Genomic DNA, 71,459 nt, shown 5'->3' with positions numbered 1-71,459 from the left:
TCCTTTCTGACTGTGAGAGAGGTAGTAGCTCCCCTGGTAGTTCAGTTCCATGGTGTTCTAGGAATCATTCCTAATATCCAGCCTAGAGCCCATCACTTTCCTCAATACCTAGAGTGGTTTGTTTCTAAACACTGGCTTTCATTTGGTTTCTAGAATCCACTGTGCCTCCTCCCACTATAGGGTTGTTATACTTGTTATCCTTACGCAAACCTAGGCTCATACCCTTACCACCACTTAACCCCCAACCCCACCTTTCAATTAACTTCTTATATAATCTTTTGATCTCAGTTCAAACATTTTGTCTGGGACGTTATCCCTGACCCCCCCCAAGAACAGATCAGTTTTCCTTATTAAACGTGTCACTCTGTATGTTTCTTTCAATGCATTATTACAGATTATATATTTGTGTGACTCTAGAATTCCAGCCCCAAAGTGCTTGACTATTTTGCTGCAATTCGTTGCCTTGAAAGAGTTGGTGCTTAACATACGAATGTTAGAGTGTTAAATGAATGGAATGAAGGCGGCCAGAGTGGAGGGTGTTAGGACAAAATCAAGCCTCTTAATACACTGACAAACCCTGTCACTTCCTCTTGGCCTTTTCCCAACCACATCTTCCTGTGACTCTCCAGCCAGCCTGAACACACCCTGTGCTCTAGCCTCCAGGTCTTTGCACAGGCTGCTTCTGTTGCTTGAATGTCTTCTCCTTCTTCACTTGACTCCTTCATTTTGCAGGTTTCAGTCCAAACATCATCTCTTCTAGTAGAACTGCATTTGAGACAATTCTATACTCTTTTCTAGAACATTAAAAAATACTTAATATTATTTTAAAAATTGCTTCCTTATTACTTATCTGTAGCTCCCTCTGCAAGTGCACAGTCTTATTCACGGGTGTATGCAGAGTGCCTTTTGTCGGGTCTGGCTCTTAATGGCCTTCAGTATTGTTGTAAGCTGAACGAATGAATGTCAGCTAGTCAGCCAGCCTCAGGCTGGGGATCTCCACACACTTCCCAGGAGCCCATGAACAGTGAAGGATTGTAATTTGGGGGCTGCTCGATCAGGAGAGGAAGCTGGGGGAGGTTTGCTCTGCTCCAGCCCGTGCTCAGTCCCCAGACTGCCAGGCTGGAGGCCCTGAAGCGGATAGGGGGGCGGGGAGGGGAAGGGCAGGGAAACAGTTTCTTCCTCTGCTCTCTCCAGTAGAGTTGGGGGGGAGGGGCAGAGAGAGGGAAGATTCCTTCCAAGGAGGCTCCTTGGCACAGTGCCTGCTAGGAGGAAGGGGGAGGGGACTATGATGAATACAGGCTTTTTCCCCCCATGTCAGGCCTCCAGCACAGTGTGGGAGGGAAACCCGTGGCAGAGGAGGGGGAGAGGAGGGGGAGAGAGAGGACAGAGGGAGGGAAGGAAGGAAGGAGGAGGGAAGACTGTGTTTGCCTTGGGAGACAGGAAGGAGAAAGGCTGAGCTGGCTCTGAAAGGCAGGATTCTGAAGAGCCAACCAGGCCTCAACTGTACCAGATGAGCTCTGGAAATACCCTCAAATCACTGAGTCAGAGAATCAATATACTGGGAACATTAATTCTTAGGATCAGATCATCTTATCACCTCGGGGCTAGAAAATCCCTCAGAGGGTTGTGTCTGGAGTCTCCAGGGCTAGCTTGGAGGAGTGAGTCAGCTCTATGGGAAATTTCCTGGACCCTTTCTCTCTTCCTCCCTTACAGTTGGAAAAGATGGCATTTTTTCTAAAGCCCATGAATACTCTGCATCCAATTCAGTACACTTGTAATAACTGTTAAGATGATGAAACTGATATCCTACCTCAGTTTTCCCCACTGGTTTATAATCTCCTGAGGGCAGTCCCTCTCAGTCAGGTTAGTACCATTCAGAACTGTGGTCTCAAACCTGGCTGCCCATCAGAGTTGCTTGGGGTGCTTACTAAAAATATTTCACTCACTCCAGTGATTCCGATTGCTCGGAACTGAGTTAGGACTTAACACTTTAGTTTTAACAGCATGCTAAGTGATTTTGATGCAAAGGTTTAGGTAACAACTCCCAAGGGCCTGGGAAAACATAGTAGGTGTTAAGTGTTGCCTGTGGGCTGGAAATGTATATGCAGAGTAAGCAAATGGTGTGTGGGAAGCCTCGGTTGAACTAGGGTCTGTGAACCTATGCATCTAACATTTTGAAAGGAAATAGTGCGGCAGTGTTAGCAATACAAAAGATAAATATTTATTCAGAACAAAACTTTAAACAATCGATTTTACATTCTAAGCCACAAGAAAATAGCAAAACATAAAGGAAAGACAAAAACTAAAAGAAAAGCAGTGAACTGTCTTTTCTACTTTAACTTGATAACACTTAGTAGACCCAATGCCCTCTAGCTTGGCCTATTTCCCAAGTACATTTTAGAGTTAACAGCTCATTGGAATTCTGTTTTTCTCCTGAGAGTCCGGAGGTTGCAGATGAGCTCCAGTCGGCTGCTTCTCTGGGGACGCTAGCTATTGAGGCTAAGATGCAAATGTAAACCTTTCTTTACTCAGGAGCACCTCTATTTCTCACTGATGGCAATGAACGGGGAAGGGGAAGGCCACAAAGGAGCAGGGCCACTTTAATCCAGATACGGTACCCCAGGGGGCAATGAGTACACCCTGGATTATGTTCCTTTGTCCCTTCCGTATCTCCCAAGTATTCTGAAGCTCCTGCCAAATCTGCTTCCTTCCCCAGATGATTTCTTAGCATTCCCCTGGGCTCATTATTCTGGAAAGAGCAGACTTTCTGGGCCCTCAAGTGTTGAGGAAAATGTTGTGAGGTGTGAGAGGTAGTGGAATGAGCACCGGGCTTGGGGTCAGGGAACTCTACTCTAGGCTAGCTCTGGCACCAGACAGCTATGTGATTTTGACCCAGTCATTTAACCTCTCTGGTCCTGTTTCATCTGTTGGAAAACCAGTGGATTGGTCTAGACCAATTTTTAGGTCCTTTCCAGCAGGAAAATTCCAGATTCGATTCCATGATTCTGTGAAGAATGGCTTCTGAGCCACTGAAAGCGCTGTCACAAAGTCCATGCATTTTAATGCCAAAAGAGAGGCCCTTGGCCACCATTCAGAGCTTATTGACTCAGGTTACATACACTTCTAACAACACTGGTTTCACAAATTCTCAGACCACATAGATTAGAAGCAGCAAATTAAAAGTGGAAGGGATGAGCTGCAAAAGATAGACACCCTGACAGAAGCCAGGGTCAACAATGTTCTCAATTCAACAAACATTGATGGAGTGCCGACCGTGTGCTGGGCCCCTACCTAGCACTGGGGCACAAAGATGAGCAAGGCAGCCGGAAGAATGAAAATCCGGGGAGAGGACAAGGAGTGGGGAGTAAAAAGTACCAGAAAAAAAATCTCCAAATACAAAAATGAAAATAAATTTTAAACAAGGGAGGGGAGACATATCTGCACACTACAGTTCTCGGTCGGTAGTCGTTACTGATGACAGAGTCACCAAATTCAGGAAAGGCTGAAATGGAGTAAACTCAGTTTAGGAAGGCAAAGTGAGATGTCTCTTGTAGTTTTAAGAAGATCTCCTTCAAAAACGATAAAAAATGGTTTAAAAAAAAGTTTTGGCACTTAAGAGGGGTAAGCTGGCTCTGTGTTCACCCTGGCAGGCAGGCGGGTGTTCAGTGCCCGGCCACGCCGGTTAGTTGAGCTGCCACGGAATTGTGAACCGCTTTGGGACACTGGGCAAAGGCGTGTCCTCGTTTGCCACAGAGGTTACACACGATGCCCTTCCGGCAGTAAGGGCTCAGGTGCCCCTCCTCCCCGCACCTGAAGCACCTGTCCTGTGTGCAGCTGCCACTCATGTGGGTCCGGGAACCACATTTAAAGCACGTCTTGGGCTGCCCCTTGTACCAGCTGTAGCCCCTCTCGGCACCCAGGAAGAAGGCCCCCGGCAGGTGCCTGACCCCGCCCTCCCCCTGGCGCAGCTCGATCTCGCACTTGTACTCCCCGGTCCAGATCCCAAACCTGTCGGTCACTTTCACCGGCACGGCCAACACATCGCAGTGGCGCTTAAGCCAGGTCACGATGTCCTCCACGTCCACCGTCTCGTTCCGGAAGAGGATGAAGAGCGTCTTCAAGCTGGACTTGCTCCGCCCCAGCACCACAAAGTTCTCCCAGCAGTCCTCCTGCTCGCGCTTCTCCTCGTAGACGCGTAAGAATAGGGCCAGCTTCTCCGCCGAGCGGAAGCTCACGTCGAACTCCCGGCTGCCAGGGATCTGAATGACCGCGTAGATGTCGCTCGGGTCCATGCCGATGGAGCGCAGGATGAGCGCGCCCACCACGAAGTCCCGGGTTGGGCAGGCGCCCTCGTCTCCCTGGAAACAGATGCGCACGAGGAAGCGGCCCTTGCCCGGGCCCGCCGCGGGGCCAGCCGCCGTCGCCTGCTCGTCCTGTGGGGGCCGCTCGGCCGCGTCTTCGGCCGCGTCGGGCTTGGCCGGGGCCGCCATTTCGGCCTTCTTCCTCCTGCCCGCCTCGGCTGCGCCCTTCTTCTTGCGGGCGTCTGTCGCCTCGCCGGCTGGGTCTCTCCGGCGGCCCTTCGGGTCCCCGCGGCCGGCCGGGGGAAAGTCACCGAGGCCCGGCGCCGCCAGGCCCGCGGGGACGCAGAGCCCGCCGCGCGCGCCGTTACCGCCCTCCTCCTCCCGCCGCGGAGGCCGCGACTCGCGGAACTCGCCCTTCTTCTCGGCCAGGTTCTTCACCACCTGAGCCCAGCCCATCTTCTCGCGGCCGCCCTCGGCCTCCTCGGCCCGGGCCGCCGGGCGCGCAAGGGACAGGAGCTGCGTCCGCCCCCGCTTCCTCTCCTCCTCCGCGCCGCCGCCGGTGGCCATTTTACCTCCTTCCCAGCATCCTCCACTCACTCCCGCAGCCAAAGGGCGCCCATGGCGCGCGCCCGCCCGCCCGGGGCTGTGGGGGTTTGGGCTTTTTTTTTTGAAATTCGACGCTTCTCTCCCCCGCCCCGCTAAGGTATTTACTTGCGGCGCTCGGCGGTCAGCGGCCGCGGGCCGGGAACCCCCTGGTAACGGCCAGGCCGCGTTTCCGTTAGTGCTCGCTCCAACCCTACCTCCTCGGCACCGAAGTGGGATGCGGAGCTTGGAGCGCGTCCCTGTCCCTCGCGAGGTTTTGGCAGCCTTGGGCCTCGCTCTCGAGGATTTGGTATTTCGCAAGCGGTCCTCGATGATTTCATTCAAGCAGTTTTACTAACGGCCCACAGCCCGAAGGCGGGAGAGAGTTGAGGAAGATTTCGCCCATTTTGTTTTCATTTTTGTACCTTTTCTATTAAAAAAAAACAAAGACAAAACTTAGCCCTTCCTCCTCCCAGAGCAGATCACAATGCATTATTTTTCCAACGTTGGATTATGGACATTTTCAAACATACAAAAAGTGGAAAGAATTTTGCAGTGAACATTTTAACTTTTAAACTATTTTATCTTTCATTAAAATTGTACTATACCCTATCACACTACGCCTGTATCCATCACACCTTATTTTTTGATACATTTCCAAGTAAGTCATACTGAATTATTTTTTAAGAAGACCTCCATCATATTCATGATGACAATTATATTGAGCGCTTAAGTGTTCGATACTGTTCTAAGCACACTGCAAGCTTTATCACATGGAATCTTCCAAAACAATGTTGTAATTATACCCATTTTACAGGAGGCAGGGGCTTGGAGATGGGAGTTAAATCACTTGGCCAAGTGGCAGAGTTAACAGGCAGCCTCCACGCGTAGGTGGCTTATACTTCTACTTCTTTGCTCTGACATTTTGGATAAAGGACTCTGGATCAGACTCTCCAGGAAACGCCTTCACACAGATTCCCTAACTAAAGTTAGCACTGGACGCAATCCTTATTCCTACCTCATCTGTCTCAACTGGTGCTTCAGAAGCATTGATAAAATTTGGGTAGTTGAGGGGGTGGGGTTAATACCACCTTTTGTCATCTTGTTTTCTTTACCATAGCTGCTTGTGTTTCAGGGTGCTCCAGTGATCTTTCTGGGTTTAGTGAAAGAAAAGGATTGTGGACTCAGGGAGACCCTAGTTTGAATCTGACTGCTTCAAATCTCAGCTTTGTCACGTGGGGCCAATGACCTCAGTTTTCACAGCTCAATTTGCTCATCCATAACAAAGGGATATTAATATCTGTAAGGAACGGCACCAAAGACGGAGGAGAGCTTTAACAAGCTTTATTTGGGTACGCTCCCGGACGAGGTTCACTGGTCCGAGAGAAAGGGGGCCAGAGAAGTCGCGCCCGGGCGAGGGTTTGGGCAGAATTTATAGGGGAAGAAGGGAAAGGGGTGTGGTGAATCCGGGAGGGCGCAGGGTAGTCCTTATTTGGTGGTCTCTTCGGGTATCGTGGCAATATCTGGTGCCGGTCGCATCAGTCTTGGGACCGTTAGTCCCGCCCCTCAAAAGGCGGGAAGGCTGGGCCGGATGGAAAGTCCCCAGGTCAGTTCCTGGGACTGGGTGGGTGGGAGCTCTGGGCTGATGCAACCTGTGAGTCTGATTGCGTTCCCCTGCCTCGGGCCAGTTGGCCTTACATCCCGACATCTTTGGTGTAATGGGGTGGCGTTCTGATCTCTGGCTACTTCCTGCTGAATGGGGGCGTCAAAAGGGGAGTTGGGCGACCAGAGATCCGAGGCTTAAGGAAGACCAGTGGGGGGTTCTGTAGGAAGCAAGGTGTAAGGGCCGAGGAGCATTTGGTTTGTGGCCACCCGAGAGACTTCCTCCATGCGCCTGCGAAGGAACCTAAGAAAACAGGGAGCAAGCATGAACAAGATACAGATGAGAATTAAGGGGCCTAAGATTGGTGTTAGCCAGGTATAGAGGGTGGATCGCCACCAATCGGGAATTGAGGAGGTGGACTGTTGGTGTTTGCGTTGGAGTTCTTCTCTTAAGCGATGGAGGGCGTTTACGTTGTCTTCGATGAGTCCTGTTTCATTGATGTAATAGCAGCATTCCTCCTGTAGGAAGAGGCAGGTACCTCTTTTGTCGGCCGTCAGGAGATCCAGGGCTCGTCGATTCTGGAGAGCGACTCGGGCTATGGAGGTGATTTGGCGCTGGAGAGAGGAGATGGAGGCGGCGGAGGCTTCAATGGCTAGCTGGAGTTTATGTTCTAAGTCGCGGGATGTCGAAACACTATGTGTCAGAGCTCCCCGCCCGCCCCCCCCGAGGCCTGCAGTGACCAGGGAGGAGGCGAGAGAGATGCCTGCGACCAGAGGAAGAAAGATAGCTCTTTTCCGTCGGGTAAAGGGCGGCGTGATTAGCGAGGAAAATTCGGCTTGGCTATACAGTGTGAGTTGTGGGACGAGAGTAACGGGGATACATGAGAAGGGGGAAGAAGAATTGATCTTTTTTGTGAGGGAACCATTGCACCACAAAAACATGCCTGGTGGTGCTTCAGTTGATGTGTTTACCGTGAGGGATGAACTGCAAAGAAGCCCAGTATCAGCTAGATTTGGGCGGCTGCCGTAACAGATGGTGAGATTTTTTGAATCAAGGAATATGGGGACTTTTAACGGGGAAAAAGGTGGGTTTTGGGAGGTGTAGGAAGTAGAATTGAAGGGCTGGTCGAGTGGGACAGCAGCCAAGTGTGGCCGGCCAAAAGAGGCACATAGAAAGCAGTCGGAGATGTTACCTATTCCTGTGTGGTTGAGTATCTGTACTGCTTGACGGATGAGGGTCAACCAAGAAAAAGGATCCTCTTTGTGTTCGGGGTGGGGTAGTTGATGTCTTAGGGCTTGTTCTGTGTCCTGGATGGCAGTGGCTTGTTTGCTCAACTGTTGGATAACTTTGGGAATCAAGCTAATGTAAGAGCGAAAAATCTTAAAAGACCCTACAGGATAAGTATCAGTTGCCCATCGGTAAATTTTTCCTTGTACCCCTTGTCCCCATCTTGTATCCCAGGGATCCTTGATGTTAAGGGATAGGCTACCCCTGCCATCCTTGGTGACTAGGTAAGATTGTCAGAGTAAGTCTGTAGTGCCTAATTTTGCCACGTGGATGTTACGTGAGCGGTAGGGGCACCCCCCGTATGTGTCTGTCCACCAGTGACAGTAGTCTTTAGTTTGGTTGTAGGTGAAACAGACAACGGGAGATTCCTGGCCTAGTCAATTACCTTGCCAAATTAAATGTGGGAAGGAAAAGTTAACGGTCACCATGGCGTGGCATCTGCCTGGTTGGCAGTCTCCTGTCCCCAGAACCTGGGCATGGGCTCGACCATCAGCTTGCCATGTCCCGTAGATGTAGAAGCGCCATAGGGACGTCTGATGAGTCCTGGGTGGCAGGAGAAGTAGCAGGAGGAGAGGCAGGGCGGTGGATAAGCCGTAACCTTGTGGGACCCAGCGGTTGGGTTGACTAGTTTTCTGAGGTTGGGGCCACTTTAAGACGGGAGACATGGTACCAGGAGGAGTGTCCTAGAAGTTTGGCCGCCATGAGGGTGGTGAGGACCACTGTAGGAGGGCCTGTCCACCGCGGCTTAAGGGATTGGGGGTGTAAGTCCTTGAGGAGGACACTATCTCCAGGTTGTAGAGGGAGAGAGGAAGTTTCAGAGACAGCCACTGTCGGTAGATGACGGTCAGCATATTCGCGGAGAAGACGGCGAAGCAGGGAGAGGTAGGGAAGGTAGGAGGCTAGGGGTGGACTCTGGGTTGGTAGGTCGTGAAGGAGGAAAGGGCGGCCGTAAAGCAGTTCAAATGGACTGAGGCCAGTAGGAGTCCGAGGTGAGGCTCGGATTCGGGTAAGGGCTAGAGGAAGCAGGTCGGGCCATGAGACACGGACCTCAAGGGACAGTTTGGTGAGGTGGTCTTTTAAGATCCCACTGGAGCATTCAACCTTACCGGGTGATTGGGGGTGGTAGGGGATGTGATCTGGAGAGCCTCGGTTACCTGTTGAACCACCTGAGAGACAAAGGCGGGTCCATTATCCGACTGGATGGAGACCGGCAGACCAAATCGGGGGATGATGTATTGAAGCAGGATGGTGGCGACCGTGTCTGCCGTTTCTCGAGTTGTTGGATAGGCCTCGATCCAACCTGAAAAGGTGTCAATGAGAGTGAGCAGATATCGGAAGCGTTTGCAGCGGGGCATATGGGTAAAGTCGATCTGCCAGTCTTCACCAGGCTAATGTCCACGCATCTGGTGTGTAGGAATTCGGGGCCGTAGGCTTCCTTGTGGGGAGACGGATGCGCAGGTTTGGCAGGCCATGTGAGTCTTTGAGATGGCCTCTCTAAGTTCTGGCAGATGAAAGACGGGGTCCAAAAAACGGAACATTGCTTTTGGACCAATGTGTAAGGATTTATGGATGTCTGATAGGAGGCTGGCTGCTTGGGCCAGAGGTAGGGCAATTTCGTTGTCTATAAAAATCCATCATCCTTTGTTGTCTTTGTGTCCCCCTTTTGAGAGTAAGGCAGCTTCCTCGTGCGGGGTATATGTGGGTTGGGTAGGACTGGTGAAAAATAGAAGTGGAGCTGGAGGATCCCCTTTTGTAAGCTCTCGGGCCACGGAATTGGCCTTCGAGTTACCTTGTGCTATTGGGTTGGATGGGAGTTGATGACCCCTGCAATGGATAATTGCTACTTCTTCAGGAAGCTGGAGGGCCTCCAGGAGTTTTGCAATGAGGGAAGCTTTGAGCACTGGGGATCCCTTAGTGGTCAGAAATCCGCGTTCCCTCCATAGTGCTGAGTGGCTGTGTGCAATGAGAAAGGCATATTTAGAGTCTGTGTAGATGTTAACCCTTTGGTCTTTGGAAAGGTTAAGGGCTCGTGTAAGTGCGATCAGTTCAGCCTTTTGGGAGGTCGTTCCTTCTGGGAGGCTGTTAGCCTCGATAATAGTTGAGATAGTTACCACCGCGTAGGCTGCCCGTCGGCGTCCGTCAGGACTGAGTATTGAGCTACCATCTACGAAGAGGGTGCGGTCCGGGTTTAACAGTGGAGTATCGAAGAGTCCCTCCCTCGGCGGGCTGAGGGCCTCTACGACTTGGGGGCAGGAGTGGGAAGGGGAGGTCGCGGTGTCGGAAATGGGCAAGAGGGAGGCCGGGTTTAGGCGGGGGGAAAGGTCAAGGGAGATAGCAGGGTTTTCGATGAACAGCAGGTGGAATTACTGGATGCGAGAGGGACCCAAGAGAGAGAGAGACTTATGGCCGAGGAGGTCGGCCAGTCGGTGAGAGGAAAATACAGTCAGCTGGCGGGCCAGGGTCAGTTTGAGTGTTTTTTGGTCAGTTCGGCTGCCGCTGCTAGGGCCCGAAGGCATGGTTGCCATCCCCGAATAGTTGGGTCTAGCTGTTTGGAGAGGTAAGTAAGCCACGGGGCGGTAGGAAGGCCCTACAGGCTGGGCAAGGAGTCCAGTGGCTATTCCGGCCCGTTCATCCACAAAAAAGTGAAAAGGTCGGTTTGGGTTGGGCAGAGAAAGGGGAGGAGAAGATATCAGAGCGTTACGGAGGGTGAGAAAGACCTGTCGAACGGCGGAAGGAGAGGTGAGGGGTCCTTGAGGGGTTTCTTTAGCGGCTAGATATAAGGGTTTAGCGAGGAGAGCAAAGTTAGGGATCCAGTGTCGGAAAAATCCTATAAGGCCCAAAAAGGAGAGAATTTGTTCCGCTGTTTCCGGAGACTGGAGTTCACAGATAATCCGGGTGCGTTCGGCTGTTAGACCTTTTGTGGTAGGGGTAAGGTGGAGCCCCAGGTAGGTTACAAGAAGTTACAGATAACTGAGCCTTGGCTGGGGAGACCCGATAACCAATAACCGCGAGAGCCAAGGTAATTAAGGAGATCTGCAGTGTGTTGTCCTGAGAGGCTGAGAGACGGGCTACAAAGGAGGAGGTCATCTACATATTGAAGGAGTGTGCTGGGGGTAAGGGAGCAGGAAGTGAGGTCCCGTGCCAGCGCCTGACCAAAGAGGTGAGGACTGTCGCGGAATCCCTGGGGAAGAACTGTCCAGGTGAGCTGACTGGAAGTATGAGTATCCGGATCCGTCCAGGTAAAGGTGAAGAGGAAATAGGAGTCGGGATGTAGGGGGGATAGTGAAAAAGGCATCTTTGAGATCCAGAACCGTAAAGTGGGTTGTGGATGGGAGGATATGGGAGAGCAAGGTGTATGGGTTTGGTACTACTGGGTGGAGAGGAATTATGGCTTCATTGATTAGTCGGAGGTCCTGGACCAGGCGATAATCCCCAGAGGCCTTGCGGACAGGCAGGATGGGGGTGTTGCAGGGAGAGTCAGTGGGGATAAGGAGTCCCTGGTTTAGGAGTCTGGTGATAATAGGTTGTAGGCCCCTAAGGTGAGTCTCAGAGATGGGAAATTGGGGCCTTGATGGAAATTTGGAGGGGTCCTTTAGGCGGATGAGGACGGGGGAATGGTGTGTTGCTATTATGGGCTTAGAAGTATCCCAGACTTGGGGATTGATTGGGTTCGGTGTGATTGGAAGAGGGGGATAGGAGAGGGAGGGTTCTAGAGACAGGCCGAGAAGAGGAAGCAGGAGTTGGGAGGAGGGGACCTTAGGGTCAAGTCTAACCAGTTGGAGGGAGGCCCCTAAGTGGAAAAGGACATCTCGGCCTAGCAAGGGAACTGGGCAGGATGGTATGACTAAGAAGGAATGAGTAAAAGGGAGTCCTTCGATATGACATGGGAGTGGACCGGTCTGGAGTGGGAAGGATGGTTTGCCATCAATACCCATGACCGAGATCTGGGAAGGAGAAACTTGCCCGGAATAGGTAGGCAGGACCGAATAGGTAGCCCCCGTGTCCACCAGAAATGAGGTGGACTTACCCGCTACCTGTAGCGTTACCTTGGGCTCGGCGAGGGTGATGGGGATCTTCGAGTCCGGGCGCCGTCAGTCGTCAGCCAATCCCAGTAGTTCGAGTGGTAATGCCGTTGGGACGGCCTGCCCCCCGCATGGAGACGCTGAGGGAGGGCCAGTCGTAGGGCAGTCACTCTTCCAGTGGCCCGTTAGCCCGCAGCTGGGACAGGGCTTAGAAGGAGGTAGGGAATTGGGACATTGGCGAGCCCAGTGCCCCCCTTTTCCACACTTGAAGCAGGCCCCTGGTGGGGTTGCCTTCGGCGGGTTCCGTGGATATTGTCCATGGGAGATGGCTAGCCGCAGGGCGTCTACGAGGGCTTGGGTCTGGAGGGCCACCTTTTGGTGCATCCGAGCCTGTTGGCTGGATTCTGCCAAATCCTCACGGCCATTATAGACTTTAAAGGCCATCTTTACCAGATCTCGAATAGGGGTTTGAGGGCCGTCTTCTGCCCGTTTTAATTTCTTTCGGATGTCCGGGGCTGATTCGGTAATAAAATGGATGGCTAGGACCGTTGCCCCTGCCGGGGTGTCGGGATCCAGCTGGGTGTAGAGAGTTAAGGCCTCTGTAAGGCGATTGAGAAAGATAGCTGGATTTTCGTTAGGTTCTTGGGTTATCTCTTTTAGTTTTTCAAAATTGACCGCCTTATGACCGGCAGCCTGCATGCCAGCCAGGAGGCATTGGATCATGAGGTCGCGTTTACGACGGCCATCCTGGCCATCCTGATAAGTCCAGCCTGGATCGGTGTCAGGTACGGCAGTCGCTCCGACAGGCATGGAGTTGTCGGTAAGGTGAACCTGATCTGCATGGTTTCGGGCAGCAGTTTGAATTCTTTCCCTCTCGTCAGGGGTTAAGGTAGAGGACAGAAGCACAAAGATATCGTGCCAGGTTAGATAGTAAGCTTGAGAGAGGCAGCGAAATTCTTTGATGTAGCGGGAAGAGTCGGCAGAAAAGGAGCCTAGTCGCTTTTCTATTTGAGAGAGATCTTGGAGGGAAAAGGAACATGAACTAGAAGGTCTGGGTCCTGGGAGTCGTGGTGGTGGGAGCGGGTATGTGAGCTGACTGGCGAGGAGAGGGGTGATGCGAGAGAGACGAGGGAGAGGAAGCGGGGGAAGGGGGGGCCAAGGGGGAGGTTGCCAGGGGGAAAGGGGGAGGGGTGGGGGGCGATGGATTGGGCTCGGGAGGGAGGGGGGCCGGTCCAGGGTAGGGTGGGGGTTGGAGAGGAGCTCTGGAGAGGGGAGAGGCGAGAGAATCGGGAGGGTCGGTTAGTGGGGAGGAATCATCGTCCAAGTGAATTGAGGTTTTGGATGGAGGAGATGTTTGTTTGGGAAGGAGGATTTGAGAGGTAGAACAATTGACGCAAAGGGAGGGGCGAGAGTGCAAAAACCAAAGAACCTGGACAGGGGACCTCAGACCATTTGCCCGTCCTGCGGCAGTAATTATCTAGATCACGGAGGATGTTAAAATCGAAAGTCCCTTCAGGAGGCTATTTGGATTGATTGTCTAGAGGACATTGTGGCCAGGCCACAGTGGAATAGAAAATAAGCCGTTGGCGACGGAGATCTGGGGAGAAACCGAGGGCTGTAAAATTGGCTAGGAGACACCTCAGGGACGTCTTAGGATCTGGTTTCGGTTGTGAGGTTCCCATGACCCCCAGTCTGTCCCTGAGTGAATGGAGAGGGAGAGAGGCGTCCCTGGTCTCAGTCTCCAATTCACGACGGGTCGGAGAGCGGTCAGGCAATTGGGACGTCTTCACAGTTGCCCGAGGCCCGGAGAGAGGACGGAGGAGTCCCTGACGCGGCCGTGATTAGGGACAGGGAGTCCGGTGGGCAGGGACTCTGGGGGTCAGAGGGAACAAGGGAGAGGACTTATCCCGTTTTCTGCCGGATCGGGTGGATGAGTAGAGGCTCCCCGGTTGTCTCCTGGGGGAGGGGAGGAGCGGCCCGCGCGGTAACCCGCGGGGTTTTGTACCCCTCCCGGGTTTCGGCACCAAATGTAAGGAACGGCACCAAAGATGGAGGAGAGCTTAAACAAGCTTTATTTGGGTACGCTCCCGTGCGAGGTTCACTGGTCCGAGAGAAAGGGGGCCAGAGAAGTCGCGCCCGGGCGAGGGTTTGGGCAGAATTTATAGGGGAAGAAGGGAAAGGGGTGTGGTGAATCCGGGAGGGCGCAGGGTAGTCCTTATTTGGTGGTCTCTTCGGGTATCGTGGCAATATCTGGTGCCGGTCGCATCAGTCTTGGGACCGTTAGTCCCGCCCCTCAAAAGGCGGGAAGGCTGGGCCGGGTGGAAAGTCCCCAGGTCAGTTCCTGGGACTGGGTGGGTGGCAGCTCTGGGCTGATGGAACCTGTGAGTCTGATTGCGTTCCCCTGCCTCGGGCCAGTTGGCCTTACAGTATCTACTCTCAGAGGACGAATGTGGAGGTCCAAGGAGACAACCTGTGTCAAAGAGCTTAGTCCACAATGGGTTTCCAGGGAAGGTTATTCTTCCTTTCTACCGGTGTTGGATTTTTTCCTATTTCTCTTGCAGCTCTGCTTAGCATCTGGGAGTCCCTGTGAGTTCTTAGGATCTTTCCCTTTACTCGGATTCCAGTACTAGTTTCAGGAAGACAGCATCTCCAACTCTTGTGCTATTTGACCTTCCGATTCCCTCACTTTATAACTCCCGACGTGCTCTCATCCATCCCTTCTCTGCCACACATCCCCAGAATCGTACTGGGATCATTAACCAGAAGCATCAAAATCTTAGGTTCACACATTCCACTCTTTTATTCTTTCTGCTTGCCTGCTCAGATCTTTCCATGGTGAGCGTATTTACATAGCCAAAGAGAACCCATGTATTTTAAATAATCTCTCTTATTCCTCTCACCCTAACTCCCCACCCCAGGTAACTAGCACACAATCAAATATCTACAAGGCAGGTACCTTAAATAAGGAAAAGTGCTGGGAAAACTGGAGGGCACATATTCTACCTGAAGGGGCGGCTGCTAGTCAACTCCAGCTAATTATCGTTCCCACTGTGGCCAGATTTTCCTGTTTTTAAAGTGAAGCCTAACTCTAGTTTCTTTTTTTTTTTTAATGGGAAACATTCTTCCTTCTCCTTCTTCTTCGAGGTTGTCTCAGCTATATTTGGATCCGCTGTATAAATTTTAGAACCAGCTTACTAAATTCCAGGAAACCACTTCTGGGGATTTTAATTGGGTTTGCATTGCATTTATACAGAATTGCCATATTGTAATGCTGACTCTCCCCATTAGTGACCCTCCTAGATTTCTCATTTATGTAAGTCTTATTTTATGAATTTCAATAACATTTTATAGTTTTCTTCCTAAAGATTTTGTAGGGCATTTATTCCAAGGTGCCTTTGTTGCTGTTGTAAATGGTATCTTTAGAAATCACATATTTGTTTTCAGTATTTAAAGGAAACATAATTGAATTTTTTGTATTGAACTCATATCTAGCAACAATGCTGAAATCTTTTAAGATTTCCAATGGCTTTTGGAATCAATTTGCTTTTCTATGTTGACAATCATATTGTCTGCAAATAACGAAGGTTTTTTTCTTTTTCTGTTTAGATCTTACACTCTTTCTTGTCTTACTGCACTAGAAAGGACTCCTTATGTAACCAACATATATTAGGCATTTTTGTTTTGTTTCTGACTATTAAAATATCTGTTTGTATTTTGAAAAGGTTTGATCTGTGGACTGGTGTCTGGCTCCATCTCAATTTTACTAACCATATCTTCTTCTATCATAAGATTTTGTTGGTATGGGTATGGCCATTCTTTCCATCAATGCCATTTTTCTCAAGTCAACTTTTGCAGATCCAGGTTTTCTGTATTCTCTATTCTTTTTTTTACTTTTATTTCTTGTTGATGATCACTATGAGCACTGTGAATTGGATAAAAGACTGAACACTTATATTTATTTCTCACTGAATTTATTCAAAAATTGTCAGCCATTGTCCTCAGCAGTGCTCCAGCAGTCACCTTGGTCTACTGCAGAGATCACTGAACCAGGAGCTGCGGGGGCCAGGCAGGTATCCTGCGAGCAAACTGTGCAGATGGGCACCGAAGCCCTCTGAAGATGGCAGCCTTTACTCATTTCTGGCAGATTATCACCACAGAGGGTTATCAGAATTGGTCGGTTTGGCATCTCAGGCTGGGTTCTTATGGACAGAGTTTTGGAATTTGCGCTATTTTTAAAAAGCTAGTTGGGAGACTGGGGAGGAGGCATGATTTGAGATGGACTTTGAAAGAACAGGTTCTGAAGAGCAAGAGAGAAAAAAAGTCTGTGGGTTAGAATTATTGTTCCTATTCACAGATGAGGAAATTAGGCTCGATCGTGGAAGTGAGTTGCCCAGTGTCACAAAGCTTGTAGTGGCTTAGTGATTGTCAAAATCTGAACCCCCATCAGCCCAACTCTAAAGCTTAAATGGTTAGCCACTTATGTGCTTCTGCCTCATGTCTGTGAAATGGAGATAACCATGCCTACATCAAAGTTACTGTTTACTGACAACTTACATTCATGGTTGTATTAGCACACAAGCTAGCCTCCTTTTTTCCCCCCCAGATGCTTATTACAACTGTTTAATTAATTAACAATACAACAATTTTAACAGGGTAACATGGTCCAGAGAAAACTGTTACATTATGCACTTGATATTTCATTAAAACTAAAAGGTTTCATTATAACAGATACATTTCAAATGTACTTTATTAAATCATTGCTAATTAGAGCCTAAGCAATTATAAAGAAATTACACAATGATATTCAACCAGAAGTTATTTTTCTGGATACATAGACATATTAATGTACTTCTGTTGAAAAATTTTAATCTCCAGCAAAAATAACTGCATGTAGACATTATTCTGTTTTCTGGGAGAGATCTGGGAGGACAGTAAAGGGCTGGGTGTGTTTATAAGAATAGGCCAGTAGCTGTTTCCATCAGGGAGGTGGTACTAATCAATATTAAGACTCAATGCTCAGATAAATTTCAGGTTAAAAACATTTGTTAAGGTAGGTGATAATTGGGCTATTTTTATATTGACAACTGAGACAAAACTATAAACTGTCAGTCAATGTTTAGGGACCCAGAACCAAGGAGGGCCTTATGGTGAGGTCGTCACGTAAATAATTAGCACATACAAATCAAAGACTCTGTTCAGGACAACCGAGCCACACCCACTGCCTGATGGACAGGATTCACCTATTAACCTCATCACTTTATAGAGTCTGCCTAACACGAGAAAGTCCTCCAAGTTCTGATAGCCAGATACTGACAAGAAAGGCTGTTGAAACTTATTTAATTAGACACATTGAAGTACTACTGCTATTAGGAGTCTGTTTATAAAGATTTTCCATCATACATTATTACAATATTTTTTCAGGTAAAAAACTTGGTTTCAACTGTTACAGTCATAAAAGTATTTCCCCTGGGATTTCCTCCACATAGGGAAGTTATCCATATAATTATTTTTAAATAGTCTTCCTAACTTTGGGAAAACTTTGCCCTCCTTCCAACACACACACACACACGCCATGTGTGTGTCTTCTTCAGTTACTTTCATCAGTGTTTTGTAGTGTTCATTGTACAAATCTTTCACTTCTTTGGTTAAATTTTTAAAACATTTTATTGGCGTATAGTTGATTTACAATTTTGTGTTAGTTTCAGGTGTATAACAAAATGATTCAGTTATACATATACATATATTCATTTTCAGATTCTTTTCCCTTATAGGTTATTACAAAATACTGAGTATAGTTCCCTGTGCTATACAGTAGGTCCTTGTTGGTTATCTATTTTATATATAGTAGTGTGTATATGTTAATCTCATCCTCCTAATTTATCCCCCCCACCTTTGGTAACCATAAATTCGTTTTCTACGTCTGTGGGTCTATTTCTGTTTGGTAAATAAGTTCATTTGTATCTTTTTTTTTTTTTCAGATTCCACATATAAGTGATATCATATGATATGTGTCTTTCTCTGACTGACTTACCTCACTTAGTATGATCATCTCTAGGTCCATCCAGGGAAATGAGATTGTGAAATGGTCAGCCCATGTGCCCAGTAAAAATTCTAATACTACAGAAGAAGGTAGAGTGGATATTGGAGGCCATTAGCAGTCTTTACCACAATGGTGCTAGTCAGTCTTTAAAACGAAACAGTGAAGTAGGCATTATTATGCCTATTTTACTGACAAATATATTGGGGTTCAGAGAAATGAGGCAACTTGCTTAAGGGTGAGCTGGGATTGGAACCCTGACTCATGTTTGACTCACCGTGTTCTACTCCCTCCCCAATGAAATTGTTCCTTTGTGAGTTTTGCTGCTTCTCTTTTGTTTCCTTCTCACTCGGTAGTGCAATGTTAGCATGGATGTCTACACTCTCTGGGCTGTGAGCCTTCCTCCAAATTCTTATTCTCTGGCATAATAATCATGTCCCAGAGGGAGAAGATCGTGGACTTGCAAAGGCTGGGTGCTGTGGGGCCACATGTGTGAGCTGTTACTTCAGTATTTGCAACAGATGTTGGAAAGCAAGTCTATAAACTGCAACCTCTTCATGAAAGAGCAGTGTAGCCAGCCGACCCAAGAGAAGGAGGCCAAGGCCAAGAGAAGAAAAAGCCACTTGACTCTCAGGGTCTGGACCTGGGTCAACATCAGCCTATTCCATGGGAATGAGAAGCTGGTAGAGCCCATGAAGGGGACATGATCAGAAGCCCAGTATTGTGTCCACATGGACAAAGTCTTTGACATTTTTCTGAGACCTGTCTTGGCACTGGGTGTGGCTGGTGCACGTGCATGGGGAGTGAGCTGGAACACAGGTACAAGAGCATCTTCTGTGATATCATCAGGTTGTACTGGACTCTCAGCAGACCCTGCCAGCAAAGGAGCACCTTGCAGAGTATGACTTGGGGTCCAAACTGATAGTTTCTAAGATGCTCAACTGAAGATGCCAAATCTATCTCATCAGCATGCAAGCAAATCGTATCAGGCTATGCACATTGATTCTGGCTCTTTAGGACTATTTGACTAAGTTTGTCCTCCTATATCCTCTCACCACCAAGTGGGTCCAGGAGGACACCCTGCTGGATATCTTCACTGTGCTCAGGGAACCCAGAGTCTTGCAGACTAGTATTGATATTTCTTCATCCACATTGACAAGGGCTCACACAGATGTGGCCAAGCTGAAGATGGCCCATGAATATGACAGGGCTCCGTGGCTTGTATTTGCACCACTATGATCTCTGCCTCTCTTGTTACATAGCATTCTCACTGTGTCTGGGTCTCTTATCTTCTTATAAGGACATTAGTCATATTGCATTAAGGGCCCAGCCTTTGCCAGTATGACCTCCTCTTAACTAATTACATTTGTAACAACCCTAGTTCCAACTAAGGTCATATTCGGGCTTCCCTGGTGGCGCAGTGGTTGAGAGTCCGCCTGCCGATGCAGGGGACACGGGTTCGTGCCCCGGTCCGGGAAGAACCCACATGCCGCGGAGCGGCTGGGCCCGTGAGCCATGGCCGCTGAGCCTGCACGTCCGGAGCCTGTGCTCCACAACGGGAGACGCCACAACAGTGAGAGGCCCGCGTACTGCAAAAAAAACAAAAACAAATAAGGTCATATTCTGAAACTCTGGGAAGGACACGAATTTGGGGGGAACACCATTCAACCCAGTGCACTGTTGACAGCTTAGACGCAGAGCAATGACACACAGCACTAGCCCCAGGGTCTGTAGTTTGTTCAGATGATGAAAAACTCAACTTACCACAAGGTTCTCTGCCACAGCCCCCATGAAGCCATGTTTGTCTGCAAAGCCTGGCTTGGCCTGGCAACTCCAAGTCACCCCAGGAAGTTATGCTCACACTTAGGACTGGATAGGATTTGAAGAGGGAAGAGAGGCGACTGAAGAATAGCATCCATGTGCAACAAGAAGACAACAGAGAGGTGAGACCTGGGCGTGAATTCAATGTTCTTTTACATGTAGCTTTCATTAGAATGTTTCTGGCCTGAAAGTACCAGAAAACTCAACTCACAATGGCACACTCAATAGGGTGATTTGTTATTTAACCTCCAGTACTTTCTAGATAGGTGACAGGATTGGTTAATTTAATGACTCAGCATTGCTATTAAGGAACAAGTTTCTTCAACTTTCTTCTTCCATTTCCAGGATGTCCTTTTCAGCTAACTGTCCTCACAGTCCCACAATTCCAGCAATGTCACACAGATATGATGATGTCTAGTAATAGACAAGGGAATGTTTTTCTACAATGTCTTTTTATAAAAGTGTGATGACAGTCTTTCCCCAGAGTTGCTGAGTAGACTTCCCACCCTGTCTCCTTGGTCAGACTTTTATCCCATGCCTATGACCAAACCTGTAATGGCAAGGGAAATGGGCCCACCAAGCCTAGCTCAGACCAATCATGACTACCAGAGCTGGAACTGGAGCTGGAACTGGGGCTGGGGCTGGGACCTGCCTCCTCTAAAGCAAGTGAGCACCTGAACAAGATGAGGGTCCATTAGCTGGGATGAAGGGGAGGAATGGCTGTTGGGTAGACAAAACCCCCCGGGTCTACCACATACTGCTACCTCCTACTTCTTATCGGTTTCCTGGCAGAACTTCCCTGCTGCAGTGCTGTGGCTCTGCAAATGGGGTGCCTGACATAGTGCTTCCCTCAGCCCTAGGGGCAGCTGGGAGGGTCTTGAATGGCCAGAGTATCCATGCTGATTGCTTTTGCCATAGCAGTCCCTTCTGTTGACCACAGCGTGCAGTGCTATTTATAACATTTTCCTATGATTTTTAAGAGGGGGAGAAGGTTGGGAGCTCTGGCCTTGTGGTCTATAGTAACATTCCCCTATTAGAGTGTGAGTGCTTTTAAATTATTTGCTCCCTCCAATTTATTTTTTATTTTTTAAATTAATTAATTAATTTCCAATTTATTTTTTAAACTGGGACGCACTTTAAAATCTGTGCTCTATCTAGCAAATCTGGGGTGTGGAGCGAGAACTGGAGTGGGGTAAGGGTGGGAGCTGGTACTGTAGTCCCAGAGTGAAAGTGGGCTATATGTTTGTACGGGTGGTGGTAGTAGTAAGCGGTCTTATTCCAGATTACTTTGAAGGTATTGCTGACAGATTTGGTTGTGGGATGAGGATGAGTCAAAAGATGAGTTAAGAATGACTGCAGGGGAATTCCCTGGAGGTCCAGGTCCAGTCGTTAGGGCTCCGCGCTGCAGGCAGCATGTTTGATCCCTGGTGGGGGGAAATAAGATCCCTCATGCCGTGTGGTGCGGGAGAGTGGGGGTGGAGAATGAAAAAGAATGACTCCAGAAAAAGAGTTGCCACTTTGAGTTGGGGAAGAATGCTTTTGGGGAAATATTCAGTGTTAGAGTTGCCCCTTAGGCGCCCAGGTGGAGATGTTGAATAGACAGTTGGATGTATGTGTCTGGAATTCAATGGAAAGGCTACAGAAGTGAGTCTGGGAGGCATCTAGAGTTGGCATCTGAAGTCACAAGACCGGAAGGGAGCACAAATGTAGTGAGAATGGACAGAGAAAAAGAGAGGGCTCGGTCTGAGTCCTGGGGCGACCTGGGAGTAAAGGGAGAAGAGGAGAAACCAGGAAAGGAGAAGTAGGTAGGAAGCAACACAAGACAGTGGTTTGCGGGACACCAGTTTAGAAAGTGTGTCAAGAAGGGAGTGATCTGTTGTGTCAAATGCTGCAGACAGGCTGAGTAAGATGAGGGCTGAGAGGTGACCGTGGGGATTAGCAAAACGGAGGTCACTGGTAGTGTTGACAGGGGCAGTTCCAGAGGAGAGGTGGAGAGTGAAAGCCTGACTGAACAGGCGGAAAGGAATGGGAAACAGTAGGCAAACCTCTCTAGAAGTTTTGCTGTAAAGTGAAGCAGAAACAGGAGGGTAGCTGGATGCTAAGTGGTCACTTTTTTTAATAGGAGAAATTAAAATATGTTGGTAAAGCGATGAGAATAATACAGAGGAAGGGGTGATGGAGAAAACGGGGAGAATTGCCCAGGGAATATCATAGAGAAAATGAGTGAGGACAGGATTCAGTGCACAATTGTAGGAATCGGTGTCAGTAGGCAGTTTACACATAGTCTCAGGAGGGAGGCATGTAGGTGGGTAAATGAAGTGATGTGAAATTATGAGTTTACTGAGCCCCGTGATTTTCCTCGTAAAATAGGAAGCAACGTCATTAGCCAAGAGTAAGGATGGGGATGGAAGTGATGGAGGTTTGCTGAGAGGAGAAATATGACTTGATTCTTTAGCATGATAGGCTGGGCCAGCTGAGGGGAATTTGAAACCACGATGAGAAGAATGTGGAGAGAGCTACTTTTTCCCTTGCGATATTCGTTCCTCTAGGCGCTCGGTAGTCTGCGTCCGTTTCCTTGGAGACCAAGACAGGCAAGAAAGCGGCAGGTCTCGCTGGGAAGTTTGAGTGGCCTTGGTTACCGCGCGACCCGCGCTGAGACAAGGAAGTTGGAGAAGCCGAACAAATAGGCATCCCAAAAGATCCGGGCCCCAAGGCCTCCGGACTCTTCTTCCATTCCCCCTAATGGCGCGCGTCTTTCCGAAGTACGTAAAAGGCGTATGGAGGGGCTGTGGACCGCGCATGCGTGCGCCCAACCTATCTCTGGCTGGGTCCTCGCCGGGTGTTGTCCCAAGGCCTTTTGACCCCCCCCCCCCCCCCCCCCCCCGGCCCTATCTCCCGAGCCCCGCCTCTCCCTCGAGTTCTCCAGCTCCTGCTTGGCTTGTGTCCCTAGTGGGTGAGGTTTTGGCTTCGAGACCCCATGCCAGTTTCACGTTTGCTGCTTGCATCCCGTGGGTTGGGAATGATGGGAGTTCTTTCCCGCCCCAACACTTTCCAGACTCAACCACGCTGGGATTTGCTCCACAGTCCCCCAGTTCCAGGTTCTGGTGAGTCCAAGAGGGCTAGGGAAGGTATGTGGGTGGGGCTTGCTGACCCTGGGCTTGCAGTCAGCTTGCTCTCAACGCCCACGGCGGTGACTGTCCTGGGCAATAGAATCCAGAAGCGTGGATTCCAGGCCCGGCTCTGTCGTGCATTTGCTGTGGGACACGGGGTGTGGCTCTGAAGCTCAGTTTCTCACCACCTATCAGGATGTAAGGGTGTATTATGCTGCTCTCTTATTTATCTCTGATTGCTTCCCTGTTGGGTCTTTTCCATGCCTTCTGTTTCTCACAGTTCTTAGCACCTCCCAGCCGATGTGCTTAGTAAATTCTGGCTGGCAGCTGAAAAAGTGATAGCTAACACTTATGGAACACTTACCACATGCTTTACAAATATCATCTTTTGGAATTTTTGTACCAACCTGTGGAGGTAGCTTTTATAATTAGATCCAGTTTACAGATGAGAAAATTGAGGCTCAGAGAGGTAAATCCACTTGATCAAGGTTACAGATATCTGTAAGGGGGTAAGCTGGGATTTGAGCCCATGAGTTGTGTGACTGATTTGTGTTGTGTCTGGTAGGATTATGTTCCATGGCAGCGGTCCAAACAGAAAGCCAAGCCATCTACTCTGCCTCCAATCCCACGAACTGTCAACACTAAGAAAAGCAAAATGAAGACCTGGACTACCGTCCAGCCAGGTGGGCAGAGGCACTTGGGTGCTGGTGGAGTTGGGGACAGGATGGAGTGGATGCTCTTGGCCCTTGGTGACAACATTTATATCAGGGTAGGCTAACTGCTATAACAAACAATCCCCAGATTTCAAGTATTAATACAGAAACATATTTCTCATTTATGTCGAAGTACATTTGTGGATCTAGCGGGGAGGGAGTAATCTTTTTCATGTGATCATTCAGGGATCTAGGCTCCTTCACCTTGTGGCAATGACATTTTTTAAGGCCTTGAAGTCCTCTGCTGGGTACTTTTGCATCCAGCAGAGAGAGAAGAGGGAGAGCAAGAGTATGGATGATCCTGTGGGTATTTCTTTTTCAGGGCATAGACTTGAAGTGACACACATCACTTCTACTCATATTCCAGTGTCCATAACTCAGTCACATGCCTACCCTTAACCACAAGGGAAGATGGGAAATATAGTCCACCTATGTGTCCAGGAGGAAAAGAAATCAGGGTTTGGTGAACTTGGATAATCTCTGCCACATCACTGTCATGCCTTCCAGGGGAGTTCAGAGGCCTTGGCTCTGCCATCCTCTCTCTTGGGAAAGTGAGAGAGATGAATGAGTTTTTGTTTTCTCATTTGGAAAATGAGGACACTAATCCTTACCTGATAGGATTGTTGTGAGAATTAAATGAGAAGATCTGTGTAAAGCATTGCTATTCAGACCCAACACTCCTTTTAATGATAAATATTACAAATATTTTGTAATATTCCTTTAGTATCCTGAAATAAACTTCATAGATAATATAACCTACCTACATATATAATTTTTAAATATTAATTTAATACCATAACTGTAAAGGAAATGGAAAGTTATTTATAGTTAAAGTATATTTCAGTATGTACATGCTCAGAATGGAGTCCACTAGAAGACATTAGAAAGTCATCAGAAGCTTACTCATAGATGTGGAGTCATGGTGAACATAACAGTTGCAAATGCAGAGTGACACACAGTGGGAAATCAGGGACTCAACATACCAAGAGGGATTTTTCATTGCAACTGTGATTTCCAAAGTGGTGCCCATCTCTTGGTAAAGTTCTAAACAAAAAAAGCACAATCTACCCTTGATTGTAGCTGCTTTCTTGGAAAATTCAGCATTATAGTAAAACCCTGAAAAATATTCTTTGTGGCTATATGTAAAACAGAGTCAGGTTCTGGGATCAGATTGTTATAAATAGGGGTTTTACCTATGTCATATCTAGTAGGATTTAGGAGAGTTATGGAGGACAGGAGAATTCTATGTTCTATGGGATTGTCCTGTTCTGGGGGATATCTCGTGTCCCTGGCCCCCACCTATAGATGCCAGTTGGGCCCCCAATGAGAACCCACAGATCCCCCCCCGCCAATATATCTAAAACACCCCTGTTGAGAGTCATTGATATAAAGTGATGAGCACAAGACCTGGTGGTAGTTTTTGTTTTTGTTTTTGTTTTTTTTTGCCGTACGCGGGCCTCTCACTGTTGCGGCCTCTCCCGTTCCAGAGCACAGGCTCCGGACGCGCAGTCGCAGCGGCCATGGCTCACGGGCCCAGCCGCTCCGCGGCATGTGGGATCTTCCCAGACCAGGGCACGAACCCGTGTCCCCTACATCGGCAGGCCGACTCTCAACCACTGTGCCACCAGGGAAGCCCAAGACCGGGTGTTAGTGACAGAATTTTTGTCTTTGGTCCTAGACCCTATTCAAACAGCATTTACAAGGAAACTCTTGCCCTTTTCTTTCACTGGGGAAGCGGTGAGGTATGTAACAGACACACCCACAAACAGAACAAGAGCAGTTACCATATACCAAGCACTTACTATGTGCTAGATACTGTTCTCGACACTTTACACCTATCACTTCATTTAATCTTCCCAACAACCCCATGAGGTGAGTGCTGTTGTTATCACCTCCTCTTACAGATGAGGAACCTGAGGCACAGACAGGTGTAACTCCCAAGGTCACAGGTAGGATGGGCACATCCAGGCTGTGATATTTGGCAGTTTGGCTCCAGGACCCACAGTCAACCACTGGAGAAATGAAGTAAAAAATAAATGTAAAATGTAAAACAGTAAAACTTTTAGGAAAAAACATAGGAGAGAAAAATCTTTGGGACTGATGGCCAAGTGAAGAGTTCTTTGACTTTACACAAACAGCTGGATCCATAAAAGAAAAATGAAATAAGCGGACAAGTTGGACTTCATCAAAATGTAAGACTTTTGTTCTTTGAAAGACTCTGTTAAGAGTATGAAAAGACAAGCTACAGACTTGGAGAAAATGTTTGCCAACCACATATCTGACAAAGGACTGCTTTGTAGAATATATTGGGAACCATCAAAACTCACTAGAAAAACAATTCAGTTAGAAAATGGGCAAAAGACATGAAGAGGCATTTCACCCAAAGAGGAAATACACATGGTAAATAAGCACATGAAAAGATGTTCAACATCATTATCCATTAGGGCTATGCAAATTAAACCACAAAGAGGTGTCACTGCACACCTATCAGAATGGGTAAAATGGAAAATAGTAGTAACACCAAGTGTTGGCAACGAGGAGAAACTGGGTCATGCATACATTGCTTGTGGGTATGTGAAATGGAGCTGCCATTCTGGAAAAGAATATGGCAGTTTCCTATGAAACTAAACAAACATTTCCCATAATGGTCCAACAATTGCACTCTTGGGCATTTGTTCCAGAGATGTGAAACTTATGGTCACACAAAAACCAGTGCAAGAGCATATCCAAAAGGGTAAAATACCTTAGGTAGGAATAAACCTACCTAAGGAGACAAAAGACCTGTATGCAGAAAACTATAAGACACTGATGAAAGAAATTAAAGATGATACAAACAGATGGAGGGATATACCATGTTCTTCGACTGGAAGAATCAACATTGTGAAAATGACTCTACTACCCAAAGCAATCTACAGATTCAATGCAATCCTTATCAAACTACCACTGGCATTTTTCACAGAACTAGAACAAAAAATTTCACAATTTGTATGGAAACACAAAAGACCCCGAATAATAAAGCAATCTTAAGAAAGAAAAATAGAGTTGGAGGAATCAGGCTCCTTGACTTCAGACTATACTACAAAGCTACAGTAATCAAGACAGTATGGTACTGGCACAAAAACAGAAATATAGATCAATGGAACAGGATAGAAAGCCCAGAGATAAACCCACGCACATATGGTCACCTTATCTTTGGTAAAGGAGGCAAGAATATACAGCGGAGAAAAGACAGCCTCTTCAATAAGTGGTGCTGGGAAAACTGGACAGCTACATGTAAAAGAATGAAATTAGAACACTCCCTAACACCATACACAAAATAAACTCAAAATGGATTAAAGACCTAAATGTAAGGCCAGACACTATAAAACGCTTAGAGGAAAACATAGGCAGAACACTCTATGACATACATCACAGCAAGATCCTTTTTGACCCACCTCCTGAAATGGAAATAAAAACAAAAATAAACACATGGGACCTAATGAAACTTAAAAGCTTTTGCACAGCAAAGGAAACCATAAACAAGATGAAAAGACGTCCCTCTGAATGGGAGAAAATATTTGCAAATGAAGCAACTGACAAAGGATTAATCTCCAAAATTTACAAGCAGCGTATGCAGCTCAATATCAAAAGAACAAACAACCCAATACAAAAATGGGCAGAAGACCTGAACAGACATTTCTCCAAAGAAGATATACAGATTGCCAACAAACACATGAAAGGATGCTCAACATCACTAATCATCAGAGAAATGCAAATCAAAACTACAATGAGGTATCACCTCACACCAGTCAGAATGGCCATCATCAAAAAATCTACAAACCATAAATGCTGGAGAAGGTGTGGAGAAAAGGGAACCCTCTTGCACTGTTGGGGGAAATGTAAATTGATACAGCCACTATGGAGAACAGTATGGAGGTTCCTTAAAAAACTAAAAATAGAACTACCATACAGCCCAGCAATCCCACTACTGGGCATATATCCTGAGAAAACCATAATTCAAAAAGAGTCATGTACCAAAATGTTCATTGCAGCTCTATTTACAATAGCCAGGACATGGAAGCAACCTAAGTGTCCATCGACAGATGAATGGATAAAGAAGATGTGGCACATATATACAATGGAATATTACTCAGCCATAAAAAGAAACGAAATTGAGTTATTTGTAGTGAGGTGGATGGACCTAGAGTCTGTCATACAAAGTGAAGTAAGTCAGAAAGAGAAAAACAAAGACAGTATGGTAACACATATATATGGAATCTATAAAAAAATAAAGGTTCTGAAAAACCTAGGGGCAGGACAGGAATAAAGATGCAGATGTAGAAAATGGACTTGACACTGGGAGGGGGAAGGGTAAGCTGGGACAAAAAGAGAGCGGCATGGACATATGTACACTACCAATGTAAAATACATAGCTAGTGGGAAGCAGCCACATAGCACAGGGAGAGCAGCTTGGTGCTTTGTTACCACCTAGAAGGGTGGGATAGGGAGGGTGGGAGGGAGACGCAAGAGGGAGGAGATATGGGGATATATGTATATGTATAGCTGATTCACTTTGTTATACAGCAGAAACTAACACACCATTGTAAAGCAATTATACTCCAATAAAGATGTTAAAAAAAAAAAGGCGATGTGGTGTGTATACACACACAGACGCACACACACAGACACACACACACAGGAATACTACACAGCCATAAAAAAGAATGAAATAATGCCATTTGCAGCAACATGGATGGACCTAGAGATTACCATACTAAGTGAAGTGAATCAGAAAGACAAATATCGTATGATATCATTTATATGTGGAACCTAAAATATGATACAAATGAACTTATTTACAAAAGGGAAACAGACTCACAGACATAGAAAACAAACTTATGGCTACCAAAGGGGAAAGGTGGGTGTAGAGATAAATTAGAAGTTTGGGATTAGCAGATACAAACTAGTATATATAAAATAGATAAACAACAAGGTCCTACTGTATACCATAGGGAACTATATTCAATATCTTGTAATAAACTATAATGGAAAAGAATATGAAAAGTATATATATATATATATATATAATTGAATCACTTTGCTGTACACCAGAAACTAAGACAACTTGTAAATCAACTGTACTTCAATTTAAAAAAGTGAAAAAAAAAAAAAAGTGCATGAAAGTTCCAGAGTAGCCTTATTCATAATACCCCCAAACTGGAAACAATCCAGATGTCCTTTAATGAGTGAGTTGTTAAACAAACTATGGTGGGCTTCCCTGGTGGCGCAGTGGTTGGGAGTCCACCTGCCGATGCAGGGGACACGGGTTCGTGCCCCGTTTTGGGAAGGTCCCACATGACGCGGAGCGGCTGGGCCCGTGAGCCGTGAGCCATGGCCGCTGGGCCTGTGCGTCCGGAGCCTGTGCTCCGCAACGGGAGAGGCCGCAGCGGTGAGAGGCCCGCGTACCGCAAATAAAACCCCCCAAAACAACAACAACAACAAAAAACAAACGATGGTACATCCATTCCATAGCATGTAGTACTGTTCAGCAAGAAGGAGGAAAGAACTTTTGATACATTCACTAACTTGATGAATCTCCAGAGAATTATGCTGAGTGAAAAAAGCCAATCTCAGAAGTGACATACTGTATGATTCCATTTGTATAACCATCTGGGAATGACAGAATTTGTAGAAATGGAGAACAGATTAGTGATTGACATAGGTAGGGGGAGCATGGAAGGGGAGGGAAGTGGGTGTGGCAATAAAAGGCAGCATAAGAGATCCTTGTGGTTGTGGAAATGTTCTGTCTTTCAGTGTTCTGGTTGTGATATTGTACTTAGTTTTGCAAGATGTTACGGTCGGGAAAAATTGGGTTAAGGGAACATAGGATTTCTCTGCATTATTTCTTAAGTAAATGTAATCTGAATTTATTTAAAAATAAAAAGTTTAATTACAAAAATAATAAATCAGGGCTACCACCATTAATGAAAAGAAATACTCCTTTTTAAAGCAATAAATCTTGCTAAGTATTTAAGTTCAGCTTACAAATGTTATAATTTTTAAAAACCCTTGTGAAGGGGGTTTTGGAAGTTGGTTAATTAAATTCTCCTAAATCGTTTAAGCCACCTTTAAAATTTAATATATTCACTTTCATTTTCAAAGAGTTCACTTGTTCTGATGAACAAAACCGTTGGGTATTTAATGTAAGTCTTGTATATCTAATAAATAAACTTCTAAATATGGATAATCTTATGTTCATTTAAAAGTTGTAATTTATACACATTTAATAAGAGTGTATTAAACCTTTCAACTTGAAACAAATCTAAATCAAAATCTCACTTACACATTTTAAATTAGAACCACAAAATTAATCTATTAATCACTCCATCTCTCAAACAATACAATTAAATACCAGATACATACAGATAATTCATAACTTTAACACAAAATTACCCTAATTTTACTTTGTCACTTCAACACTTAATACTAAATTAAGGATATTGATCCATAAAAGAAATAATATTTTTCAAAAATGAACTGGGTTGCACCTCCAACAGAGATGTTGGCGGGGGCTGACAAGGCAGCAGTAGCGTTTGTGATCATCTGTGTGATTTGCCTCATAACTGCGCAGGACGCGTGGAGAGGAAGCAGGGATTCTCAGAACATGCCCTCCTAATGCCTTCTTCCGATCTGAATTATTTTCATGTACTTCTCATCTGGCAGGACCACAGCTTTTACAGGTATTCCGGAGACAGCTGGTTAGCATTTTGCACGGCTCCTGTGCCTTTATCTGATGCTGTGGTCCTGATCCCAATTCTCAGGTCATTGGTAGTAACAGTGACAGCTAGTAATTTATATTTAGCACTGAATATGGGTTAGGCACTATTCCAAATACTTTATAGTAACTTCTTTTTAAATTTCACTACAACTCTGTGAGGTAGGCATGATGATTATTTCTGTTTTACAGATGGGAAAGCTGAGGGACAGAGAGGTCATGTGACCTGCCCAAGGTCATATAGCTAGTAGAAGGCAGAATCCAGATTCAAACCCAGGCTGTCTGCTTCATTAGTTGTTGGTATTAACCCCTACCCCTTCTGAGCTTGCCACCGGCCAGCTTGGTGGGAGAGATTGGGGATGTCTGGCCATCTCCTGCTGCTACCCCTCTCCTCCCCTCTGTTCAACCCCACCGTCACTGTGGTATGTGGAAGTCTCCTGGGCTTCTCTGTCCTTTATAACAAGGCTCAGAGTGGGGCCTGGGAGCTAACTGATGGATGTGAGCTTCATTCCTCAGTCTCACTGTCGTATATTATAAGGACATGAGTGGATGGCATTGGGGTTTCTCATGGCTGGTGCATTCCCTGGGACCTAACCCCAGACCTGCCTCTACACTCACACTCTCTCTGTCCTTTCCTATACCCTAGGGTTGCAATCCAAGCCCACCTTGTGGATGACAAGTCAGCCGAGGAATCCACTAGAACTGCGCGGAGGAAAGTTGGACTCGGGGAAGACACAGACCAAAATCCGACTAGTGAGAGTATGACGAGCATCTTTCCGCAGGCACCAGGGCCCAGGGCAGGGGGCGGGGGATGGTGATAGCAAACACGCACTGAGCACTTCATGGGTGCCTGACTTGACCCCTCATCCTCACAGCAACCCCGTGGGCACGCTTATCATCATCCCTCTTCTACAGATGGGGAAACCGAGGTGCAGGGAGATGACACAGACCACGCAGCTAGAAAATGCAGTACCAGGGGTCAAAGCCAGTTAGGCAAACAGCAGTTTGCCTTTGTTTTTGTATTTTTTGGCCGCGCTGCAAGGCATGTGGGATCTTAGTTCCCTGACCAGGGATCGAACCTGCGCCCCCTGCATTGGGAGCACAGAGTCTTAACCACTGGACCACTAGGGAAGTCCCTTGCCTTCGTGTTTAAGACTCAGGAAAATGATCAGAATCACTTTTTTTTTTAACATTAATGACTGCAATGCATTAAAACATGAAATACATGAACATCTATGAAAGAACATATAAAACCAACTCGCTGTTCACCTTTGGAGGATCCCAGGGAAACAAATCACTAATTTTTTTTTTTTTGACTTAAAACAATAGAAATTTATTGTCTCACAGTTCTGGAGGCCAGAAGTCCAAGATCAATGTGTTGGCAGGACTATGCTCCCTCTGAGCAGAATCACTTTTTATTTTACTGCATTAGGAGCACAATTTAGTGGCTTTTGTTCATTTTAAAATTTCCAGTAAATCAGCCTTTCACGGAATACAGTACATTTTAAAGCAAGGCTTGGGAGCTTTTGCTATTAAAAATTTTCACATCAACTAATAGAACTTCTGATAATTGACTTTCTTACCATCCATTGTTTTTTTTATGGCTTCTGAACATTGTTTCAAAGTATTTGAAATGACTAGAAGAAGAGGGGGCTTTTGTGTCCATAGGAGAAAGTAAAATACCAAATACTATAAATGCTACAAAATACTATAGAAGAATTCTTAACTTCTTCAGGAAAGTTTTTAATATGATGAGTCAATGAACAATGACTGTCATATGAAGAAATAGGGGAAAATGTATTTGCCTTGAAACCTTTTTTTTCCTTTAACCTTCAATTTTGCAAAAATGGTTTAGAGGCAGCCCTGCATTCGTAAAGTAGGAACTCATATTTCTGATGTTATTTTTTTTATTTTTATTTTTTTGTGGAACGCGGGCCTCTCACTGTTGAGGCCTTTCCCGTTGTGGAGCACAGGCTCCGGACGTGCAGGCTCAGCGGCCATGGCTCACGGGCCCAGCCGCTCCGCGGCATGTGGGATCTTCCTGAACCGGGTCACGAACCCGTGTCGCCTGCATTGGCAGGCGGACTCTCAACCACTGCGCCACCAGGGAAGCCCTCTGATGTTATTTTTATCCTGACTTTAGAAGGGTTTATGTGTTTTTGTTTGAAACATGAACTTGGGACAATTGGCTCTAAAAGTTGTGCTCCTAACCAGTTCCTAATACTGTCTCTTGTAATCATTCATTTGTTTAGTCAACAAATATTTGAGCACCTACTATGTTCCAGACCCTGTTCTAGGTGTGGGGATTCACCAGTGATGTGGACTCTGACCTTAGGGAGCTCACATTCTACTCGGGGAGACAGACAATAAGTAAGACAGATAAAAATGTAATATGTGTAGTGAGGGTTAAGAGCTATGAAGAAGTGTAGAATAAGGTTAGGGGCTAAAGAGGCACAGAGGATGGAGTGGCCATGACTTTTAGGAGGGTGGTCAGGGAAGGCTGCTAAGGTGGTGACACCTGAGGGGGAATGTTCCAGGCCGAGAAACTGGAAGTGCAAAGGCCCTGAGGTTGGTGTGAGGTCAGTGATGGGCCAGGTGATGAGGAAGAAAGATGGTGGGCTGTGGGGGGAAGGAGATAGCTTGTATACAGCCCTGTAGTCCATGATTAGGCTTTGTGTTTGCATAGAGTAAGGCAGGATGACCCTGGAGGATTCTGAGTAGAGTGGGGAAATGATCTGACTTAGATTTTCACAGGAGTCCTTGGGCTGCTGCTGCTGTGTGCAGAACGGGCTGTGGGGACAAGGGGGAAACAGAGCAAGGGAGTAGAAATGACTCAGTTGGTTTGTTCTTGGATATGAAGTAGGATCCTGACTGTGCCCCTCAGCCTTAGGACAGTCACTTATTCGATCAACAACTCCTGAGAGAATGCCTACGATATGCCAGGCACCAAGCCGGGTGTTGGGGACACAGCCGTGAACACGGCCCTTAGAATTTGTGCTATGACGGAGCTTATACTTTAGTGGGGAGACACATAATAAATGAATTAAAACCCCCAAAGAATAGTACCCATCAGTGTATTCAACCCATACTTATGGAGCTCCAGGCACTGTCCTGTGTGCTGGAGATACATACAGCTGTGGCAAAACAACCAAAGCCCCTGCCCTCCTGGCTGTAAAATTCTAGTTGAGTAGACAGACACGAAACAAGATAATAAGAAAAACATGTTATGTTTGGTAGTGATGAGTCCTAGGAGAAAAATAAATTGGGAAAAGGGGAGACATAATTACAAACTGTAATTATGTAATTACAAATTGGGTAAGGGTCAGGACGGCACAAAGCAGGGTTTCTACCCTAGAGCTGGTGGTCAGGGAAGATCCATTTCTAGAGCAGAGGTCATTAATTCTACACTTTATCAGAATCACCTGGGAGTGGGGCTCAGTGGGCCCCAGACTCAGAGACTGGCATTTTTCACAAGATGCTTCTGGTCCCTGTGGGCCATATTTGGAGATGTTTTGGTCTGGAGATGTGAAGGCAAGATGGTGGAGTGGCTAGGAGCCCAGACTTCAAGGACAAGGGCTCTGCGATCAGTGACCTTGGGTAAGGTACTGCATCTCTCTGACCCTCAAGTTCTGCTTCTCTAAAATGGGGATAATAATAGTCCCAAGTGGGCTTCTCTGGTGGCGCAGTGGTTGAGAGTCCACCTGCCGATGCAGGGGACACGGGTTTGTGCCCTGGTCCGGGAAGATCCCACATGCCGCGGAGCGGCTGGGCCCGTGAGCCATGGCCGCTGAGCCTGCGCGTCCGGAGCCTGTGCTCCGCAACGGGAGAGGCCACAACAGTGAGAGGCCCGCGTACCGCAAAAAAAAAACAAAACCAAAACCAAAAATAATAGTCCCAAGTGAGGTAGTGCATGGGAAGTGCTTAGCATACTTTAGAGTTCATAATAAGTACGCTGTGCATTTGCACTATTACTCATTTATTGTGTGAGGAATATGGCAGCTGAGGGCTATAGGAAGAGGTAGTTTCTAGCAAAGGACAGAGAAATGAAGAACAGAAGGAATAAAGAAGAGAGCACATAGCCTGGCAGAGGTGGAGGGTGAGAACCGGTGAGAATGGTGACTCGTCACTGAGTGTGTGAGACGCGCCACTAAGCGGCTTGATTGTGAATATTACCTCATCTGTTTTTTATAGCAGCAGCTCTCTGAAGCCGGTATTAGTTTCCTAACATACGGAATGAGTACAGCAGGGTTCTGGGAGGCTAACTAACGTGCCCAGGTTCCCTTAGGTGGGAAGTGGCAGGGCTGGCATTTGAACCAAGGCGTGTCGAGGCCTAACATCCAAGTCTTGATCACTGTGGGGTTCAGCCCGCCTTGCAGCCTTAGGCCCGCTCAGCTCCTCATCTTAGTGTGGTGGAAAGGTAGACATTGGGAGTCAGAAGTCTGCCTTTCGAGTTCTGGTGCCACTACTTCCTGTCTGTGCAACTTTGGGGCAGTCGTGTAACCTGCCTGAACATCCATCCACCTATCAGTAAAATAGAGCTGGGGAACATAGGGTTGTTGGAGGGTAAGCTGATTCCCTGAGCCGCCTGCTGAGTGAGGCGCCCTCAGCAATTGTTCTTGTTGTTATTATTATTGTAGGTTATGTGTACCTGCTTGGGGGCCCTTAGGCAAGTCCCTTAATCCCTTAGAGGCTCATTCTTTTCCCAGGGGCTGTTGTATGAAACAATCCTCGCTCAGCTCAGTTGCCTGACGAGAAATGGTAGCGATTATCATCCACTCTGCCTCTCCTGCTTCTTCTCCAGACAAGGCCCGTCTCCTCGGCCATCTTCTTTCCTACTTGGGCGTTTTCTATTATTGCTAGTACTATATAGTTCATCGATTCTAAGAAGCCATTGATAATAAGGTGTACCTTTATCTTAATTACCCACTAATAAAATATTTGTCAATTAGACTGTAACACGCCACCAACTGTAAGATATATCCCCACCTCAGAGTGTAAAATTATGGGAAAATGGGTGTTTCAGAAAGGATGAAATAATTCAAGGTGCTCTGACCCGCAGACAATGGGGAACCGCCGCCCAGCTCGGGTGACATTTACCAGTCGAGGCCGCAAGGGGGCGGATTGCGGCGGGAGGGAAGTGGTCCCTAGGCTCCCGGAGGTTCCGGCCAGCTCCGCGCATCACGAAACACTGCCCCCCTTCCCTGTTCCTCCGCTTGCAGACGATGCTCAGGAACCGGCGAGCCGCGCACCAGGAGCTCTGCAACCACGAGGACTTCCTCACCAAGCTCTGTGGGGAACTGATCAAGACCATCCAGGACACGGACGACAGCTCGGCCCTGAAAGTGCGGGTGATGCTGCAGCAGGAGGACGTCTTCACGGTGAGCCCCCACCGTGGCCCCGCAGCCCTGCCTCTGCCCTGCGTTGCGGTCCAGCCCGCGACGCCGCCCTCCTGAGCGCTTGGGCGCCCTCTCCTGCTTTCTCCCGGCCTCTCCCGGCCCATTGCGCAAGCTGCTTCCTCCATGTGGAGGATACATCTCTTACACACTCCGCCCCCGCCCCCACCCCCCGCCCCGGCCCACCTACCTGGGCTTTGGAATCAGACTGGGGGTGGCGGGGGGTGGGGACTCATGCCCATCAGCACTTATTAGCTGGAAGAGTTTGGGTTAACCTCTGAGCCCTGTAAATCTGGGGCACGACAGCACCCACCCCGAAGAGGAGCTGTGCCTGGCACACAGTATGTGTGGGGCTGGGTTTGGAGACTCCTCTGAGGAAGTGCTGAGTCCTCTGACAGTCCGTGCTTTGGCCGCACCAGTGGAGGCTTGGGGTGAGCTGACCCTCCTCCCCGCCCCCCACTCCCACAGACCATCGCTGACATCTTGGAGTACTCAAACAAGAAGAAGCTGCACCAGATGAAGTGTGAGCTTCAGGAATGGGAGGAGAAGGAGGAATCCAAGATACACAGTAAGAATCCCTGGGGCTGACTCCCTGACCCTCGCCTGGCCCTCTGTGGAGGTCAGCTGCTGGGCATTCCCCTTGCACCTCCCTTTCGGAAACCATCAGGCCCGTCACCTCCCTTCTGAGGCCGATGGGACTGCTAAGATGCACAGTGACAGCTTACTTATCAAGCACTTAGCGCTTGTAGGCCCTACGTGCTTTGTTTTTATGGGCTCACTCTCCGTCATTCCGACTACCCGTAAGGCAGGGAAGTTTTTCTTTTCTCCCATTTTACAGATGAGGCAACTGAGGGTAAGGGAAATGAAGTAGCCTGTTGAAGGTTATACAGCTAGGAGCCAGCATCCAATCCCAGCCTCCCTCTTTCTTGCCAGCGTCCCTCTGGGAGTCAGTGGCTGGAATAGGTCACTGGCCACAGACCTGCTGAGCCTGTGGTTTCTTTCCCCTGAGCAGACTAGAAGCCTTCTGAGGGGAGGGGCAGTGTGTCAGGCAGCCTCAGACGCTGGGGATCCTCTCCATGGAGGGTGGCAGGATAGACTGTCTTAATCCTGCCCTGGTCATGTCTTGGGAGCCAGTGTTGCCCCATTTCACTGGGCTCATTGCCTTGGGAGCATGTGTATGAGGGGACTGAGGTCCAGAGAGGGAGGGTCTTGGTGAGGGTCATGCAGTGACAGTGGCAGAGCCGGGGCTTGCCTAGGGATCTTGTACTGGGATAGTTTCTTTCCTACCCAGTACTGCCTCTTCTCCTGTGAAGGTAAAGAGCTCTCTAGGGGCTTAACTGTCCACCACCTCCCAGCCTTGTGTGAACTTGCTTCAGCCCAGACCCCAATTCATTGGTCAAGGAGAGCTTTGCCTCTTGGGTCTCCCCAGGGGGGTTCTTGAGGGAGGATCCTGCCTTCTGTCCCTCCTGATCTCTTCAGATCTGGAGCAGCAGGTGGAACAGCTGGATGCCAAGATCGAGAAGGTCCACAAGAAAGTGAGCTTCATGAGCACTTACATGGACCGTGAGTATCCCATCAAGTCGGTCCAGGTTGCCAACCTTGTGCGCCAGCTGCAGCAGGTGAAGGACAGCCAGCAGGTAGGTGAGCCCATGGCCTTGCCTCGCCAGACCATGTGGGAGGCAGGGCTGGTGGCCAACACCCTCCTGCTGACCCCCAGGATGAGCTGGATGACCTCAGTGAGATGTGCAGAATGGTCCTGGCATCTATGTCCAACCAGATTCAGAATAAGAAAAAAAACCTACTGAGGTCTCTGGTGGTGGTGAGTAGCCAGCCACTGTGGCAGGTATCCAGGTCCTGCCCCCAGCCCTGCTTTTTTCCCTGTCCTCTGCCTCTAGGCCCCCCCCCACACCCACCATGCTACCCAGTGCATGGTCGCCCCTGGGGCCAGACTTGGGGGCCAGACCTCTCCTTCCTCTGCAGAAAATCCAGCGTGCTCATCAGGAAGCGCTCCTGCAGAAGACTTGGAATAGCCGGCTCATACTGAAATACATGGACAAGTTCCGAGAAGTGAGTGGGCAGCAAAGGTGGTCGTCACCCCTGTGCTAGAGCAGGAGGGTGGGTGGTCCCCAGGACCTGTGGGAGTCAGGCTTGTCCTGATGTGGCGCTCATGAGGTCTCTGACTCTGGTGTTAGCCTTCCTCCTTGGCAGTGCCATTAATGCCACTTGTCATTCATCTGAGAAGGGGATTCGTGCTGGCCTAGGGTTTGCCTCATTAACCAACACCACCAGCCATGACCCAGCAGCACCATCGCCAAGCATCACCACACGACCATCACTTTAATTTCACTACCCAGCCCCGGTCTCCACCTCTTTAATTCTTGTCATTGACCATCACTCATGACCAGTGTTAATGAAATCCACCATCACCACCCTCTCGCGGTAATTTTCGTGATCTTGCACCTTCATCAGTTATCCGAGTGAATGGCCTTCATCATCTCCACCAGCCCCTGTTAATTCTCACTGTCAAGCTCTGCCACCCATTTGCAACCTGTCTCCCTTCTCCACGATCCCCTCACCCTTAACCGGAACCATCAAACATCGTCGGTAACTTGTGAGCCAGCCCTGCCCTGCACAGCGAGGACCCCCGTCTGGAGTCCGGAAGTCCCAGTGACAAAAGTGACAAAGCCCAGGCCATTTCTGTAGACGAATGAGCAATAATCCTTGTTCATTTTGCCCTTTTCTCCCTTTGGTTGGGGAATGTTTCGTTTCTCACTTTCCCCTGCTCTCCTCAGTTTATAGACCATTTTGAGGAGGAAATACCCATATTAAGGGCTGAGATGGAACAGGTCCAGTTTCAGATCTGGGAACCCCGAGAGATTGTATTTGCGGACATTCTGCTTCGGAGATCCAAGTATGTGATCCTTGTGTAGCTACCTCTTAAACTAGCCACGCTGTGGACTCGAAGAAGCTCTCTGTTCTCGGGGAAGGCAGCCTGGTGGAGGAGGCAGGTGGCTGGGTTTTTGCCTTGGCTTTGCCCCTGACTGCGTAGCAGATGTGACCTTTCCCATCTTTGGGCCTTAGTGTCCCATCTCTGCACAGCAGGCTGAGTTAGGTAATCTCTCTGGACCCTTCCAATTCCACATTCCACGTTTCAGCCAAGTGTGTCCGCCCCTAAGCTCCTGGGGTGTTCAGGAAGACAGTGTTGAGTGGGGTGGTCGGCTCCAGAGACGAATGGCCTGGAAGGCACACTGCAGGGAAAGAAGGGTGTTCTCTCCGTGGGGCAGAATTCTGGGCCCCAAAGGAAGGACTTCCCTCCTTCCAAAACCAGTTCTCTGCCTGCCCTCCCTTGGGTCAGGCCCTCTGGGTCTGAGGGTGAGGATCCCACCAGGCCACGCCTCTCTACGTGGGGCAGATCTTACCATCCGCAAATTATTTTTCTTCTTCTTAGCTTCTATTCTGTCTCCTTCTCTTCCTCTCCCTTTCTTTCCTCCTCCTCTACCTCCTATTCTTCATTCTCTTATTTTCCTTAAAAAGTGCTGTCAAATTTATGATGTGCCAGGCACTGCGAGTGCAAGTAACCCTTGGCTCTACCAGCATGGAGCCAAGGAGGGGACCAGACATTAATCGATAACGAGCCACCGACAAAGGTCCCGTGGCAGCTGACCCCAGAGCTGCTGAAGCAGAGGTATGGATGTGGCGCTGGCAGAGCGTAGCCCGGACAGAGAGGAGCCTGGAAGGTCAAGAGAGGCTTCCCTGAGAATGTGACAGTTTAAACCAAGGTCTGAAGGATGATGCATAGAAGTTCACTGGGCAAAAGGGGCTGAAGGGGGAAACTGAAGGAAGAACATTTCCAGGTGGTGGTGCTGGCGTCTTGGGGGTGTGGTGAGTAGGCACCATCGTCCTTATCTGAGCTCTGAACGCATTGAAATAAGACTGAAAGGGGCAAGGCAGACATGGGCCAGACTCTCACTTTTATTCTGATAAAGCTGATTTTAGAGAATGTAGCAACAGCTTCTATCTCCAGATATCTTGGCATCTGAATAGTGAACCCAGAATTAGGCAAATCGAGCTCCTTGGTCAGCTGTGTTGGAGCAGAGAGTGTCGTCCTTGCAGGCTGCTCGTTGCCGAGAGGGAACAGGGCACCCATGCCCCATCCTATTCTCCAGACTCACTGCTCAGGTCGTTGTACCCCTTTCCAGGGGCAGAGTGAGTAAAGAGAGGCCAGGAGCAGTATGCCTGCTGCTGCCCCTCCATGGGCAGGGAGACACCAGGAATGGGAAGAAGCTTTCTCCTAAAATGTGGGAGTGGCGCATCCCTAGGCAGAGCTTCTCCAACCAGAATGTGCACAGGAATCACCTAGAGATCTCGTTACAAAGCGGATGCTGAACCGGTAGGTCTGGAGTGGGGCTAAGGAGTCAGCATTTCTGAGAAGCTCCTGGGTGAGGCTGACGCTGCCAGTCCCTGGATCACAAGCCGAGCAGTGAGGCTGTGGAGCATGTGTGGTAGGAGGGAACTTGGCGTTTACCAGGGGCTGAATGAGGCTGGAATGCAGAGTGGTGGGGAGAGTAACGGGGAGGAAGCAGGACAGCTCAGCCCCTAGGAACCTCCACGCAGGGCCCGGTAGACGGAGGGAAGAGTTTGGTACTTGACCCTGAAAGCAAAGAAATTGTAAGCTGAGTGGTGACATCAGATTTGCATTCCAAGAAGAGTTACTTTGAAAAGAGGGTGGAGAAGATATTGGAGAGGGGCCAGAGGAGGTGCTGGGAGTCTGGTTGGCAGTCGTGTGTGTAGAGGGGGGTCGGGAGTGGCTTGGCTAGGGTGGGTGGCAGAAGAGAGAGGAGAGATGGATGGAGTGGAGAAGTATTGAAGAAGGTAAACCCGTAGGCCTTGGTGATATTTGGATGTGGGAAGTCAAGGACAGGGAGGTGTCAAGAATGACCCCTGGGTTTCTGGCTTTTGTCACAGGGTGGGTAGTGGTGCCAGATCCAGAGAGAGGGAAGGCTGGGGCCGTGGGGTGAAGGATGCTTACGCAGGTCAGTCCGCAGTTGACTGGGACACTGAGTTTAATTTACAGAGACCTCAACGTGGAGCTGTCAGGTAGGCAGTTGGGGGTACGAGTGTAGATATCAGAAGACAGATACTGACTGGAGATGGAAATTTGGGCATTGCCAGTACAGAGATGCATTTTTTTTTTTACTATTATTTTGAACAATTTCAAATATACAGAAAAGTCCAGAGAGTATTATGATGAATACCCAGTTACCCATCTAGATTTAGAAACAGTTATATTTTTGCCATATTGGCTTCATCTTCATTTCTTCCTTTTTCTTTCTTCTGAAATGTTGTAAATTGCAGACATCCTGACATTTCATGTCTAAATCCTTCAGCGTGCGTCAGTATGTACCATGAGAGTCGGTGAGAGAACTGGGAGGGAGAATGTAATCCTGGAGCCTTGGAAATGTTCGTGCTGGTCACTGAGATGGGAAGATAGTGCACATGGGAACCCACTGCTCTTGCTACTTTTACGGAAACAATAATGCCTGTCATTTACTGAGCACTTATTACATGCTGGCACAGTCTCATTTAATCGTCCCATCAGTGACTGAAGGTGGACCCTCCCCACTTGACAGATGAGGAAACGAGGCTCGCCTGGGGTCTGTCACATAGGGAGTGCTTGTTACATAGGTGCCCAGTGATGTCCAGAGGCTCAGAGGGGAGAAGCAGTGTGCTCAAGGTGACACAGAGTTAGGCTTCCAAACCAGTCATCCTGACTCCAGAGAGAGCGCTCGTCCTGAGGGGCCCCAGCACTTCAGAGCTGAGCTCTTGTTTCCTCTTGGCCTCAGAGCTCTGTGGGGCAACATGAGTCCTGCCAAACCAGTTCCTTTTCCATTTTGACGTGTGTGTGTGTGCGCGCGCGCACGCGCGCGCGTGCACATGTGTGTGTATTTGCTGTAAGGTCACAGGTTGTGTTCCTCTGAGGCCATGCTCCCCTACCTGCAGCTCTGGCGCCCCTGCTTGGTGTCTCACACCCCTCTTTGCTGTTTCCTACCAGGTGCACCCCTAACATGGACATCATCCTCAACATCCCTGTGGAAGAGCTGCTGCCCTTCTAGATGGTGGGGCGATGGGCCACCCCTCCCTCCCTGGTTTCTTCCCCACACCCAGAGCCTTGAGTTCTCTCCTTCCAAGACCACGTCCCCATCCAGACCCTGGTCTGCAGTTCCTTCCTTCCTCATACTCCCTCCCTCCGTCCTTTCCTTCCTTGCTTCTTCCTTTTTTCTTTCCGCTTCCTGCATCCCCCTCTCCCTCCATTCTTTTGGTTGGTGCTGCTACTTGAGCCAGGTAGGAATTCCTAGTCAAGTCTTTTTTACCAATAAAGCTGGATTTGCCTTTTGCCAGTGCCTGGGGCTTCCTGAGAAGCCTAGGTAGGAATGGATTTTGTCTTAAGATTAGGGGTGGGCAACTGTGCTGCCTGCATCTGGGGCTCCAAACTTCTTGAGAAGTGCTGGAGCGCCGCCCCCTGCCTGAGTCTCCATGGTTCTGTGGCTCCGGGCCACCCCCTCCCTGGTGCAGTGTGACTCCAGCTTCCCACCTGATTTGCGCCCAGACCTATTGAGGCCAGTTCCGGGGTGGAGGGGGGATTCCTTGAGTTTGATACACCTGGGAACTTGCTGGACCTTCACTGCTGCTGGCCATCTCTTTTCCAGTCCAGCCGTCTGTCTGTCCACCGCTTCTACCCCAACGGTGTATGGACGTGAACACCAACGCATCCTCAGGTACCTAGTCAGGCGCTGTTCCCTGCCACATACTCTTTCACGATGGACTTAAGAGGGGCGCTGCCTGGACCCGCCTCAAGCAAGGGCTTTTGCTCCGGTTACCGGGAGGGCCACTGGCAGGTGGCCTCCAGCTGCCAGTGCCTTCGGGCTTTGCCTTGGCTGCAGAGAGCCGGGCCTCTTCCCACCTTCCGCGATACTTTATGTGCCAACACCAAAGGCTGTTCTGGCTCCAGGGCTGCTTGGAGGGTTGGCTGAAACTGCCCCTGGACCTGCACTGCAGCTTGACTCTTCCCTCTGCCCAGCCCTGTGTACCTCTCTCTCCTCCCTCCTTCAGCCGGTGCCAAGGGCACTCAGTAGTCAATGTCCTGTACCCTATGCTCTGTCTCAGAATTGGCCTCCCTGGGGACCCAGACTCTGCCCACTCCCAAGAGCCTCTGGCCGCTCACAGATCCGCTCTGTGTTGGGAGACTTTCGGTTACAGGTAACAGAACATCCAAGTCAAATTGGCCAAAACAATAAAGGGCTCAGGTACATAAATATTCTAGGTGAGGCGAGGCTTTAACCAGAAATCAAGCGACGGCACCAAGGGCCTAGTTTCTCTTTCTCTACTTTGTTCTCCAGGGTGTTTCCTCTTGCTGAGGTCAGCACTCCCTGTGGTCCCGGTATGGCTGCCAGCACCTCCTAGGGTGTAGGATTCCTTGTTCTTGTCCTGCTGGAAATAGGCAGTGTCTCTGTCCCAGAACTTTCAGCCCAAGTCTTAAGATTGGTATGACTGGACAGGCTCATATCACATGCCCACCGGGAACCAGCCTAGGAGGTGGAGAGTGCCTACTAATTTAGATCATGTACTGGACCCCTAGAGCAGGGGAAGGGGTGGGGGGGTAGAGCACATGACCCAGGCTAAGCCGATAGCCACCCCCAGAACCATATGGATTTCCAAACAGAAACGGACAGTGTTGAACATCATAATAGCAAATGCTTATTAGCTAGAACTTACTTATGCTTTACGTCTATCAACTCATCACATCCTCACAGGAACAACCCTAGGAGGTAGGTATGTTAGCATTTCAGTTTTACAGATGAAGAACCCAAAGCATCAAGAGGTAAAGTGACTTTTTCGAAAGTCACCAGGCTAATGTCTGTAAGTGGTGGACAGAGCTGAGCCGCCAGGTGTCATAGGAGCCAGTTAAGACAAGTCCAAATTAAAGTAACAGTCAGGCTTCAATCGTTCACTTCCACATGTAAGGAAGAGGCCAAACTGGAGACCACTGACATCCCTTCCTTGGATTTTCCCCTTGGAACGAATGGCACCATCCCATCAGGTGGATCAAAACTGGGGATGCTCTCACTGCTGGGGGAGCCCCGAACTAAAGGCTCCTTCAGTTTTATGGACCTGGGGGCCACGGGGACGGGGGGGGGCGATTGGGGTGGGGAAGGGAGTGTGGGAAGGGCTAGGAGCAAGAAGGTCCTGACTCCTGAGGCAGAGTGGAGACGTGTCTTCCAGGTTTCCCCCTCCCCCCATAAGGGTGAGGCACCCGAGGAGGGCCTCGGCCGAAGGCAATCCCCTTCCCACTAAAGGTCTCTGAAGAAAGCTGGGATAGGAATGCAGGTTGGGGCAGGGGCTTGAGTCCTTGGCTGTGACCCACTGAGAGACCGCGTGCACTGGCGGTATACCACGCTGGTGCGGGGAGGCTAACCCTCCCTGCCAGGCCTGCCGGGGAGAGCCTTTGTAATGGCCTACGGTTGTGCCTAAGAAATTAACAGATACACACTACTATATATAAAATAGGTAAACAACAAAGACCTACCCTGTAGCACAGGGAACTATATTCAATACCTTCTAACAACCTATAATGGAAAAGAATCTGAACAAGTGTATACGTGTATATATGAATCACTTTACGCCTGAAATGAACACAACATTGTAAATCAACTATCCTTCAATCAAAAAATACTTAAAAAATCAGACATAGGTTTTTGGCCGGAAGCTGGATTCCTTATAGTGAAGGGATGACTGAGTTCTGAGGAGGAAAACCAAGAAACGACATAAGGACACACATTCCCTCACATCACACACAGCCATCGTGCCTCCAGATGTGACGGAGAGTAACCCCACACGTGCACAGCTGTACATGGATGTGCTCCCACTTTTCAGAGTTGCACGTGGGTTTATCCTCACATGTGCAGGTATCGATGCACGTGCACGCGGGTACACACCAGGACTGCCTTCGTCAATAAAAGGACTGATTGCGTGTCTTGCCAGGAATTCTCTGTATTAGTCAGCTTTAGCCCCAATAACACTGCTGCATGAGAAGCAACTGCAGAACTCAGTGGATTGCAGCAGTAAGAGTTTATTCTTTACTCGGGGTCCTCAGGTCGACTGCACTTTGGCTGAACTCAGCTAGGCTGGTTGGGTGGCTCTGCTTTAGGTTGCAGGTCAGCTGGGCTTGGCTTCAGACTGTGGGTTAGGCTCAGGGGTGCCCTTGGGCTCTGGGGCTATCTCGGGTGTGCTTTTCTCAAGGAGGGTCACAGGAGCAAATGAGTCAGGCCCACACTTAAGACCTCTGCTTGCATATGTGCTAGCATTTCACTGGGCAAAGGAAGTTAAACGTCCAGATCCCAAGTCCCACATGCCACGGAGTGGCTGGGCCCGTGAGCCATGGCCGCTGAGCCTGCGCGTCCAGAGCCTGTGCTCTGCAATGGGAGAGGCCACAACAGTGAGAGGCCCATGTACTGCAAAAAAAAAAAAAGAAAAAGGAATAAGAGGCCAGAGTTTTGAGGGAGGCAGTGGCAGGGGTGTGCGATCGGCAGTCAAGTGGTCCTTGGTATCCTGCAAAGAATGGGAGGTAGAGGGACAAAAGTAGTGGAAATTCTTAATTTTTGGAAATCATCCACCAGGGACAGAAGGGAGCAGTAGTTGGTTTGCTCTTTAAAAGGAAGGGAGGTGGTGGTCACACCTGTCTAGATAATCTAGAGGATCTAGATCTGCCTCCAAACATTTTAAAGCCTTTAGGTCTTGTGGGGTAGATCTGTAAAACAGGTTTGTGTAAAGCACTCTAGCAGGGAGTCATTAGCCTGAGTGGGTCTGCTTTTTCCATTTTCCTCTCTCTGCCTAGGGGCTGTTGCTTCCATGGGGGATCCCATTAGGGCATTCTGTCTTTCAGAATTTTGCACCAAAGAGGCACTGAACAGAAAGGCAGGACAGCAAGCTACCCTAGGTGGGCAGGCAGACACATCTTCAGAGGCTAAGTGCAGAAGCCAAAGATTAAATACACAATGGTCCAATGCACCAAAGTGTCACTATTTTATGTGGGGCAGCAGGGCAGCCGGACAGTTGCGCCAGAACGCTACCTGTCTTAACTGAGTGTATCTGTGCTGGCGTGTGGCAGGGGCCATTCCCCATTGCTAGAGACGTGGGGCATGCTCGACTGGTTGTGAAAAGAGCCCGGCCAATCTAACTGCTGCAGTGGTCCCAGGGTGTCATCTGGTGGGAAAGCCCAACAGGTAGAAGATCCTGTGAGGAAAGAGAGGGCTTGCACGGGGCGCTCGAGAGGCAGGGTCGTTTATGTGCCAAAGTCCAAATTAGGGTCCCAGCTCAGGGTGGGGTCCTAGGCAATGCTGTGTCCTGTGGAGCCTTCTGGAGGGGTGATGTCACCTTAGGTGAAATCCTATGGAGAGGGGATGTCATCTCATGTGCAAGGTTGGACAGGTCCTGAATGGAGGCCATTAGGGCCTGGTTGAGCCCAGGTGTAGTAATAATGGGAATTGGCCTCTGAACGACCTTGAGACATAGAGTCTTTGTTAGACAGGGAGTCACAGACCCAGGCACACTTAATCCGCATGTTAATAACCTTCCCATTTGTCTGGGAGGTCACTCTTGCATTCAGGCTTGTGGAGTTACTAGTGTGGGTGGGAGGAGCCCATCTACCTGGTAGAATTGTTTCCAGAGAGTGGCTGGCCCAATTCAACCTGTTGTCAAATGAAGATGAGAGATGGCCTGCTGACCTTAGCATTCTGGTTTGGGACTGTCCCATACCCATGCCAGGAGCCAAATGAGACTCAACACAGCTAAGCATAGCAAAAAAGGCATTTTTGTGGCCTTGGACATTGTAGGGGACTCCCTCCTTCTTTCACTCTTGTCAGGAGCATGGGAAGGGGCCAGGGGAGTCACCCAGGGCTCCAGCAGGAGTGTGGATCCTGGGTGACACCACTTTGCAGGGAGGGCCCAGATGATATCATTAGAGGATATTTCTCACATGTGTCAGTTTTAAGTCATTCTGCTCCCTGATCACTAGCCCTAATCAGTGGGTACAATTCCCTCCACCTCCTGTGAAAGTTCATCGTTGTTATTAGCTATGAGTGGCCCTTGTATCCTGGAATTTAGGCAAAGCCTCTGCCTTAGGCAGATTAGAATTCCAAATCAGCATACTTGGGGTGGTGGTACTGGTGGGAGGAGGTGGTCCACCATCCTTTACTGGAGTACTGGAAGGCGACAGGAGTGAGAGAATAGGTGTATGGGGATCCGGAGGAGGAGGGGAAAATGAGGACTAGGTTTCACCTTTGAGGGCAAGAACAGGCAGTTGGGGTGTCTCCAGAGCGTTTTGCTAAGGTGCAGAACGCCCGGAAGGGGGAGAATTTAGCATAGTAAGGATTGCGGGCAGGCACGAACCAGGTGCTATTATATGACCAGGCACTATTTTTTTTTTTTTTTGCGGTACGCGGGCCTCTCACTGTTGTGGCCTCTCCCGTTGCGGAGCAACAGGCTCCGGACGCGCAGGCTCAGCGGCCATGGCTCACGGGCTCAGCCGCTCCTCGGCATGTGGGGATCCTCCAGGACCGGGGCACGAACCCGCGTCCCCTGCATCGGCAGGCGGACTCTCAACCACTGCGCCACCAGGGAAGCCCAGGGCACTATTTTTTAATTTTAATAGGCGCTGTTTGAAAAGCCTATTCTGGTGCTCAGTGAGGTCAGTTAATCGGATAAATGGAAGTTTCCTGTTCTCAGGCCCAACTCTGTGTATCTTGTAAAGTGCATTGTGACCCTTGATCTGAATCCAGCTTAGGGCACCAGCAGGAATTAGGCGGGCCCTGAACAGTGGCGTCCCACCCGGAGTGTCAGGTATATGCCCGCCTTAAGCCGCTGTGTTGATCACGGCCTGGGCATACCGAATGCTGCCAGCAGATGGCGGTAAATGCCCAATAAAAGGAACCTGTTAACGACTTGTAAGGGTGGGCTCTCCGGGAATGAAACCCCAAGGTTGTAAATCGCCCTTGGTGAGTTTTTACAATTGGACATTTGGGCCGTTAGTGTGGTGAGTGGGAGGCTTTCGTTATGCGCCCATTGCTATGGTCTGCTCCCTGCCTACTTGAGCTGGCCTCCATCCTCATTTGTCACCATTTTTCTCGCGTCCCTATTTGTAGTCCCGCAAGCCTTCCTTCCTCCCGCCAAACAAGCTCATTTCCTGCTCAGCCTTTGCACTGGCTGGTCCGCTGCTCTGAAGGTTGTTCTCAGGGTCGGTCTTACCTGACCACCATGTCTAAGGTAGTTCTTTACGTCGCATCACTCTGTTTGATTTTCTTTATAGCAGCAGTTACTATCTGGTATTACACGTTCATTTACTTCTTTTTATGTTTGTTGTCTGATTTCCCCAACCATAAGGTGAGTTGCATGAAGGTAAATAATTTGTCATGCTTGTTTACTGCTACCTGTGGTGTGGGGAGCACTTCCTGGCACATAGTTGGTGATCAATAAATATTTATTAAATTATCAAATGGGTGAATGACTCTATCTATTGTAAAGCTAGGTTTCTGCAGAGACACTCACATCGCCATGGAAATGAAGCCCCCACCCAAGGAAAACGATCCAATGAAGAGGCAAAAGGAGTATATGGCTAAGATACTGTCTTAGAAGATTGTCCCCAGTCTGTGAGCTTGTGATGGCAGGCTGGTTTTTCGTCATGCCTCCCATTGTGCTGAGGCAATGAACAGAACACTTGTGACCCTGAATTGTCCCTCATCTTCTCAGTGGCTTGTCCCTGTGTTACACATTGCAGAATCTTTTTTGTGCAGCTTTTTTTCCCTGCTTGGATTGAACCTACGAATCGTCTCCTGAGAATGAAGCTGCAACTAGTGCCCCACCTCCTCCCTCCCACCCCCAACCCGGGCAGGGTTCGGTTACCTCCACCTCCTGTGAATGTTCATCATTGTTATTAGCTATGAATTGGCCCTTGCACACATGGAATTTGTTCTGCTTTACGCAAATTAGGATTTGTGTAGGAGGATAAATAGAGGAGATAATGCAAGAGGGAAGATCAGCAGATACAAGCTCTTGCTGCCTGAGATGGTGATTTGGTTATTACTAGTCAATATCTTAGGGCTGGGGTGGATTTTTTTTTTTTTTTTAGAAGGGGAACATTAAAATTATAGATTAAAAATAAGTGTTTAAATAACTAAAGTTTTATGTAGATGTGCATAGTTATGGGCAGAGTCGTTTTGAACAACTCAATGAGAACACAGGTATAACATTGACTAGACAATTTTCTCTTTCGAAATGTTTACTGTAAAAACAATTCTAAATGAAAAACAAATCAGAACACTTAGCTCTCACAGTCCTGAGTCACTTCTGAGGGCAGTGGGGTGTATTCCATCACGATGCACCTCAGTGTGGCTCCAGACTCGTGTCCCTGATACTGGCTATCAGCCTTGATTTCAGTTTTTTCATGAGAGATAAAAAAGGTGCTTTAGAGAGTCAGTTGAACACAAACACAACCAGAGATTTCAGGATGGTTCTTCACTTCATATCTCATTTCCAGGTTTCTGGGGACACAGTATGTGCTCGGTGGGGGTAGCTTGCTTTCTGCTTGTGCTGGACATGTGCTGCTTTTGCTGTCCAGCATCTACTCTACTCCCTTGGTAACAATTCCTAAATTTCCATTTGGGGAATCCACCCTGACCCCATTCTCAGTCCATGAAGAAGCTGATTCTATTTCTGGGTTTGGGGGTGGGGTTTATAACCAAGACTGAGGCCATCAGAACATTCCATTTCCCAGTCACTGACTGGTTCAACGATGAGCACATGACCCAAGTCAGGCCAGATAGGGCTAATGAGGTTCAGGTCTTGGACTTCCACTGGGGAAGGGAGCTCTCTTTCCCACTGGGTTTGATATTAGAGTTGATGTGTTCTTGTAGCTTGAAGCATCATGTATAGCCTGACAGTGAATCCAATACAGCAGGAGGTAGCATATTACTTTTGGAGGTGAAAGGAAGATGGGTTTATTTATTTTTATTTTTTTATTTTTAATTTTTTTTTTTTGCGGTACGCAGGCCTCTCACTGTTGTGGCCTCTCCCGTTGTGGAGCACAGGCTCCAGACGCGCAGGCTCAGAGGCCATGGCTCACGGGCCCAGCCGCTCCGCGGCATGTGGGATCCTCCCGGACCGGGGCACGAACCCGTGTCCCCTGCATCGGCAGGTGGACTCTCAACCACTGTGCCACGAGGGAAGCCTGAAGATGGGTTTTAATGACATCATGTGAGCCCTGACCAGCTGCCCTTGAAGACTGTCCCTGGCCTTTCAGTTGTGTGAGCCAATAGATTACCTGAAGAGCCTTGACTGATCCGTAGCTTAATCACTCCCTTGTGTAATTATGCCTGCAAGTTGATAGCAAGCACTTTCTACAGTTTGCATTCTTAGGAAAGGAAGATGCAAAAGTTTAAAGAAGCATTCTTACTTATCAAAATACTTGAATAAATTCTGGAAGTGCAGCTTCATGGCTATTACATTCTGTGATTAATCCAACCAACATTATGAGCCTCCTCTATGACAGTGCTAGGTTCCCATTTCAGCAAGGTCAGGGCGCCTCAGCCATGGGAAATAAAAGCAGTCCCTAAACGTTTCTTTTTTTTCTAAAATAAATATTGATTTATTTATTTGGCTGCACCGGGTCTTAGTTGTGGCACATGGGATCTTTTAGTTGTGGCATGCAAACTCTTAGTTGCAGCATGTGGGATCTAGTTCCCTGACCAGGGATCGAACTCAGGCCCACTGCTTTGGGAGTGCAGAGTCTTAGCCACTGGACAACCAGGGAAGTCCCTCTAAATGTTTCCATTTGCTTAATTGGCGTGCCAACTCAGTCCGAATGTCAGCACCCCCATGAAGAAATGAGCAATTTTCACCACTACAGTGGCTTCAAGTTCAGATCTTCTGATTTGTCACATCAGTAAAAATAATTACCTCGTTAACCATGGGAGTCAGGGCTGGCTTCATGGGTGTCTTGTGAAGTCACACAGGTCCCCATACTCAAAAGAACTCTCTGCTTGGTTTAATATTCTACAATAGCTGTCTTGAAATACTTAATAATTTTAGAACAAGGGAGCTGCATTTTATTTCGTATTGGGCCCTGTGAATTACGTATCTCGTACTGATTGGAATCCAACAAGTTGAATCTCATATTCTTTAAGTCCCCCCATTTGTTGATTTGCAGAAGCAGCTCAATGCATTCTTCATCAGATTTATGCCATCAGCCTGCAATTCTACCACCTGATTCTATGAAAATGAGTGAATTTCTGTGCTGTGTTTCATAGCCTCAGGACATACTGGATGATGATTTACGGGCACGGGCATAGAGCAATGTCACATCTCTCACTTCTTTCATCATGTTGCTTGACTGATAAATGATGCTGTGGAAGAAAGGCTTGAATAACTGCTGGAACACTCTCTTCTGGTTTGCATTGCTCTAGGGAACTCAGCTTTTCACATTCATGCTAAATTTAGTAATTATTTACCGGCATGCCCAAAGAGTTATGGGTGCTAAAATAAGGCCCAAAGCTTTTGCTAAAAATATCAAGATGGGCACACTTTGTTCATAGTTCACAAGTTGGATGCTTCTTAGAGGGATCCTTTGTCTAAGTAAAAATGGCACCAATAATGGGACCTGGGAGAGTTTGAATGCCAGGTGAGAGAATGGTTCTTTCTAACTGTTAGATACATGAGAGGGACTCCCCAAGCACCCTCCCCTCCTTCACAGAGTTGTTTTTGGAAGCCATGACATCTTTTGTAGGGGGCAGTGATCAAAGGCAGCTGCCCAGGAGGCACAAGTAAAGAACCGGAAGTGCCTTAGGAGACATTCAAACTCCTTTTGACGTGAAAGGAAAATATACTTGTGACTGAGAAATAACCTCACAAGTGGTAAGCTTATTCAAAGCCTTTATTTAATACGAGATTCAGTTCCTCCAACATTTCCTTATGAAAAATTTCAAACATAGAGTAAATTTGAAAGAATTTTATGGTGAACACCCTTTCTCCACCACCTAGATTCTACTCTTGACAATTTACTCTACTTGCTACCATACTGTCCGTCATCCATCTGTCCATCCACCCATCCATTCATTTACTTTTCATGATGAATTTCTTTTATTTCAAATTAATTATGAATTAAAAGAACAGTTAAAAACACATAACATAAAATTGACCATCTTAACCATTTCTAATAAAATTTACCATCTTAACCATTTCTAAGTGCACAGTTGAGTTGTTTTAAGTATATACACATTGTTGTGCAACTAATCTCCGGAACTTTTCAACTTGCAAACTGAAACTATGTACCCATTAAATCACAATTTTCCAAATTCCCCTTCCCCTAGCCCTTGGCAAACACTATTCTACTACTGTTTCTATGAATTTGACTACCCTAGATATATATCTCAGTTAAGTGGAATCATACAGTATTTGTCCTTTCTGCAACTGACTTTTTTCACTTAGCATAATGTCCTCAAGGTTCAACCATGTTGTAGCATGTGTCAGAATTTCCTTCCTTTTCAAGGATTAATAATATTCCATATGGTATGTACATACCACCTTTTGTCTATCAGTTCGTTGGTTGATGGACTCGTGGGTTGCTTGTGAATGGTGCTGCTATGAATATTGGTGTGCAAATATCTCTTCAAGATCTTGCTTTCAATTCTTTTTTTTTTGAACTTCATTGAAGAATAATTGACAAATATAATTGTATATATTTAAAGTGTATTAAAATATGTTTTCTATTTCCTTAATCCATCCATCATTCTATCTAGAAGGACCATGGCAAAGACAGATTCTCTCTTTCCTTAGTAGCAGAACCCCAAATTTTAGCTCGACACATTGCCTCTAGGAATAAAGACAACATTTTCTAACTTCCCTTGAAGCTGGTGTGACCATGTAACTAAGTTCTAGAGAGTGGTATGTAATCAGAAGTGTTGTGTGGCAATTTTGGGAAGGTCTCTCAAAGGGGTGGTGATAAGGACCCATTCTCTTCCATTCCTTCTATTCTTTGTAACAAAAGTGTGATGGCTGGAGACCCAGCACCTATTTTGTGTCATGAGGTGATTTTGAGTATGGAGGTTATTCATCAGGGATTGTGAGAGAGCAAAGTAGCAACCTGGGTTGTTGATGACATGGTTGGCCTGTCAAATCATTCCCTTGATTGATTTCTACAGAATTATTTTGCATAGGAGAGAAATAAACTTCTAATTGCTTAAATCTTTTTGATTTCTCCATTATTTGAAGTTGGATTTAATCTTAACAATAAAAGGAGCTTTCCCACATCCTACCTATATCTTTTTTATAACCTCAACTTTTTTCAAACAAAAATCTGTAATAAATTTCATACTTTTTAAAATCTAAGGTTTAAAACATCATTTTAATATTCATATTTTCTATAATGACAAAAATTTTGGTGTATGAGCCTTGTGGTAGTAATTAGGTAGGTTTTTACTTCTTTGTCTCTTGTGGTTGATGGAACCAAGTGACTAGTTCACAATGAATTGTGAGAAGTGCCTGCAGTCACTTGAGCACTGGAGCATTTAAGTGCCAGTGTGAGGCTCTGCAGAGCTCCTTTTCCTTCTGGAATGGTAGTTGGCAATATTAACAACCAGCCTGGGTCCAATGAGGAGCAGAGCACCCCACTGACATGTGTTGGACATATAACATGAGCAAGAAAGAACCTTTTTCTTTAAGACCATTGAGATTTCAAGATTGTTGTTACTACAGCACACCCTAGCCTAGCTGTCCTCAAAGTGTGGTCAGTAGACTTCTGAGGGCTCCCCAAACCCCTTAAGGTGGTCCTCAGAGGGACCAAACTATGTTCATAATGACACAAAGACATTATTTGCCTTGCTGACATTTGCACTCATGGTGCAAAAGCAATAGTGAATAAAACTGCTGGAGCTATAGCATGAATCAAGGTGGTGGTACCCAGCTCTATTCTTCATCACTTCCTTCCCAGTAAAACAAATAAGCAAGCAAAACACCCAAACAAACCCAAAAAACTAGTTTTACTTAAGAATATCCTTGATGAAAATGATAACTTTTTAAAATCAAATTTCATTCCTCGAGTATACATCTTTTTAATATCCTGTATGATGAAATGGGAAGTACATCAAAAGCAACTTTGAAATATAATGGTGTTTCAAGGACAAAGCCCTTGTTCCACTGAGTGGTGAGCTGGACTAGCTGCTCTGTTCATGAAACATCATTTTCACTTGGATAAATGGCTTGCAGACAAGCCCTGGCTATCCAGAATTTGGTATTTGCTAGACTATTATTATTGTTTTTTTTTTATAAATTATTCAGGTGAGCCAGTCACTTGAAGGACAATGACAGATATTGTATGTTGGTCTTGACAAAATCCAAACTGTATCCACCACTATGAATTTGAAGCTTCTCAGGTCTTAAAGGCTTTTCTGATCAGTGGTGATATTAACAAATATAAAAAATTTTAAAAATATCTTTATTGGAGTATAATTGCTTTACAATGTTGTGTTAGTTTCTGTTGTACAACAAAGTGAATCAGCTATAACTATACATACACCCCCATATCCCCTCCCACCCTCCCTATCCCACTCCTCTAGGTCATCACAAAGCATTGAGCTGATCTCCCTGTGCTATGCTACAGCTTCCCACTAGCTATCTATTTTACATTTGGTAGTGTGTATATGTCAGTGCTACTCTCTCACTTCGTCCCAGCTTCCCCGTCCCCCTCCTCCGTGTCCTCAAGCCTGTTCTCTACATCTGCATCTTTATTCCTGCCCTGCCACTAGGTTCATCTGTACCGTTTTTTTTAGATTCCATATATGTGTGTTAGCATACGGTACAAATATAAAATTTTGATAGTGTGTAATGAAACATATCAGAATGTGGAAGACCTGTATAACTCATTAAATCAATCTTTTCCAAATGACCAATGCATGAAGTGACCAAATCTTGCATGGGTAACAGGTCCATTTAAAGAACAAAATAGACCAATGCATTTTAACGTAACAGAGTACAAGAAATTTCTTTGACATGGTTTCAGACTCCATGTTACAAATAACTTTTAAGAAACTACCACTTGTTTGGGTTTGTATGTAATATCAAAGAAGACTATCTACAAATGAAAATGAAAACCAGAATGAATACAGGAACAAATATGAGAGTACTGCTGTCTTCTATTAAATCTAGGAAAGAGATTTGTAGAAATTAAAACAAAGCCATTTTTCTCCTTCAATTATTTCAAAATATTCATATTTTTCATAATATATTTATGTTAGCAAGTAATGAGTTTATTATTGCTATTTAAAAATCAATTAATAAAGAGATATTAAAAATTTCTTAGTTTTAACTTCAAATGTGGTCATTATTGATAGACGTAACCCATATAAACAAAAGCTCTCTTTTAGGTCCTCAATAATTTTTGGTCTCTGGACCAAAAATATTTGAGACCTGCTGCCCCAGCTTATCCTGACTGATAGAATTATAATTTTTAGCTACATAGTTGAAATATTCTTTTATTTGATCCTTTACCTATTCATTTAACAAATATTCATTGAGCGCTACTACATGCCAATTATTCTTCTAGGCCCTGGGGCTTCAGCATTAAATAAAAGAGATAAAACCATTCACCCTTATGGGGTTTACATTCTAGTGTGGAGGGGGAACAAAAAATAGACAAAACAAATAGGTAACATCTCTAACATGTTAGATGTCATTAAAGCTATGGGAAAAATGTGACAGGAAGAGGGAGTAGGGAATTCATGGAGTAAGGGTATTTGATTTTACATAGGGCAGTCAGTGAAGGCCTCACCAAGGTGACATGTGATCAAAGACCTAAACGAAGTGAGATAGGGAGCCATGTGGATGCTTGGAAAGGTCACTTTAGTAACAAGGAAGTGCAGGAGCTCACTGGTTATGTTCAAAACACCCAGGAGCCCAGTGTGGCTGGATTGGTTTATTGCAATCAGCATTATAGGATACTTTATTACCATTATTAATAATATACTTTATGTAATTTTTCCTTGTCTTCCTGATAATCTACTGGTCCTAGGTGTAGATCCTAACTTTTTCTCTGGTGTAATTTGGTGTATGTAAGCTATTTTGCTGGAGACTTTTGGTTGGTATCATCTTCAGAATGTGACGTATAGTGTTCCTCTCCGGCTGTTTAATTACTACTCATATTATCTCAGACAGCAGGTACTGTCATTATGAGGATTTATCCCTCAGTTTTATGAGGCAAGTGAGAAAAGATCCAATACTTAGAAATATTAAAGGCTTTTGTATATGGATGTTACAGTTGGAAGAAGGTATTCATTCATTCATTCAACAAACACTTACTATTTGCAAGGCCCTGTTCTAGGCTCTTGAGATATACCTGTTAAGAAAACAGATGAAGATTCCTGCTCTTGTGAATCTTGATTATTAAGTAAGGGGAGGTAGAGAATCAATGATAAACATCACAATTAAGTAAATTATATGTTATATTAGAAGGTAATATGATGGAGAAACCTATGGCTTTTATTGTGACGATGATTTCAAGGGTGTATACTTATCTCCAAACTCATCAAGTTGTACACATTAAATATATACAGCCTTTGTATGTCAATTATATCTCAATAAAGTATTTTTTAAAAAGGTGATAAATGCCATGGAGAAAAAGAAGAGTAAGGAGTTTTTGTTTTTTTTTTTATAAATACGTTTTTTATTTGTTTTAAAAAATATTTATTTATTTATGGCTGCTTCAGGTCTTAGTTGCAGCATGCAGGCTTCTCTCTAGTTGTGGCTCACCATGTGGGATCTTAGTACCCTGACCAGGGATCGAACCCACGTCCCCTGCATTGGAAGGTGGATTCTTAATCACTGGACCACCAGGGAAGTCCTGAGTAAAGAGTTCTGCTTAAGTCTTTGTAACTTCTACACATAAGTACAGCATTCAATAAAAATTCTTTACTTTTAAAAATTCTGTGGCAAATGCTCTTTTATTTCCAAATTTAGACTCACAGAATCTCCCGAGATAGTAACCTAGGAAGATTGATGTGGTCACTGGTAATTCATTTTCTTATGTCTAGGTAATCTTAGTAACTGTTATTTGAAGGCTTTCTTCTTTGACAGAGGAGAGATTAGTACTGTAAATATTTTGTCTCTGTATCTTGCCTTATGTGGTAACATTAGCTTGTATAACAAACAAATTCCCCAATTCAGCAGCTTACTCCTCACACACATCCTCACCTGCACTGTGAGGGGTGGGGTTTGTTCCTCTACTCAGTCACTCAGGGACTCAAGCGGATGGAGGCTCTACCATCTTCAACAAGTGGCTGCCAAGGTGACCCCAGGTATCACCATCCTCTGGAAGGATGTTCGATGAAAGAGAGTGGGATATAACACAGGAGGATTTTACAGGTCACCAAGAAGTGGTATAACTCACTTCCACCTGTATTCTCTTGGCCAGGACTCAGTCACATTAGCCCCTTAACTGCAAAGAAGTCCTTGAGATGTAGTCTAGAGGTGTACCCAAGAGGGAAAGAAATTAGTTTTGATGACTAGTTAGCCTGATATTGTCACTTTTCCTATGGAAAAAGTTAATTGTCATTTTTAGTAGGAAAAAGGGGCTGTGTATTCTTTCTGCTCTAGGAGCTGTAACCTCACTTTCAGCTGCCCTGTGATCAAGTCAGTAACTGGAGGAACAGATACGGAGGTGATGACGTTTCATGTGGTCAGAGGCTGCAGGTGGCTGTAGTTATCCCATGTAACTACATTGCTGTTTTTTCCTTGAAAAAAAAGAATGAGTACCCAAACTTCTGGTTACAAATAAAAAATGTCCAAATATTAAAGCTTTTCAATTACTTTTTTTCTTTTTTCTGATTTTTCGCATTCTTCCTCTCACTTATAACTTCTATTACTATTTTAAACCTTAGGTACTATCCTATTAGCATCTTAATCTTATCTAAATTGTCATATCAAAGAATGTGTTTAAATTATAACATTATTTAAAACTTGAAAGCAATCTTAATTAAAAACACAATTAAAGCTAAATTAAGCATATTCTTGAGATAATAGCTACAATGCACTATTTCTTTCTGGGTTTTAGAAAAGTCAGGGTGATTATATTTAGACTATATATACTGATAAAGCTTACCCAGAGACATGGGGTTACAGTATATCCTTTTCTTTTAAATTTTTATAATTTGATCACTTTAGAATTAAATTCCAATTAAAAAATGTCTTTAGATATACACAGGTACTTATCACTGTATTTTATTAAAGTCTCAAAGGCATTTTTAAAAAAGCAGAAGATACAACATGCCAATGCAAATAACATTAATTGGAAATCTGTTTTTCTTTGCCATTGCTACATAACAAATGACCACAGACTTAGCAACTTAAAACACCCTATATATTTATTAGTTTACATTTCTGTGTGTCAGAAGTCCAGGTGGGCTTGGCCGAGTTCTGTGCTTGGGGTATCACAAGTCTGAAATTAAAGTGTCGGCTGGGCAGACCTCTTATCTTATCTGGGAGCTCTCATAAAGAGTCAGCTTCCAAGCTCATTCATGTTGTTGAAGCCCCTGTTTCCTTGTTTCCTTTCTGGTTGCTACCTGGGGACGGCTTTCAGCTCCTAGAGGCCATCCACATTCTTTGTCTTGGCCCCCCTCCATCTTCAAGCCGGCAAGGCTGTGTCAGATCCTTGTCATGCTTCACAGCTCTCTGACTCCTGCTACCAGCCAGAGAAAACTCTACTTATAAAGCCTGGCCTGACTGAATAGGCCCATGTGAATAATCTGTATATTAAGGCCAACTAACTTGGGACTTTAATTATATCTGTACAGTCCCTTCGTAATGGTACTTATGTCAGTGTTTGATTGAATAACCAGGGGACAGGAATCTTGAAGGGGGACAACGTTAGAATTTTGTCACAAAATCCATGTTTGCATTACGTTTACATATGCTTGAGTGTCATTTTAGGTAATGGAAAGTCTCAAGCTTTATAGAAAGGCAAAGGAAATTAAAATGTTTGTAGACAGCTTTACTTTAGTGTTAAAAGCTAATTAAAAAAAAAAGAAAGAATTAAACATGCCATGTCTGTACTTTCAAAACTTTTTACATTGTGTAATCAATGCACCTTCATAATTGAAGCATGTCTATATTCATTTTTCTCAAAACAGTTACAACTATTTACCAATAGGTATTTTTCTTTTTGCCAGTTGGTAAAATTAAGTATTTAAATACCAAAACTGAGTGTTATGGACTTTTGTATCTCCCATCCCCCATCCAAATTCATATGTGTCTGTTTGCAAACTTGGGAATTTCCAGGGTGAAATCTGACCCTGGCCCCAGTACACAGAGGGCAGGGAGAGACCAGAGAACAAGGAAGCCCCTCCAGATTGGTAGGTGGCAGGCTAAATAAGCAAGGGAACTTACATTCGAGGCTTGTCTTGGGTGGCTGCAAGACAAGTAGGTTTCCACACCTACCTGCCAGAATCTTAAAAGTTTGTGCAGAGGCCTTTATGGGGTTCAGTCTTGTACATAGTCCAGATGGCCTCAACAACACATTGCTCTCAAGGTTGCAACCATGAAATGGCTCCAGCTAGGGGAATGGTGGACTGAAGGTACATTCCAAGGATGGGGAGAGCGTGGGGAGCCTCCTACTGCCTGGCTCCAGCTCAGGGTCAACTGACGGTCACGTCCTCTCCATGATCTCCTCCAACAATGTGTTGAAACTGTAAATCCCACCTCCCCCCCCCACCATTTGACTATATCTGGAGATAGAACCTCTAATAATTAAGGTTAAATGAGGTCATAAGGGTGGGGCTCTGATCCTTCAGAATTAGTATCATTATAAGAAGAGACACAGGAGAGCAATCTCTCTTTTTCTGCTTCGTGTGGACACAGCAAGAAGATGGCCATCTACAAGCCAGGAAGAGAGCACTCTCCAGAAACTCACCCTGACACCCCTTGATCTGGGACTTACAGTGAGCTGTGAGAAATATATTTCTTTTGTTAAGCTATGATATCTTGTTTTATTTATTTATTTATTTTTTTTTGCGGTACACAGGCCTCTCACTGTTGTGGCCTCTCCCGTTGCGGAGCACAGGCTCCGGACGCGCAGGCTCAGCAGCCATGGCTCATGGGCCCAGCCGCTCCGCGGCACGTGGGATCTTCCCAGACCGGGACACGAACCCGCATCCCCTGCATCGGCAGGCGGACTCTCAACCACTGCACCACCAGGGAAGCCCAAGCTATGATATCTTGTTTATGGCTGCCTGAGCAGATGAATGTACTAAGAAATATTAAAATTTATAGTATATTTCATACATTTTATTATTTGCCTTTAAATTTGGAAATAAGATAATTATTAAAATTAAGAAGTCAGTCTATACATAGGCTATATTAAAGAGTGGTAGCTTATTGTTTTCAACTTAAATACCAGGGCCATTACCTGTACTCTTTAGAAAAGGAAAATAATCATTTTCAAAAACCTCAGCATTTCAGCCTTAGAAAAGAATGTCTTGAGACACAGATGTAGAGAACAAACATATGGACATCAAGGGGGGAAAGCGGGGAAGAGGGGTTTGTGGTGGTGGTGGTGGGATGAATTGGGAGATTGGGATTGACATATATACACTAATATGTATAAAATAGATAACTAATAAGAACCTGCTGTATAAAAAATAAATAAATAAAATTCCAAAAAAAAAACAAGAAAAGAATGTCTTAACAGCAGCTACTGTGCCATTTTTCTGGGCATAATGCCATGGCAAATGCCATGTTTTTATCAATTTCATGACTTGTTGCGAATTTGCAGTTTGATAACTCACAGGATCAATTTTCCCTGCAAATACAAATAGCATTTTGATTTATTGATTAAAATTCATCTTGAAGTAGATTAATAGTACAACCTCTTAACATATTTTCCCTCCTCCTCCCTCTTCCTCCCTCTCTCCTTTTCTTCTTGGCCAATCATCATATAATTAGCTTTGAAATTAAAAAATTTAGAATTTGATTTCTTCTTTTTCTTTGAAAGGCAGAAAACTAACCAAGAAATAGGAGCAAGCCAAGCACATACCTATTCAGTTATGAAACTGAGCATAGTTAAAGCTCTATTTCCACATTTTTAAGCATTCATGCTTGTCACAGTTACTATTTTAGTAAGTGTTAAGACTGTTCTTTGTAGCTAAATGAGAAAGGGAGAGGAAAAGAAAAGAGTCATCAAGTCTTTTCATAGGAGAATTGTTTGCTTAAGTTATAGGTAGAAGTTTAAGTTATAGCTCTTGAGAATTTATATTTTAGTATTTTATAAATATTTTATTTTATGAGGGACAAGTTTGTATAAATTAAAATGCTTTATTATCTTGGTATACCGAAGAAATTTATCCCCCCAAAATGGCATTTTTGTGATGGTGTTTTTAACTATTTAATTTCTAAAATTAACATTCAGTTAATCACTGAATGTGGTATGAGTTTTAACTACCACCAAAATCAAGATACAGAACACCTCTATCACCTCCCCCAATTCCCTTGCTATCCTTGACTATCACAGAAACGAATTCTTCCATCTCCTGCCCAGGAAATCTAAGCCTGGCAGACAGCCCAGTTGAAGCAGAGAAGGGGAAGGAACCAGCCCTCTTATCATTAGTTAATAGATGTTATTTCAGTCCTTCTATTTTAGTATGTTTTTCAGCTCCAGCATTTCCTTGTTCATACTGTCTATGAAGTAGACATTTGTTTTTCTCTTTATAATTAATTTCATCTTATTTTGCTCTGAGTAAAGACTTCAATGTGTTTAATTCCTGTTTTTAATTTTATTTTAAAAAATTTGATTGCAGACTTCCCTGGTGGTGCAGTGGTTAAGAATCCACCTGCCAGTGCAGGGGACACGGGTTTGAGCCCTGGTCCAGGAAGACCCCATATGCCACGGAGCAGCTAAGCCCGTATGCCACAACTACTGAGCCTGCGCTCTAGAGCCCTCGCCCTACAACTACTTAAGACCACAACGAGGGAAGCAGCCACCGCAATGAGAAGCCCGTGCACCACAACGAAGAGTAGCCCCTGCCCACCGCAACTCGAGAAATCCCGAGCACAGCAATGAAGACCCAACGCAGCCAAAATTAAATAAATAAATAAATATTAAAAAAAAAATTTGATTGAAACCTAAAATGTTGATAATCCTTATGAATCTTCCACAGGCTTTTGAAAGAAATGTTTATTTTTTTTTCCCTAGACATGCAGAATGTTCTCTCTGTATTAATTACTTCAAGTTTGTTAATTGTTTAGTAAAATTTCTCTATGTCCTTATTTTTTCATTTTTGTTCTTGATTTATTGATTTCTAATAGAATTAGTGGTGATTTACCTGGAAGAAATTTTAGGGCAGACAGTCTGGCTGGGAAAAACGTTATAAGTAGAAATATTACAACACCTTCTCTAGTATTCTCTCAATTCTGTCTCCCTCCCCACTCTGTGGGTGAAGGGGGTAGAAAAGAGCTGTAGTATCCTATCTTGGGGGTTTTGTCTTAACCTTTGATTGTTCACCATTGATAGTACCACAAATAATTTTGGGATTGTGCCTTGAAGAAGCAATTTACCTAAACTGTATGTATCAACGGAACTGTTCCTTTCTGTAGTTATATTCTTTAATCAATTATTTGGAATAACATAAGGACAATGAGTATATATATATATATATATATATATATATATATATATATATATATATATATAGTTTTTTTGGGGGGGCATTTGTAGCCGTTCTGCTCCATGGATCCTTACGAATCCTTGACAGAGAGTAGGGGAATGAGTAGAAAGCTGGAGGATAATTGGCCAGTTTGAGTTGTGATATGTTTTATAATTATAGTTGTGCTTCTGAAAGAATATTAGAATATTAAATTATACATATAAATAATAAAAAACACTATTCATAATCCCATATCTTTGTATCAATTTAGGGTCTCTTGCTATCAGAAATGTATTTATATAATAAAAAAATTATTTATAATCCATGTTATTTTCTAAAAAGATTAGATACTAAGAAATTTATTGTTTTCTGACCTGGTCATGGTTGTAAGGATGTGACTATGAGAAGCAGAGAGAGGGCAAAATAGCAAAAAGAGGGGGAGACTCAGAGGTGGGGGAGGAGGACTGAGGGGAGAAGTAGAGTGACTTTGAGACCCAGGGCCCATGGGCTGAGGTGTCAGTGGCTGAAAAAGAACTTGAAAAAAAAGGGAATTGTTATGAAGATTTGCTGGATAGTGGTGATGCAAAATTTCTCCTACATCTCCCCAGAATAGCTAAATGCCCACCAGAATTTACCCATTTAACCCTCAATAGGAGTGTCTGATGATGAAACTTGTTTCCATTTATACTTTGTCAAACTTGGGTTTGCAAATCTTTTGAATATCTGACTAACTGACAGATAAAAAACGAAATCTCGAGATCTCATTGTACTTTTAATTTGCATCAATTTGATTACAAGTAAGATGGATTTTTTTTCCCCCATATTTTTTGGCTATTTTAGCAGTTAAGTTGCTAGTTCATGTCACTTATCCATTTTCTGTTGGGGTTTCATGTTTTCCTTGTTACTTTATGATAACCTGTTATATTTTAAAGGTATCAACACTCATCTATGTCTCAGTTTGGCTTTTATCTTTTAACTTTTTAAATTTATGATACTTTAATTTTTCTGTTTCACTTTGAGATTTATTTTAACAGCTTTAAAAAAACTTATTTATTTATTTAGTCGCCACACAGCATGTGGGATTTTATTTCCCCAACCAGGGATCAAACCTGTGCCCCCTGCAGTGGAAGGGCAGAGTCTTAACCACTGGACCATCAGGGATTTCCCTTTAAAGTTGTTTGTTTGTTTGTTTTTTTGAGGTATCATTGACATACAATACACTGCACACATATAAAGTGTACTATTTGGTAAGTTTTAAACTCATGTATACCTCTGCTAGGCCATCACCACAATCAAGATAATGAAATACCTATCACCCCTCCAAGTGTCCTCATGCCCCTTTGTAATCCCTCCCTCCAGTCCTCTCCACCCAACCCTTATATCCCCAGGCAACCTCTGATCTGCTTTCTACCCACATAGCTTACTTGGAATTTTCTAGAATTTTGTATAAATGGAATCATACACAACACACTTTTTTTTTGGTAATTAATTATTAAAGAAATGCAAATTAAAACCACCATGAGATACCACTACACACTTATTAGAGTGGTTAATTTTTTTTTTTTTTTGGCTGTGTGGCATGCGGGATCTTAGTTCCCCAACCAGGGGTGGAACCCGTGCCCCCTGCAGTGGAAGCACGGACTCTTAAACACTGGACCTCCAGGGATGTCCCAGGAGTGGTTAAATTTAAAAAGACTGACTATACTAGATGTTGGTGAGGATGAGGAAGAGCTGGAACTTTCATAGACCGCTGGTGGGAATGTAAAATGACACATCCATCTTGGAAAACAGTTGGTATTTTCTTAAAAAGTTAAACATTCACCTACCATGTGACCCGGCTATTCCACTCCTAGGTATTTACCTGAGAGAAAAGAAAGCATAGGTTCTTGCAAAGACTTGCATATGAATGTTCACAGAAGATTTATTTGTAATTGCCCCAAACTGGAAACAACCCAAATGTCCATCGACTAATCAGTGGATGAATAAATTGTGGTATAATTTATACAATGGAATAGTATTCATAAATAAAAAGAAGTGAACTATTGATACATGCAACAATATGGATACATTTCAAAATGATATCTTTTGTCATACAGAAAGCTAATATTTTATGCTATGTAAGTAGATTATTCATATCAGTTTTGCCTTTACAGTCATACTTAGAACTTCCTCACTCTCAAATTAAATATTTAATGCTATGATCTTTTATTACTTTTATTTTTCACACTGTCATTTTAAAACCACCTGGAATTAATTTTGGTCTAAGATATGAGGTAGGGAATTGGTATTTAAGTTTTTTTGTTATGGGGGGTTGGGGGATGGGACTGGAGGGACACCAGCAGCACTGGTCTCAGCTGACTAAAGAGATCCAGGGCCTGTGCTATCACACACATCCGACGACCCTTAAGGCAGAATCGAGGGGGCCAGTTAGAGGAGGTCCTTGCTGCCTCAAATTGTTACCAGTATTATATATTCTCTTCTGGTGATTACAGTGTGTTGAGTCAAGTTCTATGTTCTATACATTACATCCTTGTTGATTACCTATTTTGTCTATGGAAGGGTCCTCTTACATATCTTACCCCAAGACATTTTTTGAGGATAGCTGTCATTTACAACTCTGCAGTCTTTGTGAATTGCAGTGCCCCAGAGCACCGGTTTTCAACTTGTTGTTTAAGAACCGGCCACAGAGAGGGACCTTCAAGATGGCGGAGGAGTAAGACATGGAGATCACCTTCCTCCCGACAAATACATCAAAAATGCATCTACATCTGGAGGAACTCCTACAGAACACCTACTGAACGCTGGCAGAAGACCTCAACTTCCAAAAAGATGACCTCAGGCAACCTACATGCAGAGACGGGGCCAAATGCAAAGCTGAACCCCAGGAGCTGTGCGAACAAAGAAGAGAAAGGGAAATTTCTCCCAGCAGCCTCAGGAGCAGCGGATTAAATCTCCACAATCAACCTGAGGTACCCTGCATCTGTGGAATACCTGAATAGACAACGAATCATCCTAAAATTGAGGTGGTGGACTTTGGGAGCAACTACAGACTTGGGGTTTGCTTTCTGCATCTAATTTGTTCCTGGCTTTATGTTTATCTTAGTTTAGTATTTAGAGCTTATTATCATTGGTAGATTTGTTTATGGATTTGGTTGATCTCTTCCTTTATTTTATTTTTAGTACAGTTTTTAGTGCTTGTTATCATTGGTAGGTTTGTTAGTTGGTATGGTTGCTCTCTTCTTCCTTTCTTTTTTAATTACTTTTTTATTTTTAATAATATATTTTTTATTTAAATAACTTTATTTTATTTTATTTATTTTATTTATTTTTTCTCCCTTTTCTTCTGAGCGATGTGGCTGACAGGGTCTTCGTGCTCTGGCTGGTGTCAGGCCTGAGCTTCGGAGGTGGGAGAGCCGAGTTCAGGACATTGGTCCACCAGAGACCTCCCAGCCCCACAGAATATCAAACAGTGAGAACTCTCCCAGAGATCTCCATCTCAATGCTAAGACTCAGCTCCATGACCATCAAGTTACAGTGCTGGACACACTATGCCAAACAACTAGAAAGACAGGAACACAACCCCACGCATTAGCAGAGAGGCTGCTTAAAATCATAATAAGTTCACAGACACCCCAAAACACACCACCAGATATGGTCCCGCTCACCAGAAAGACAAAATCCAGCCTAATCCACCAGAATACAGGCACCAGTCCCCTTCACCAGGAAGCCTACACAACCCACTGAACCAACCTTACCCACTGGGGACAGACACCAAAAACAATGGGAAATACAAACCTTCAGGCTTCGAAAAGGAGACCCCAAACACAGTAAGTTAAGCAAAATGAGAAGACAGAGAAATACACAGCAGATGAAGGAACAAGGTAAAAACCCACCAGATCAAACAAATGAAGAGGAAATAGGCAGTCTACCTGAAAAAGAATTCAGAGCAATGATAGTAAAGATGACCCAAAATCTTGGAAATAGAATGGACAAAATACAATAAATATTTAACAAGGGCCTAGAAGAACTAAAGAGCAAACAAACAATGATGAACAGCACAATAAATGAAATTAAAAATTCTCTAGAAGGGATCAATAGCAGAATAACTGAGTTGGAAGAATGGATAAGTGACCTGGAAGACAAAATAGTGGAAATAGCTACCACAGAGCAGAATAAAGAAAAAAGAATGAAAAGAATTGAGGACAGTCTCAGAGACCTCTGGGACAACATTAAATACACCAACATTCAAATTATAGGGGTCCCAGAAGAAGAAGAAGAAAAAAAAAAGGGCGAGAAAATATTTGAAGAGATTATAGTTGAAAACTTCCCTAATATGGGAAAGGAAATAGTCAATCAAGTCCGGGAAGTGCAGAGAGTCCCATACAGGATAAATCCAAGGAGAAACACATCAAGACACATATTAATCAAACTATCAAAAATTAAATACAAAGAAAAATATTAACAGCAGCAAGGGAAAAACAACAAATAACATACAAGGGAATCCCCATAAGGTTAACAGCTGATCTTTCAGCAGAAACTCTGCAAGCCAGAAGGGAGTGGCAGGACATATTTAAAGTGATGAAAGGGAAAAACCTACAACCAAGATTACCCAGCAAGGATCTCATTCAGATTTGACAAAGAAATTAAAACCTTTACAGACAAGCAATAGCTAAGATAATTCAGCACCACCAAACCAGCTTTACAACAAATGCTAAAGGAACTTCTCTAGGCAGGAAACTCAAGAGAAGGAAAAGACCTACAATAACAAACCCAAAACAATTAAGAAAATGGTAATAGGAACATACATATCAATAATTACCTTAAATGTAAACAGATTAGAAGCTCCAACCAAAAGGCATAGACAGGTTGAATGGATACAAAAACAAGACCCGTATATATGCTGTCTACAAGAGACCCACTTCAGACCTAGGGACACATACAGACGGAAAGTGAGGTGTTGGAAAAAGATATTCCATGCAAATGGAAATCAGAAGAAAGCTGGAGTATCAATTCTCATATCAGACAAAATAGACTTTAAAATAAAGACTATTACCAGAGACAAAGATGGACACTACATAATGATCAAGGGATCAATCCAAGAAGACATAACAATTGTAAATATTTATGCACCCAACACAGGAGCACCTCAATACATAAGGCAAATACTAACAGCCATAAAAGGGGAAACCAACAGTAACACAATCATAGTAGGAGACTTTAACACCCCACTTTTACCAAAGGACAGATCATCCAAAATGAAAATAAATAAGGAAACACAAGCTTTAAATGACACATGAAACAAGATGGACTTAATTGATATTTATAAGACATTCCATCCAAAAACAACAAAATACACTTTCTTGTCAAGTGCTCATGGAACAGTCTCCAGTCTCTATTGGGTCACAAATCAAACCTTGGTAAATTTAAGAAAATTGAAATTGTATCAAGTATATTTTTGGACCACAACACTATGAGACTAGATAGAAATTACAGGAAAAAATCAGTCAAATATACAAACACATGGAGACTAAAAAAAACACCACTAAATAACCAAGAGATCACAGAGGAAATCAAAAATACCTAGGAACAAATGAAAATGAAAACACGACAAGCCAAAACCTATGGGATGCAGCAAAAGCAGTTCTAAGAGGGAAGTTTATAGCAATACAATCTTACCTCAAGAAACAAGAAACATCTCAAATAAACAATCTAACCTTACAACTAAAGGAAGTAGAGAAAGAAGAACAAAAAACCCCCAAAGTTAGCAGAAGGAAAGAAATCATAAAGATCAAATCAGAAATAAATGAAAAAGAAATGAAGGAAATGATAACAAAGATCAGTAAGACTAAAAGCTGTTTCTTTGAGAAGATAAACGAAATTGATAAATCACTAGCCAGACTCACCAAGAAAAAAAGGGAGAAGACTCAAACCAATAGAATTAGAAATGAAAAAGGAGAAGTTACAACTGACACTGCAGAAAAACAAAGGATCATGAGAGATTACTACAAGCCACTAGATGCCAATAAAATGGACAACATGGAAGAAATGGACAAATTCTTAGAAAAGCACAACCTTCTGAGACTGAACCAGGAAGAAATAGAAAATATAAACAGACCAATTACAAGCACTGAAATTGAGACTGTGATTAAAAATCTTCCAACAAACAAAAGCCCAGGACCAGATGGCTTCACAGGTGAATTCTGTCAAACATTTAGAGAAGAGCTAACACCCATACTTCTCAAACTCTTCCAAAATATAGCAGAGGGAGGAACACTCCCAAACTCATTCTACGAGGCCACCATCACCCTGATACCAAAACCAGACAAAGATGTCACACAAAAAAAAGACTATAGGTCAATATCACCGATGAACATAGATGCAAAAATCCTCAACAAAATACTAGCAAACAGGGGCTTCCCTGGTGGCACAGTGGTTGAGAGTCCGCCCTCTGATGCAGGGGACACAGGTTCGTGCCCTGGTCCGGGAAGATCCCACATACCACGGAGCGGCTGGGCCCGTGAGCCATGGCTGCTTAGTCTGCGCGTCTGGAGCCTGTGCTCCACAGCGGGAGAGGCCACAACAGTGAGAGGCCCACGTACTGCAAAAAAAAAAAAAAAAAAAAAAAATACTAGCAAACAGAATCCAACAGCACATTAAAAGGACCATAAATCATGTTTAAGTGGGGTTTATCCCAGGAATGCAAGGATTCTTCAAAATACGCAAATCAATCAATGTGATACACCATATTAACGAATTGAAGGAGAAAAACCATATGATCATCTTAATAGATGCAGAAAAGGCTTTTGACAAAATTCAACACCCATTTATGATAAAAACCCTCCAGAAAGTAGGAATAGAGGGAACTTACCTCAACATAATAAAGGCTATATATGACAAACCCACAGCCAACATCATTCTCAATGGTGAAAAACTGAAACCATTTCGTCTAAGATCAGAAACAAGACAAGGTTGTTCCCTCTCACCACTATTATTCAATGTAGTTTTTGGAAGTTTTAGCCATAGCAATCAGAGAAGAAAAAGAAATAAAAGGAATCCAAATTGGAAAAGAAGAAGTAAAGCTGTCACTATTTGCAGATGACATGATACTATACATAGAGAATCCTAAAGATGCTACCAGAAAACTACTAGAGCTAATCAATGAATTTGGTAAAGTAGCAGGATACAAAATTAATACACAGAAATGTCTTGCATTCCTATACACTAATGATGAAAAATCTGAAAGAGAAATTAAGGAAACACTCCCATTTACCATTGCAACAAGAACAACAAAATACCTAGGAATAAACCTACCTAAGGAGACAAAAGACCTGTATGCAGAAAACTATAAGACACTGCTGAAAGAAATTAAAGATGACACAAACAGGTGGAGAGATATACCATGTTTTTGGATTGGAAGAATCAACATTGTGAAAATGACTTTACTACCCAAAGCAATCTACATATTCAATGCAATCCCTATCAAACTACCAAAGGCATTTTTCACAGAACTAGAACAAAAAATTTCACAATTTGTATGGAAACACAAAAGACCCTGGATAGCAAAGCAATCTTAAGAAATAAAAATGGAGTTGGAGGAATATTGAGCTTTTTTGCTTCTTTTGAATAACTTACATTGGATAGATTCCCAGAAGTAGCATTAACTGGATTGAATGAATAGAAGTCCTGTTTCGTTGTACATGTTTCCACTCAGCCTTCCGACAGGTTTATGCCAGTTTTATATTATGGCTCGGCACATCTGAGTCACCAAAGTCATTGCCTTGCTTTCAGAGGGTATTACCAATGTTGGATCTATGTATGTTGTCCATTTTATTACACAAATGAGTAAATGAGTACCTCATTAGTCAACCTACGTGGCAGGCTACATATACACGTTCAGCTCCTTTCTCTCTCTCTTATGCTCTGTGGCAGCCATGGGGTATACCACTCAGATCTCCCTTCAGGAGAGCTGCTTTGAGGATGTAGTTGGTGGAGAGCCTTCAGCTGCCGTACTTCCAGATCTACAATAGCCTTCTCCCAAGGTCATGTTCTCCAGGGGCTAGCCAGTGACTGAACCCAGTGCCTGGTCAGCCCTGCCCTGGGTGGGGCTCCTCTGAGGAGCAATTCTTGTTTTGGGACTCTCCATGGGCCCGGCTGAGACTTTCTTAGGTCTGCAGCCTCAGGCTCCTCCTATCCAACGCGCCTTCTGTCTGTCTCGCCTTTTACAGGTATCAGGCCAGCATTGCAGTCTGGAGCCTCTCCCTGCCTACTGCTGCCTACTCCTGCTCCCTCTCATCGCCCTCCATCACAGGCGTTTCCCCTTAATAAATCTTTTCGGGTCTAATTCTGTCTTGGCATTGGCTCTTGGAAGACCCAAGCTGACAAACACCCCACGGATGAGTCCAAATGGCAATCATTCTTGTAGGATACATACAAATTGTTTATTGAGTGAATGACAGAGAGATATAAAAAACAGGAGCTTTGAGGCTGGTCATAAATTGAAGCCCCAGAAGGAGGAAGCCCAACAATTTATGGGGAAGTGATAGTACTTTGAAACCTTGGAGATTCTAGGGGTTACATTGTTGTAGAAATTTTTTGCTTCTTGTTTCGGCAGGCTGTGTGTTTTTTGTATGGCTTCTTAGGTTTATGGACAGGTGGTGGCACCATGGGCTCTGCCACGAAGAGGTCTTTGACACAGCAGTGTTTGTACCTGTCACACATGAACATTGTTCTTTCCAGGGAGCCGCACTGCAGCCTACAGTGTCCTGGGATCTCGTGCCCACAACTTGTCCCATGCCCAGTGGCTGCAAGGGAGAGGAAAAGATGGAGAATTCAAGGTTAGAAACAACAGAAGGACTGTCAAGGGGTTGGGGCTTTTTTTTTTGGCCACACTGCGAGGCGTGCGGGATCTTAGTTCTTAATCAGGGATCAAACTTGCTCCCCCTGCCGTGGAAGGGCAGATTCTTTTTTTTTTTTTTGCGGTACGCGGGTCTCTCACTGTTGTGGCCTCTCCGTCGCGGAGCACAGGCTCCGGACGCGCAGGCTCAGCGGCCATGGCTCACGGGCCCAGCTGCTCCGCGGCACGTGGGATCTTCCCGGACCGGGGCACG

General features: G+C 45.5%; 2 protein-coding genes across 5 annotated transcripts; one reads left to right on the top strand and one right to left on the bottom strand.

The window, feature by feature from the left end:
• Positions 1-2,198: 2,198 nt before the first annotated feature.
• Positions 2,199-5,488, bottom strand: ZCCHC3 (zinc finger CCHC-type containing 3). The gene has a single exon (XM_029219383.1). The coding sequence runs from the start codon at positions 4,866-4,868 to the stop codon at positions 3,663-3,665; it is 1,206 nt and encodes a 401-aa protein (XP_029075216.1). The 5' UTR covers positions 4,869-5,488; the 3' UTR covers positions 2,199-3,662.
• A 17,085-nt stretch (positions 5,489-22,573) lies between these two features.
• CUNH20orf96 (chromosome unknown C20orf96 homolog) lies at positions 22,574-42,007 on the top strand. Of its 4 annotated transcripts, XM_029219421.1 has the most exons (9): positions 22,574-22,757; positions 30,877-30,989; positions 35,450-35,608; positions 36,092-36,191; positions 37,103-37,260; positions 37,341-37,442; positions 37,604-37,690; positions 38,416-38,534; positions 41,676-42,007. In XM_029219421.1, the coding sequence occupies exons 1-9, from the start codon at positions 22,631-22,633 to the stop codon at positions 41,734-41,736; spliced, it is 1,026 nt and encodes a 341-aa protein (XP_029075254.1). In that variant the 5' UTR covers positions 22,574-22,630; the 3' UTR covers positions 41,737-42,007. The 4 variants fall into 4 exon arrangements, with proteins under 4 accessions (XP_029075254.1, XP_029075257.1, XP_029075255.1 ...); XM_029219424.1 differs by lacking the exon at positions 38,416-38,534 and having other exon boundaries at positions 22,644-22,757; XM_029219423.1 differs by lacking the exon at positions 41,676-42,007 and adding an exon at positions 23,329-23,446 and having other exon boundaries at positions 22,685-22,757; positions 37,341-37,690; positions 38,416-38,433.
• The last annotated feature ends 29,452 nt before the right edge of the window (positions 42,008-71,459 follow it).

This window comes from Monodon monoceros, unplaced genomic scaffold (genome assembly GCF_005190385.1).
Source record: "Monodon monoceros isolate NGI ecotype Baffin Bay Population unplaced genomic scaffold, NGI_Narwhal_1 Super_Scaffold_13, whole genome shotgun sequence".
Lineage (NCBI taxonomy): Eukaryota > Metazoa > Chordata > Mammalia > Artiodactyla > Monodontidae > Monodon > Monodon monoceros.
The sequence above is the reverse complement of the archived record's forward strand: the minus strand, read 5'-3'. Positions and strand labels throughout refer to the sequence as shown.

Excerpts from the sequence above, each read along its gene's own strand:
- ZCCHC3 (XM_029219383.1), bottom strand. The coding sequence starts at position 4,868 with ATGGCCACCGGCGGCGGCGCGGAGGAGGAGAGGAAGCGGGGGCGGACG.
- CUNH20orf96 (XM_029219421.1), top strand. The coding sequence starts at position 22,631 with ATGCCAGTTTCACGTTTGCTGCTTGCATCCCGTGGGTTGGGAATGATG. Across the intron at positions 35,609-36,091 it reads AGCAGGAGGACGTCTTCACG|ACCATCGCTGACATCTTGGA; the intron begins GTGAGCCCCCAC and ends CCACTCCCACAG. Across the intron at positions 37,691-38,415 it reads ACATGGACAAGTTCCGAGAA|TTTATAGACCATTTTGAGGA; the intron begins GTGAGTGGGCAG and ends TGCTCTCCTCAG.